We start from the raw sequence: 72,089 nt of genomic DNA, 5'->3' as shown, positions 1-72,089 counted from the left end.
GTAAAGAGACGGATCTCAAGTTCGTAGGAAGGAAAGACAAAGCCTGTGCTAAAAAGAGACTGGACAAGTCTAACACAAGGTGTGAAACTGTAAAGACCACTAAGCAGATACAAACCCACAATCGAGATTCACACCAATACAAAAAGAAACTGTCCGATCCTGAGGAAGATGAGGACGACTACCAAGGGGAGGGACCCACTCGGCAAAGAATAAAAAGGGTGCCTTGTTCCAAGTCAAAAGGCACTCGCTCTCCAGTTATCTATACCGACTCAGAGCAGGAGGACATATGCACGCCTAAGAAGATACAAAAAAGCCCACTTGTCAATAGGCCCCGGGAGAACCTTGACAACTCAGGAGCCGCCGTTTCCAAACATCAGCAACTGGCCAACCTCCCAGGTGTTACAGGTTCACATCGGAGGTCGGATGTGTCACAAGTCAAAAGACACAGATTACATGTAGAGGCTGGGAAGGCAGCCAGGGTTACTGATCAAGCTGCCTGGCTAGCGGACAACACTCAACACGAGTGTTCGGATCAGGAGGAATGCGGAGAGGATCACCATACCAATCCTGCTGAGCCTACATCCGCTGCCAAGTCAGAGTGCCAGTCAGAAGAGAACACGGGGTCTCAGTCAGAGGACGATTCCGAATTGGACTTTAATGATCAACTGGACAAAAAACCTGCAAGGGCAAGGTGTAGCATATCTGAAACGGACTCTGGTGAAACTGAATATTTTGTTTCTATGTGATAACAGTTATGTCTTCCCATATAATAAAGAAGCAGCCTATACGTGGGCCGAAAAGTGCTTACGTTATACGATATTTAGAGGGGCTGGCTAACAGTGTCTCTGTCTCGCAGTTAGATGAACCGTGTATGTCTTCAGCAGCGCTGTCAGCTACGTATTCAACCTTGCGGTATAAAGAGGAGGAACCCAAGGTTGTTGTCAATACCCTGGATAGGTATTTTTATGAAGAAATGATACCAATGTGTTTACTTTGAAATGGAAATATGTTAACCTGTGTGACTGCCCTATACCGAAAGGTATACCCATCCTTGTATGACATAATAAACTTGAGTTAAACACGGTACATGTATCAGGATCTATTTGTGTTTGTCTTTGCATCTGTCTTCACCTGAATGTAATCATAGCCCTTCTATAATATAACACTGGACGCTTACAATGGTACTTTCATCACACCTTTATTAGTTGATCCAAGGAAATACAAGGTACACACTGATAGATACTATTACATATGTACAGAACCTTCATGTCACACAGTGGGGTAGCTGTTTATGGTACATGAGCATATAAGCTACGCCATTGTATAGCATAGATCCAGCTTCGTAGGTTGACTTGACATCTTCCCAAGAGCACACTCTGACATGAGAGTCGTCTGCGAGATACCAAATATTGTTGTCGTCTCGCACATAAGCTGTGTAATGTCCACAGTAGTGAGTACCACGGTGGGCTACAACAGCATACAGCTTGTATACAGTAGCTACCGGTGCTTCAGGGTCTTTCATGATATATTTCAGGTCCAGTGTCTCAGGGAAAGCAAACCTTGTGCCCGTCTTGACTATATCAGTGGTATCTCTGCCAATGTTCCTAACACGTTCGATCCTCATACACACAACCTGCGGCAATGTCACTACCTTGCTGGTGATTTCAATCTGAGTTCCTGTGTGGCAGTGTGTACAATGGTAGTCACAGGTGGTGAACGTGATGTCAGTGTACAGTTTTATATACTCCTGCAGCTCTGTGGGGAGATTATCACCTATCAACACGGTGATCGTGTTGGACTTATTGAGTGTGGACTGGACTGTGTTACAACGGAGGCAGCGCACACGGTCCTCGTTCTCAATGTCCCACAGAGAACCTATCCTCTTAGCTATCCCACAGTCGTCTGCTAGAGCGTTGATGATGCACTTGAAGACCACGTCCGAGTCCTCCTGAACATCGAAAGGGGCTCCTCTGTACAATGTCATTGCGTTTACTAGTAAGCTCGGATCACACGGTGACGCGTTGCCTTTGGTCATATCGTAGATGAGACACTTAAGCCTCACTGCCACCGAATTCGGATACCGGGGATCTTGACCATCAACCTGCAGAATGAACTCCCGTAGCTCACGTGTCCCACACAGCACTTGGACAACGCTGTTGATGCTGCAGTAAGCCCCGTAATTGATCAAGCCGCGCATAGTGTAAGGTGGACAGGGAGACCAATCAGCCTTGGCAGAACAACGACACAGATTCCGATGTGACCCAGTCGACAGCAGTTTAGGATATCTAGTACTTTACGACATTTAGTACTCAGTCACGCTGAATGTCATCACGCTATTGAACAGCTCTCTGAGAGATAACACAGACCCCTCGTGGTTCAGTAGAACCATGAGTATTGTCATCTTGTAATAGTCGAGCGTGAACTCCTGCACGGGTCCCTGTCGCTTACACTTTGTGAACAATATCACAGGGGCCCACTTGGAATCGATATGGGACACTAAGTCGTGTGTGAAACAGCTACCATTGTCAGTCAGTAACTTTGACCGGTCCAGTTGATCTATCCTGACAACCCCAGAGAGGGCAGAGACGTTCAGAGTCACCTTTGTCAAACCCTGCGTACAATCTAATGTCGTCACTTCCAGCCTAGATGATCCGAATATCTTCACCCTCATCCTTAGCACTATGTTCCTAACCAGTGTACTCAGCTTAGTATCACCCAGGCCTTCTGCTGTCTGGTTGCCTCTGTAAGGCTGAGGTTCTCCGTATACCAGCAGTTTGCCGCTGCTTTTATTACGAGCGTCTTCTTCCTCACCCAAGTATGTCAGCCAGTCAGGTATTTCGGATGTGTAATCTCTGAACGTGAAGTATCTACCGATTAGAGTTAAGAGGTGTGGACTTGTCCTTTCGTTGTTATTGAATTGGCGCAACCACCCGATCGAGTCGGTCAGTACCTGCGAGGTAGACGTGCCAGTACTGAGATTGCAAAGCCATTTGCACAGGTTCGAGTCCGGTAAGTGCTTTGACACCATAGTAGTACAGAGACCGGTCAAGTTCTTACATTGGTCACTGAACATCGAGGCCAATGGCTTGTTGAAGTTCCTGCTCAGATAAGGGACAATGTCGATCATCACAGCTCCTTTGCCGATAAGGATATATCTCCATTCGGTCATGTGAGTAGGCAGCAACTGCATATCTAGGGCCTCCTTGAGCGTGAGAAACACTTGTAGCAGAAAAGCGTATACAGAGTTAGGTGAGTCTGCGACGGTCCAGTTAAACACCTGCTTGCAGTCATCGAACAACTGAGCGTATTGGAAGATGAACACATCCTTGCGCATAGAGCACTTACACAATCCATGTCTGGGACCAGCAAATATAAGAGGGTGCATTTGGGTAATACTCTGTGACTGGATGACCACGCTGTCTTTGAAACGTGCTATCTCCTTCTCGTTGGTACTCTTCAGAATGACCATGGTTGTGTTTATCTCCCCCTCGATCCTCTTGCCTCTCATACTCACCCTACCCTCTATATCATCACCGATATCCTGTACTGGCTCTGTTGCCGGTATGCTGCTGGGTGGTTTCTGTGTACCCTCACCACTAGCGTCAGCACTGTTCCCCTTGCACTGGCTGACAATATGGTTGTCCACACTGGCTCCCGCTTGGCCTATGGTGAGGTCTAGAGCCTTGATCATCTTGCCTCTCATATTATTCACCCTACCCTGTATAGCATCACCGACTGCGGCCAGCATGTTACTGGGTGGGTTCGATGCATCCTCGCCACCGGCTTCAGTAATGGGCCCCTGGGACGGGCTGACAATGAGGTTGTTCACACTGGCACCCGCTTGGCCTATGGTGAGGTCTAGAGCCTTGTCAGAGCTATCGCCCACAGACACTATATTACAATTGCCATTGTTGACTATCTCATCACCCAAATTGCCACAGCTCAACATTTCCTTGATCATCTTGCCTCTCATATTATTCACCCTACCCTGTATAGCATCACCGACTGCGGCCAGTATGTTACTGGGTGGGTTTGATGCATCCTCGCCACCGGCTTCAGTAATGGGCCCCTGGGACGGGCTGACAATGAGGTTGTTCACACTGGCTCCCGCTTGGCCTATGGTGAGGTCTAGAGCCTTGTTAGAGCTATCGCCCACAGACGCTATATTACAATTGCCATTGTTGACTATCTCATCACCCAAATTGCTACAGCTCAACATTTCTGTCAAGTTGTCACTCCATTCAAGGTTATTCAAATCCAGGAGAGATACATCCCTTGACATGTGCCCCGCATCAGTTGTGACCGAGTTTTCCATACCATAAGCCTCCTTGGATTGGACAGGATGAAGTTCATCTGTCAGTTTGTGTGCCTGTTTCACATCTATTATGACGGACGGGTGAGGATGGAGCTGATGCTGTGGACAGTGTTGGTTCGAAGTACCCACGTCTGGATTATCTACGTACACCCCGAGAGCCATCTTGGCAGGTCTGACCCCGGACCGATTGTCTGTTTCAGCAACCTTGCGTTTGCTATACTTGCTCTTGTATAGACTTTCGAGCTCCGTGGCCTTGCTCGAGTACCAACTGTACGGCTGGATAAGATCAGGAGCCAACCTGATAAGGTCTATTCCGTAGTACACTTTGGGATCGGAACCGATCACTGTAACCGGGGATTGCGTCGCCGATCTCTCTTCCACAAGTTTAGTGAGGTCCTTGGGGACACAGTCGTTGGCCACTATCATGTCGGTTGACCTATAGTTCCCTACCTGTACGGACAAGGGCATCTGTGTGGAAGGTGTCTGAGCATCCTTGACATCTATCGCCAAACACTGGTATCGTTTGAGATTAAGCAGTGTGGAAGGAGACCATCTCTCTTGAGGAAACAGGGTAATGCATAGCACTCCCATATGGACAAAAGCTTTGTCCACTATCTTGGAGCCAATGACAGAGAGTTTATTGCGTATGGTCCCCGCGCTGGGCCTTGTGTGTTTGTATTTCGCTTGGAGGGAGCTAGCGTTTAACGATCTCATGTAGCGTATTCCCAAAGTCTCATTGTCATCCGGTCTGTAAACCCCTACCATATCGGATAGATTGGCAGCGTATGTCATCTTACAATATTCGTTGTCCGAACCTTTGTATTGGAACAAGGGCGAGCCGCTGTGTAACTCCCACATCACACAGTACCAGCTGAATATGTCGCTCCCCATGGCCGAGTTCAAGCACCATAGCACTTCGGGAGCCATGTTAGTGCGGTTGCCCCGAGGCTGATCTGGGGTAGAGAAGTTGCATGATGTGCCAAAGTCGCTGATCTTGAAAGCAAATGGTATTGTATTTCTATCAGGCTGGTGACAGACCAAGACGTTCCTGTGCGTGAAGTCCCTGTGCTGGATGGTTCTCGATCGCAAGTATTCAAGCCCCCGGAGAGTATCCAGTTCTACTAAGGGGACTACTGAGGCATTTTGTATACGCCACATGAACTCCTGTAGCGAGAACAGTGCTCGTTCCATGACTACAACTGCTCTACCTCCCAATTGGTAGCCGGCAATGTCACACCAAAAGCCTCCGAACGTGCGGAGGATGTTGGGGTGTTTTATTGACACGCCGATCATCACCTCCTCCACCTGCGAGGCAATGTGCGCGTAGCGACTAAATTCATTGTCTATGAAAGGAACACTCCAGTCCACCATTTCCGGAAAAAGGTTGGTCTTTGCAACTAGGTGATCGTTAACTTGAACCGTCACCCCAAAGCCTCCTCGACCTAGCACCATGTCCGGTCTGGATACCAGGTCTTCTATGTCGAAGCCACATTTCGACCCCCTCGGCCCTGATATGTTAGCGTAGATGCTCCAGTGATGTGCGTTTGCGGTAGGGCTTAGAGGCTTGTATATTCGCCCAAATTTGTCTATGGTCACTTTGGCCGTCCTAGGTGTAGTTGTCTTGTAGCTCATAGTCGAGCAGCCATCTATCACTGGATGGTCCTGCTGAGGCATTGCTTCGATGTCCTCAAGTGTAGCACTCGCAAACGTCGGGAATATGGGCGTCCTGCGTTTTTGGACTGAGGTCCGTGTTTCCCTCATCAAACTGGTAATCCTCGGAGAGTAAGGGGCACTCACACTGCATTTTATCACCCTGAACAATACGATTGAGTCGTATTTACAGCTCATGGTCGCTGGTGCCGAGTGGCGTTTTATGTATACCACTACGCGATCCTTACCCTTTAGCTGAGGTTCGTCTGAGATGCTCACCACTCCGACAGTTGTGAGACTATGCTCTGTGATAGCATTGTTGAGAACTGTTACCGTGTCCTCGTTCTGTCTGAAGGTGAATTGTTCAGGTTTTACCCCAAGCCACACCAGCACGCTTTGAACATCGTTATAACACAAGGTCTTAACGTGAAACAAATTGTAACGCTCTACCAGTCCTATCAACCTTTCGGCATTGCTTATGGTTTGGTTCCTTAACTGGTCCATTTCCTTTCGATAGTCCTGACATCAATGACATAGGCTATTGATCTGTAATATATCAGGTGTAGTAAATAGGAGATGAACTGTTCGGTTCGTAGAGAGATCGTGTTCTCTGAACACGCTTCCGTATCACTGTTTGAGTGCCTGATCGTGGCAGGAGCGCCAGCTACGGGTCTGTTCCAAGACAGTGGGTTGAAGAGTGGAGAAACTCTCCAGATGACATTGCAGGTCTTGAGAGATATGTGGAAGAGAGCCGATACCTTGTATATACCCAGAGGTGATGTGGAATCTCTCCATCACATGGAATGCTGTAGCACTGCGCGCAGCGGAGCACCTATCCCTGATTCGATATTATCCGAGCCTGGCAAATTATCCAGATACTACATATATCTGTTGTTTCGTTACTGTATCACTTCAGCTGGCCCGACGACATACAACCAGCAGGGTATGATGAGTAACCGCATGATCCGCATGGGTCTGTGTGAACCCAAGACAAAAACATTTCCCTTAGGCGATATACCCAGGAGCTGGCTCTTGTCTACAGTGTCTACAACCCTCCCCTCAGCTCCACCTAGCCAAGAAGGAAGCTTCACGAATGGGTTCCCTCAGTACCTTCCCCAGCCGCAGCATTCACCTCAACCTCTAGAGAATCATCTGTATCCCCAGCAGCAACATCGTCAAGCTCGGCCACAGCAGCATGTCCGGCAGTATAATGGAGAGGTTGACTGTACCAATCCACAAGAACAACGCCTCGCTTTGCAATGGACCACCAAACAGTTAAATCCAGCTCTGACTGAGCACCAAGCTAGTGAATCCTCCCATACGAAGCCCATGAGGGGTCCAGGTACTAAGCCGAAACCAAAGAATCTGTCTACGGAAGGGTGTTATGACTCAAACGTTGACAGTGAGGAGGAGTATTGAGTCTGTGTGTGTAGACCATGAAACCACAGTACCGGTCCTTAGTCATAGAGTGTCTGAAACAATAACAGTGATGAGGATTATTGAGTGTGTGGGTGGAACATTTACCCAGTGTGGATGGAACATTTACCCATAGTACAGGTGCTTAGTAATGGAGTGTGGTTTGACTATTATATGCCTTACGTACCAGGACTATTGACTGTGTGTGTAGAACATGTAAGCATAGTGCAGGTACTTAGTACTGGAGTGTGTACGGACCATCATATACCTTTATGACACAACGCAGCCTCTACAAGGCACTGAATGTAATAGCAAACATTGTACAATATCACTCCCTGGGATTGTACAATATCACTCCCTGGGCTAACCTGGTTGAATAAACGGTCATTGTTTTATGTAATATCAAACAGTCTACAATAGCAGTCCCTGAGTTAGCATGGTTGGAGACACGGTCCGTGTTTGGAGGATATTATTCTTTAAGAACACTAACAGTGGTGCCGACCACCTCAGCGAGGCTAATCACCACAGACTGCAATGGCAGCAGCAGCATCCACGAGACCACATGCGATGGCCTGTACGAGTGAGGTGATACCGGTGGAGAGACAGAACACAGAGTACAATACTTTAAGTATCGAGGCTGCCGCTGGTCCCACCGTTGCCACCCAGCGCAGTAGCGACATGGTGTGTGGTGTCTGTTTGGAGGTGGTGCTTGAAAAGGACAATCCGAGGGAGCGCTGATTCGGAATTCTGCCCAACTGTAGCCACTGTTATTGCCTGGAGTGTATCCGCACGTGGAGAACGGTGAAATGTCACGATATCAAAACCGTTAAAATGTGCCCGGAGTGCCGAACTAGATCGCACTTCTTCATCCCGAGTGATCACTGGGTCGAAGATGAAGAGGACAAGCTGAAACTGATACAGAGGTACAAAGATTTCCTCGCGAGTAAACCGTGTCGATACTATGATCGAGGTCCTGGTACTTGCCACTTCGGCTCAAAGTGCTTCTACAAACACCACTGGCAAGAGGGAGTCCAGGATGGAGTCCAGGCCCACAGTTTCCAGCCCCAGACTATACATCCCATGTGGACGATGGTGTGGACCGAGAACGGTTACGCCTGGCGAATGTCACCTGAGACAGAACAACAGAACACCGGGTACCCTCTTTACCTGAATCAAATGTTGCTCATGTTGATGGCTGATGACAATTGAACGTATTCAGCCTATTAAACGTCTGTTAGAGCTATAGCTATTATCCACAAAGCAACAACCTAGGGATGGACTGTCTTTATTGGTAATAGGCATTTATGAATAGGCATTTGTTGTCATATACATGCAAAGTTCTGTATTCCAACAATAATATCACTTTTGTCTCTTTTTGAAACTAATTGCTATTTGGTATACCTGGGATGATGTTTATTGTGTTGATGTATCATTATTACAAAAATAAAGTCCGGACATTGACAAAGAGTTAGACTATGCATTTTTATTGTAACATCACAGCACAAGGACAAGTTCACACATACACCAGAGTGCGGCGACATTTGTAAGTGTTCTTGAAAGAGGTAGCTCCGGACCCAGGGTAGTCGATTCTGCTTAAATCCTCTCGATATCCTTTGGCTCGATAGCTGCGGTTTCTAGGGGTGGACCTGTTTGTATCTGGAGACTCTGAGTTCCCGTTACGCATCCTGTGCACCGTTCTCAACCAGAATCGGCCCTCTGGTCTCCCTTTCCTTGCTCTCACAGGGGCACCCAGTCGATCCTTAACCGATACTCGTGTCTTGCAGTTAGAGACACTTAGGGCTGTGCTACGGGGAGAACCGTTGAAACTTTTGTTCTTGACCCCCACTCGATCCCTTATTGATAGGCTCTTTATCTTGCACGATAAGTTGTCGATTTCCAAAGGTCGTCTTTTCCTTGGGGTAGATGGAGTACATTGCCTCCGATCTACCAATAGTTTCTTCGTCAACACCTTTCGTAGCGTTTTGCACAGGTTCCGATGTTGTGTAGCAAAAGATGCTCCGTAGTCATCCATCAGCTCTCTGTGTGGGATGGCTAGAAACCTATCCAAGGTGACATGCTTGAAGTTGTCACTGTGACAACATTGGTCCCATTCTGTCAGATAGGACTGTACAGCCATGACTTTCAGATGTGGCTATTGTGTAGGAACCTATGTTGAGATGTGCACACTGTTAAATAGAAACTATCTTTGGGATGTGTAGACTTTTATCTACTCTGACTAGATTGTTCTGGTTGGAGACATCAGCCACGGTTGAACATGGTAACCCCGGTCAGAGTGCTGAGACACTTCGGTGAGTTGACCCGATCGGATGTCTTAGACATGGTTGATGAATCAGCCGATCGGACGTTACAGATCACATAGACACATCGTGGGTAGGATGTTTCAGGCTCAGTTGGAGATACGGGCCGTGATCCTTAATGTATTCTCCATCTGATAGCCCTTGGTGAAAGGATATATAAACATACAGTCACAAAGGGCACATACACTTACAAATGTCCACAGATCAGAGAGAGACCAGAGTAGAGTCAGAAAATGGAGCTGACAAATAAATTCAAGATGGCCAACTACCTAATGAGAAACAAAGACGTCTTCCAGAAGCTCGTGGCAGCAATACAAGACCACAAAAACATGCCACTAGACAGTAGACTAAGAGAAACACTACGAATGATGCTTAAGAGGCAGAGGTCAGACGCCTATGTGAAATACCCCGAGACTCTGATCAATATAATGTACTCCTACTTCGGCAGGGAGGTTGCCTGGACTCTTATCGTGGACACACTCGGAAAGCACCATAGTGACTTCAGAATCACTGACATCGAAGCGCACGGCCTTGAAGGGCTGGCTAAGCTTGATAAGTATCGTCCTTCGAACCTACGTTCAATATTGGAAAACACACTGGCCAACCTCAGCCACGCTGATGTGAAGAGAGTGAAACTGTTGCTGTCATGGGAGATTGTCAAGGGGTACAATCATATTCCCTATGGTGTCATTGAGATGAAAGATATTTACTGCCTAGCAGATGAGATTTACTCTAGGCAATTTGACCAAGCAGTCTATGTGATGACTCTGATCCTGACACATATAGAGCAAATGGACCTTGTCGTGGAACTAACCTCGGCGTCAACTGAAAAGAGGCAAAGAACCAGAGTGTCCCCGAACCCAAAATGATGCCCGGTGATAACCGATTGTACGGCTCTCCGCAGCACTGAAAGGTGTTATCTTTGTCATGCCAATATATATGTAACCCATCTTTTGTATACGTGAAATAAACCCCATACCTGCCTTATGTACTAATAGTGCTTGGTTATTGTGTCTGTTCATTGTGCTATACAAATATAACCACATTTCATGTTGATGATACACAGGAAACAAGTGTTAAAGGAAAGACATTTACCAACACGCACACTGTACCTCTAGGTAATGACCTGTGTATAGCATAAGACAAGACAGTAGAGTACATCCAGTGTTCGGACACTCTCACCTTCACAATGTTCAACCATGACGAGTACTACAGTGGTTACTGGTGGATTGACAACAAGGACGATTGGCTCAATATCTCCTTAATAGCGGCTCCGTTGATGATTGTTTTTGGTTTAGCACTGCTGATAACTCACAAGACCTGTAGCAAACGGGCATCGTCCCCTATTTACACACCATGTTCGCGTGTACATTCGCTGCAGTATGACACCGTGTATGTCCCCACAACGTGCTACTGTGATGAGGTAAGATGCGATGGGAACGGCCAGTGTGAAGGCAATGTCGTGGAAGCTACAGACTCCTCTGTGATTCCAGTTGTGGTCAAAGGTAACTATATCTCCGGGCCATATATAGCCTCTTGCCTTGCTTCACCTGACACATACAAGTGTGGTTTACTCTCTGTTTCTTACTCATCCCTGTACATCTGAATAGAACCAGAACAGATCGGGATGGTCGTGTGACACCGGGACCCAGCTAGAGTGAAAGAGGATGTGTAGCCCTTCTGAAATGTGACATTAGGCTATCTCCATGAACACACTTCAGCTGTGTAACCATCACTATTTCAACACATATCATATTCATTGTATACTTGATGTATTGTTTGTTCGGACCACCAATAAAGAACACTACCACAAAACCACATTTGTGTCTGTTTATTAGCAGGTCAACTGAGTAACATCACATGCACATTAAATAGAATCACACCGAAATCAAAGGCAGTCTGATGTATCTTGTCTTCCTTGCACATAGCACATATATGTAACACAAGCAAAGGATAAGTGACAGCACAACCATTATTAGGACCATAGCAAAGCTCCATATGCACAGGTCTGTGTCAGGGAGGCTCTTGTCTGAGTGGTACAAAGTACTGTTATTAGGAACATTGCTTATAGTACCCGACATGGCTGGTCCTCCTTACTTGAGAGACTGTCCTCGTGCCTCTATATATATGATAGAGGCCTGGTTATGTGTACAGGGGTTCACCAGTACCACTTTTCCTTCTTCAGATGAGCCTCCGAACCTGTCGCGTCAGAGGCACAGGCCACACATAGTGTTAGGTCACAATACCTTGGTACTCTAGGATGTAACATTTCCAACTTTTATAATAGCAAAGGTAAGTGGTCACCTACTTGCAATTGTCACAATTGAGTATACGTTGAAATTTTAATCTCAGTTCTAGGTCTGACAATAGCTTCAGGTGGTGATGACACTTCTGTCCTTTCAAAGTGGTGGATTATCACCATTCATATCAACATTCTGACCATATGTCTGTGTATTACCACTACATAAATATAGTAATTCAATGACTGGATAGATTAGACTCGGTTGGATGCCTGTGCTCTCATATACAGGTGCATTTGGTCGGAGGAGTCAGCATTATTTGGGTGGGCTGTGTGTTATTGGATAACAAAAAAGTATAGATATCTAACATTGACTGGATAGGTTAGACTCGGTTGGATGCCTGTACTCTCATATACAGGTGCATTTGGTCGGAGGCCTAAGCTGTGATGTGATGAGTGAGCACCCACTCACTGCTACAACTTTGGAGCCTCACCATTGGGTGAAATAATGATCCCATGTTGGGACCATGGGGCTCTCCCTATAAGAAGTGCCTCAGCTACTCTGTTGAGCCATTATTTTCTGGCTTGTCTACTACTCAGCACCATGTTGTACCTTACCATAGTCATCCGCTGGTGTTGTACCCCACTGGACCACATCAACTTTATCACGGATAACATCACAAAGTGGTATATGAACAGGTGGACATACAACGATACTAGACATTTGACAGTTATCTGCATTGAGATTGAACCCAAAGGGACTACCAACTACATAACCCAGTTACTACGTTTGATGCAAAATCTCTGGGTTGAACCGAATGTCAATGTGATGGAGTGTGGAAATGTGGATACGTTGTTGGGAAACAAAAATGCGTTGGGTGTTGTTAGTAACACCTACAGTGTCACCCATACTGACAGTAGGCCAGGACTCAGTTTCTACAAACATTTGAGTAACACAGTGGCATTAGTGAAAGGGTACGACTGGACGATACGGAAGGGATCGACCGTGGCGGACAAGTTGACGAACATGAAGCTGCACTGTCAACATGTAAGTTCCTAAACCTTCTAATTACTTTAAACGTGAAATGTCTCTGTTTAGGCCTTTGTTAACAATTGTTTGTATGTGTGACCCATAGGAACCGCACTGTGTCACTGTTGTACTGACTGGGTCATCAACCAAGATGATAACAGTGCAATGTCAACAACCCCAGAGGATATACGACTTGATGAAGACATACGGGATTAGATGCTCCAACGTCTGGGATTCCAACATAGCACTGTCGGCAATGGCTCCTTGTACAGCGCTGATTGACCACAATATGATGCTAATATATGCAGACATGGTCCCCCACACTGATAACATTTGTCAGGACACCAACGTCGACACGTTCTACCACAACATGAAATACATCACAATAAAAACAAAAGGCAGAGTACTGAGACACAGACCCTACACAATGCCTCTTCGCAAGTCGGTACATCTGCCACCACAGCCAACCAGTCGTACTAACACCATCTCAGGGGACTCTCTGTCCGAGAGTATACCACTTGCCCTGTACTACAGTGATCAATGGGCACGCCTAAACACCGTTATGGAGTCAGATGGTCGATTTGTTTCAAATGTCCAGTGTGTATCTCCACATTACGTGTCTAAAGATACATGTATGGTGGAAATTGAATCAGACCAAAACGTTGTGCTTACAGGTAAGCAGATCATTGTACATAGCTATTGTAACTATACCCTGCAATGGACGTTTCTGTACACTTCACTTTCTGTACACTTGAGTTGTATAACGTATGTTTCTATCCTTATAGCGCCTGATGACAATGATGATTTGGACGATATATACCGAACCCCGTTTTCCTGTCTCTGCTGTTTGGAAATGTCAAACCGCTACCTTACATGTGGACACATCATGTGTCTACAGTGTATAAGACGTATCAAGAAAGATGGTGTCCTTCAGTGCCCAATGTGCAGAAAACAGTCCACCTGTGACAGACCCCTTATAGGAGTACCAGACTTTGTATTTACATGTCATGCATGTTCTAGTAAGAAGGACTGGGTTGGAGACTGTGGCCATGTAACATGCAGATGCTGTAGCACCTGTTCTGAATGCTCTACATCCTTTACCAAACTCAGCAAACTGTATACAGTAGTGTAAATGACATGTACCCATAATGACACTATTGGCAAGGCTTGTAATTGTGCAATGAAATGCTTTTATTGTGTCATGTACCATTGCAAAAGACAACATATTCCATATAACATTCTATGACCCTGTCAACATATAATGTAATGTTTTTGTATATATTACCTTGTAAAGAATAAACTGTTGTATTGTACTTGAATAACTTTGAAAAATAAAAACATTTGTATATGACATGGATTACCTTGTACAAATAAACTACTTCTGTCAACCACTTTGTTGTAATGTTGAGTAAGGACTTTGATGAACACTATCCAACTATAACTCACCTTGTAGTACAATGTGACTAGTTTCAATAGTATCTACACTATGTGTTGGATTGGAAAGGCCTGGACCTTGACAAGAACCATCGGACATGTGTACAAAGGCCTGCTTGTTTACCTGGAACTGTGATGTGAAAGGTAGCCTTGCAAGGTTGTATGTGTAAAAGCCTTCACTTTTGACAGCAAGCAGGTAGTAAAATTTGGCCCTGTTCTCTCTGTATACTATGATGGTGTACACACAAGTGCTATTGTCTTTAACTCCATATATCTCATGTTCATCCCCTGGGGCCCAACAAATAAAAAGCCTACATCCCAGTGTCTGAGAGAGTTGTGCCATCTGTGAGCAATGACAGGTGCTTTGGTTATATTCTGACAGGGCCTTGACTACATTTTCAGACACCTCTTCAGATACTTGTAACACACTCAATAGAGTGTCAATAGGCTTGTCATATCCTAAATTGATGAGCTTTAGATCTTTGTCTATCAGGGGGTGTGCTAAGTAGTGTGGAATATGTCTCCTAACAGGAGTTTCATTTTCACCGAGTTCTATGTCAAACATGTAGACATTACTGTGCTTACTGATACAGTCGTTAACAACAGAGGGGTTACCATTCTCCTGTCTTTTTAGTTGACAACAGTCAACAATGTTGTTATGGGGGGTATATTGGGACTCGATCTTCACTGGAAGATTAGGCTCTTCTTGCTTCTCTGGTTTCACTGTGTATTCCGGGTTCGCTTCGTGTTTTACTCCACTCGTGCACTCTTGCTTCTTACACACAGGGTGGTCATCTGAGCTCCTATTCAATACGGGAAATGTACATGACCTGCGTTTTACTGGGGTTTTGATGGCTCTTTGTCTTGTATAACTACAACCGCTCACATCCATGGGTCGATGTTCCGAACTCCGACTTTGTATGATGTCGTGTATCTCCTGCTCATAATCTTTGAATAGCTGACCGGTATCGGCCGCAGTGTCCATATCCTCTTGATCGCTGTGATCGTCATCACCCTGCTCCTTAATTACCTGGATAACTGTTCCTTTAAGAACCTTGCGGATCCTTTCAATCGAGGCTGCTTGCTGACATCTTATCCTACATACCACAGTGCTATGGTCGCAATTGGCCATTTGAACATGAAACAACTGATCCAGTGAATGCAATGTATTTTTATACATGTGCAATTGCTTGTTCCTGGTCTCTAGTTCCTTATCCAGTGTGGCCAGGGTCTGACTGAGCTCCAGGTTGCTGACAGTACATTTGCGAATGGTGTCAGTAAGCTCTTTATTTTTTACTTTCTGCTGACATAGACCTTCCTCTAGCTGATCTGTTGCGAGGTGTGCGTGACGCACAGGTCTTGTTTGTGCCTAATCTCGGTTTCTTTTATACGACTCTTTAGATTTGCCTCATTCCGTGACAAGGTGTCCTTATCCATTTCCAGAGTATCTATCTGCTGTTGAAGGGCATCCTTGTCTTTTAGATGGTCTCTCTGCATCATGTCGATTGTGGAATCTGTTTTTTCGACCTGATTGACTAATCGCTCTACTTTCGCGCTCCAAGAGGACCTCTCGTCCTCCTGTTCACTTACGATCCTGACTATTTCACTGTTTAGGGTTTCCACTAGACTCTGCTCTTTGCCGTACAACTCTTGTAGTTCACTGATGCGATTGTTATTCTCCAGCGATGTCCTCTTGATTTCATCTTTGTATAGTCCTTCAGTTGTAGCACTTTGTAGCATGATAGACAGCTCACGCTGTAGTTTTTCAATGTCTTCCCTGGCCTTGTTGCACTCGGATTGCAATCGGACATTTTCCTGCCTAGCGAAGGTGAGATCCTTTTGATGTCCTGTGCTCTCAAGTAAAAGCCGGTTAGTGGCGGTCTGGATAATTGCGACGAGAGCACACACTATCTGGACTACAAGACCCCATTGAACCTTAAGACACTCGCCAATGTGAGGAGCCGAAGATATGTTCCCTCTGTCAGTGGACAATTTGTCAAAAGCGGTCCGTATGTTCTTAGTTTTCAAGTCTATGGTATTATCGGATTGGCAAAGCAGCTCTTCTAAGACAGGTTTCAAATCGCGGGTAACATCTCCCTTTACAAAGTCCGCAATGTACTGCAGCGCTTGGTCTGCTGCTTTGACATGTTGTGGGCCTTGTATAAACATTGTCTGTCCAAATATATCCCTTACACCATTCCCCAGTCTACGGATGATGATATCGTAACAGCCGCACAGCTCCATAGCTAAATCGAATCCTATTACATCCCTAGCGTCTGTGCTCTCAAATAGTTGGAACCACTTAGCCAGCTCTTCGAAATTATTCCCCAGTGCCTCTACTGCCACTAAGGTCTCATTGAGGCTGCTAGGTGAGGGAGATCCTTTGGCCGGGTTTGTGGTGATGGCAGGCTCTGTACTAGATGTTGAGGGCTCCTCCGTGATGTCCAAAGGGAAGAGTTTTGATATGATACTCAACAACATTGCATGAGAATCTCTGCCAAAGTCCAATCGAGGTGGAGTATCTACTGTGTTCGACGCCTCTGTGGTGTGATCCTGACAGGTAGAGTTCCCAGAACCTGTGTTTACGGACCCTTTCTCCGTGCGTGTAGTACCCGAGTCTCTCACTTTGTCTCTGTCGACAGTCCTTCTGCCATGACCACCAGCCAGGGTCAGAGTCTTCTTTGTGATCTTTCCTGGTGCTCTTTTGCTTCTTTCTACATTTGTCTTTTTGTTCTTCTCGTCTCGTGTATGTTGACGAGATTGTCCCAGAACTGTATTTGTGTCGATGGTCTGCTCTGTTACCTCCTTTGTCTGTTTCCTGACCCCAGTAGCACATTTCTTCATCTTCCCACCACGATGCAATCTGCTTTGCTCTTCGTTCACACCCGGGGGTGATTCGTGACGCTGATGCTGATGTGACGACGTCTTCTTCTCCTTGCCTTTGGTCGACCTCTTCTCCTTCTCTCCACTCGTACTCTCCCTTCCACTTGTCCAGTTCCCATTGTTCCTCACAGCTTGCTCTGTAGACCCTTCGGTGATTGAGACAATATCTCTGTTCTCGTTCTGCCTGGTAACGGGCTTGTTTGTCCGAGCCAGCCTCAATTGATCCATCTCGGTTATGTCGGGTGACGGTAGCACACAGAGTTGTGCAGATGCCACCCAGGAGCAAATTGTCTATCTGTAACACAGCTGACACTCTCTTGGGTCTTGACTCACACACCATGGGCGATATTCGATAAGCGTACCCACAGCGTTGACACAGCTCGTTCTTCTCTCCTTCACTTAGGAGTAGACTAACGTCGACTCTCAAGGCCCTTGACTGTTTGTCTAGCTCCTGTGACCAACGGTCCAGTGCTCCACAACACAGGGCCGTGAGTACGACTGCCCAGTAGGGAGCCTGTATATTGTCTTTGGTAGCACTTTCCTCTGAACATCTAGTCACCTCTAAACCTGTGCACGTGAGCCTTACGTTCAACCACCGAGCGGCAGATGGGACTGGCGCTAGGTCTGTCTGTTGGTTAACAGTTGCACGTGAGAGGGTCCCTAGTTCAGAGTCTAGCTGCCACAATACACACGTCCCCCAAAGCGCTTTGTGTGGATCGGGTATCGTGAGAATGTCACGGTCTCTCGGACACTGCAACCGTTCCAGTGTTAGCCTGCTCTGTTCGTGTAAAGCCTTGAATGCAAGCGGGGCCGCTAGTATAGACAATGTCTCGCTTACCAATTCTGAGGCTAAACGATCTCTTTCGCCAGAGTCCGGGGTGTAGGAGGTAAAGAATAAGGTGTTGTGCACGTAACGGCTCATGTTGGCGTATATCCTTGAGACGATAACCTCGGGTTGGTGTCCACACACCATGTCTCCTGTGTAAGGGTAGGTCAGGTGGGGCACTGACGTATCATTGTGTGTGTTGATCTTCACCCAGGCCAAGGGCGCTCTTGCTAAAACGCTGATCCTTTTCACTTTGTGGCCCTTGGTATCGGTGTACGTGTTGGTAAAATGTTTGGCTGTAACGAGTCCGTAGCTGTCTCCGCAGTGTGTGTATACAGCCCGGAGAACAATATACCTCGTACTAGGGATCACATGCGACTCTACGGGTATGCGAAATAAACCATCGAGACCGGGCTCCGTCAGACTTTCAGATATAGGCATTCTCTTCTCTATATCAGACATGTGCACCCAGGTGTACTCTACACGACTTATAAGATGTACCTCCTCGAACCTTAAGGTCATATGCCACGTACAGCTCCAGTCGCCTCTCTGACAGGGTCCCATGGTCATATGCCCTGAGCTAGAGAGGCATGGTGCATGGCACTGTGGTGTGGAACAGACAGGAGACAGTGAAGAAGACAAGGAGACAGAATTGTGTCTAACACAAAGCTTTTATTTATTTCTGTGGTACAAGCAAAACACAAAGATGCAAGACAGTCTATAGTATAACAATCACCAAATGCACACAAACCAATAAACAGTCAGTCCTCAGTCTATAGTAGAAACAATCACCAAATGCACACAAAGCAATGAACAGTCAGTCCTGGTCAATTACAGCTTTTGGCTTTTCAACAGTCAAGTCTTCCAATATAGCCTGGTACCCTCCCTTACTGTCTTGATCCACTTTGCCTTGGGCTGGCTCAGACATGGACCTCAGATCCTCGTTGTTCAAACAAAAGTCGCGTTCCTCGTGATCCCATTCCTCATCTGAATACTCCTCACACCCGTAAGAAGTCATTTCACCAAGTTCAAGCAAGCAGCTACGAGTGGTATTACATTTGAAAGTCTCCAGATACTCTCTCATATCCTCAGGTTCCTCCAGTCCCATGACACTCTCTGCTGCTTCGATCATTGTATTATCAAACGTGCAAGGGTCCACATGCTCTACTAGGGGCGGTGTCCGATCCTGAGCCAAGGTCTCAACTCTGTCTTTACACTCGGATTCCGTTGTGGTGATATCCCTGTACACTCCCATAATATCTCGGATGGCTCCTTCTCTTCTGTCTAGCCTATTGGTTATGCTTAGGTACAGGTAGAGATTTTTGTTGCCGCTGACCGAGCGTCGCCGATCACCTCGGACTCTCCGCCACTCAGTGTCAAAGTTATTAGCTCCGTAGTGTGTGCACATTATATATTTCAATCTAGCAAAGGGTATAGAGTGTACCGCTCTGAACAGGTCCACGTCCCCATGGTGCACTATGCCTGAGGTTGCTTCGGTCATAACTTTGTCCTTATTGGTGACGTCCGCTTGGTGAACAATAGCTGAGCCATCTTCAGTCATAGCCTCCTCAGTCTTGTTGGGATCCAGAGTGTCTATTCAGATGTGTCGTATAGGGTCAGGGGTGCAGACCACACAGCGCGAGTAGAGTGTTTCCATATCCACTAGTACTTCGGAAAAGATTGGCTGCTTGCATGTCATACAGGAGGTGTACATCTGTTTCATTTCGGTAAAGGTACAAGTGTTGACGTCGTTGGTGCTGAGGGGTACGTTTATCATGGGCGCAGCGCAGCACGATGACCCAAACCTCATCTGTTCGAAGTCAAATTCCACATCTATGTTTCTCGGGTTGCCTTTCACCTCAGAAGAGTGGAAGGTCTGATTCTTCAGACATCTCGAGCACCTCAAGTCTCCATCCTGATTAGGGGCGCGGGAGCTGGGTTGTCCAGGTATGAGGAGTATCTGCTTGTGGTTGTGGTCAACCCAATTGATGTGACAGTTGAGCACAGCGTATAGTAGCATCTGACACCCGAGCGGTAGTTCGCGCAGCTTCTGAAACTGTTCGCTGTGGATGATGTCTACGGCTTGTCGCAGTTCGGGTAGACAGGCCGCTGCCATCTCCAGTGGCTGATCCGTGGTGTAGGAGACAGCTAGCTTGTAGTAACAACTCAGACCCCATTCGGAATTGAGTGTAAGCATAGGGTGTCCGACACTTTTCACCACCTGGAAGGCTCTTATGAGTTTCGCCTGGTATGATTTCCTCTTCACTGAAAAACAGACTTTAGTCCACTTTATCGAAGCTTCCGTGCTGTGGGTAAGGTTGCTTCCTTTCTCGATTGGACTTTTTGATCTTCCCCTTCTTGCTATCCCTATTATCACACAGACCTTTGTCCTGTTTACTCATAGACATTGAAGATGAACTGGGTCCTGGTTTCAGCAGGTCACTGGTCTTGCTGACGGGTTTAACACTCATCTGGGGTGTTGAGCCTGTTGCAAAGGTGTCGCTACTCTGATTTGGTATCTGTGCAGCAGCCTCATGTGGACTGAGCGATAGCTCGGTTGCTGATTCTCCAGTTTGTGGAGGAGCGTACCCTCCCATGTGTTCCTTCACTTGGACAAGAGAGCTGGGGTCAGACATAGGTACCTTGCTAGCAGATACCATATGAGGTCGGGCATCACAGCCGTGGTAGGCTTTCCCGAATACATTTGGACACAGGGGCTGTGGCTGTAACAATGGTCTGGGGATGGATGAGTTGGCTCTAGTTCTAGGACACAGAGGCGTTTTGGATAAAAGGGGTCCCGTCGGTTGGTTAAGCTCTGGTTGAACGTTATGTCCATTTGCAAGGAAGCTGAATGCCTTGGCTCTAATTGCACACAACTTCTCAGTTGACTCCTCCCTATATACAGCCAGATCATCCTTTTGGTACCTATAAAAATCTGCCAGGAGAGCCAGTCTGATCATAACTTCATGCCCCTGCATCTGAGACAACTCCTCTTTGCTTGGCAACACAGTACTCGACTCTTGTGATTCAATCAGGGCCTGAGACAGTTCATCCCAGAGCTCCAAACAGAATTTGTAAGCGTCACCGCATTCCGAAGTCCTTGTCTTAGACGTCAACATCTTGACTAGTTTTGTTTGTAGTCGTGGAGTGGACCCACTATCTCTCTGTTTAGAATGGCAAACTGTGTTAAGACACTCCAGGTAAGCCTGCAACAGGATGGATTTTGCATAGCAACGGGACCATACGACTCCGGCATCGTCTACCCCTGCCCCGCAAACCCATTTGCGCCGGTGCTTCTCAAGTCTCCCGTGGTCTTGCATCTCCATTGTCCAAACGTCTTCCCCGACGAGGTGTTGAAAGTGCACGCAGAACACCTAGGGCACTTCTTGGCATTACAGAACGTTCCTAAGATAAACGGGGAGTTCGAATCGACCCTGTTTCTGAGCCTCTGCAAATTGTTCACTCGGGACACGGTCCTCTCCCTGTACAAGAACACCCTGACTGACGAGGCTCTGCGTGACAAGGTTCTTAGTATAGCCTCTGATGAGAAGTGTGGTGATGACTCCTACCCAAGTGTTTTCGTCAACTTCCACAAAACTAAGGCAGGTCAGATTCTGTCCTTACTGCGCAAGTTGCTCGACCTGTTTGACCTGGACGATCTCCGCGATAGCGATATAGTTCACGAACATGGAGAGGAGCCTAGACACATGGTATTCCTGTACCTGATTCAGTTACTTGCTATATTCCTGAGCAGCTGCATTGAGGACAAGGACCTTGCTACCATAATGAGTGTTGCGTCTGCCACTTTCCTGGAGGTGAATTATTGCGACCCCTTGTGCGCAGCAACTCTGATGAAGCCCATGTTCATTCCCTACTATGATCAGCAAGCGGGTGGTAAGAAACACAGAAAAGGTGAGACCGAGGGGGTCACAGATAACAACCCCGAGGCGAGATTGAAATATTACAGGCTGTTCACGGGCTATGAACTGGACACTACGGGGTCTGATGTGTCCAGTGGGATGGATATGACTATTCGCTGGACCGATCACAGTATACTGCAGCGTATGCAGGGGTGCAAGATCGTAGAAAGCAAGAGCAAAAAGTTTTGGTTCGTGGCTCCTCAGATGGGCGACAGGATGGTGATGGTTAAGAATATCGGTCTGAAACTGATGGGAGGACAGACAGACACCAAAGCCCTGAAGATTTGCTCCTACCTGATGTCGGATAACACAATGGCTTACATTCAGTGCGCCGTATTTGGAACGATTGCCAACATGCTTCCCTGTCACGCAAACAGCGACTTCACTGAGACCGTAATGACCACCATCAACAGTTCTATGAGCAAATTCACAGAAGTGGTCCGTCACCAGAGCGCGAACCTGATGGCAGAGCTGAGTCAAATGACAGACAGCTGCCTGTACACCACTGGGGTAGGGTTTGCTGGGCAGGAGAAAGGCAACGTGCTCTACTTCGGTAAAGTCTTCACTGGCCAAGAAGACAAGAGACCCTCTCCCAGCAGTCAAGCGAGGTTGGGTATCTTCACTTCAGTCACTCTGGGGATGACGAACAACACCATGATGAAGACTATGCTGAATATTGCCCTGAAACCAGAGTCTAAGATCAATCCCAATAGTAGTCTAAGCAGTATGCTGTCTATGCCATATAAGCCTGTTGCGGTTACCAAGGTGGCGACAGATTCCTTTTTCTACGGCCGATACCACCACAGGTTTAACACGGGCGAATTTACAGAGGTGGCCTGTGTTAAAGCCATGAACGACCCCAGGTACAACAACCTCGTGCACGAGGAGAATCTTAGCAACAGCAGCAAGTATCAGCTAACCTTGTCCCATGGAGCCTTGCCAATGTGCACACTCACCCTGACCATGACCATCAGACAGACTGTGATGATGATAATGGGGTTCCTCTGCATCGAGCTGGCCCGTGTCGTCTATGCCCCGAAGACGACCGAGTCTAACCTGTGCAAACATCTTATCTCGTTATCGATGGCTGGGAAGTTCAGACACGGAAAGGACGAGGATGAGAACACAAACGCGTTTGAAGCATCCTACGGCACCTTGATAAAGCTGACTGGACCAGCCTTCGGCAACCCTGGTATGAGAGGCGTCAACTACCAAGATCTGGATTCTATGGAGTGGTTGCAAGCCCACGACAACCGTCTCCCTGATTACATCCACAGGTCTCTGAATAAGATAGGGGACACAAAAAAAGAGGTCCGAAGGATCATGAAGGAGAAGAACATGTCGTACAACAGGGTTGTGTTTATTGGCGAGATGGGCGCCATGAAATTTGCCACTGTCTTTGCAAACGAGGAATACATGATCCACGCGCCCATGATGGTCATGTCCAGCATGAGGGTATTCTCGAACAACAGCAACAACAACAGCTACGGCTCTGTCAAGCTGTGTAGACAGGGTAGCTACTACCCTGTCAAGGTGTTCAACAATAGGTGCATCGATACAACCCTGTACAGTTCCCAGGGAGGTGGAAACGTCAACTGTGGCAGGGAGAACAAAAGTACGATCGACGAAATGGTGGAGAGGATCAAGAGAGGGGTGTCCTGCGTGTTGCCCAGGATAGATGTAAACCGTATCAAGATGATGACGCCTGAGCTGAATGAAAAGGAGTTTGGCCTACTGGTGTCAGCTGTTAAGAATAACAACATCGAAGTGATTGGACAGGAGTCATGTTCCTACTCCTCTTCTGCGTCCTGTTCTACATCATCAGAAGGGAACAGCCATGTTTCACCCGGCCACTGGCCCGGTATGAAACGACCTACAGAGGAACTCAGCGACGGGAGCCCCGAGAAGAAGAAGACCAAGGTGGAAAACGAACTCACAATATATGACACGGAGGTGGACTTTGGCTTTGACGACTCTGACTGATGATTGCTTTTGTTGTACCTCACATATACAGAGTGACTCTTTGTATGTATTTTGTATACCCCATATGTGGTTTACTGCTTGTCTGTGTGTAGCCTATATGTGTAGAGCTTTGTAGTCTTGTAGTTATGAAATAAAACCTTTCAATGCAATAAAACTTTTAAACAGACACATTGTGTGATGGTAAAGTTCTTTATTACACATATACAACAACCAAGGGTGACGGCGGAACATGACACGAACCCGGCCTCTATGAATGTATGAAATGTATCATGTTTAGGTGCAACATTTCAACTAAAACCATCATCTGCCTGTATGCACAGCCGAGCGTGTGTAAGTCTTCTCTCACGGTGAAAATGAATCGATTCTCCATGCTGCCGATTGTACTGCCCAAGTCGACCTTGTGTACTCTCGGTACCCTCATTTTACTCCTGCAGTCGATTCTAGCGAACTCCTCCGTGGCTCTGTGGTAATCTGACTCACCACAGTGAGTGAGATCCAGCTCCCCGTGGTCAAGCCGAGCGCTGATTAGCGGATTGAGTATCCCACTGACTGTGATGAGTCTTTGAGAGTTGGAATTAGAGTTCTCCTGAGGACATGAGAGCTTGGTAAACTTGCAAATAAGAGTCTCACCCTTGTGCTGCGAGATCCTGGTTACATTGGGTGGGTCAAAGGAACACATTCCATATATGTTCATAAAGTCATAGGAGGATGAGGATGTGCTCATGTTTTCCACGTGCTCTCTCACCAGACCCTTTATATCTGACAGCGCTTTATTCCTCAGTTCACAGTAAAGCCGTCTGTACTCGTCATCAATAGGTCCCAGGGACACAGACTCTTTCCCTTCGCTATTCAATCTGGGCCTCTTTTCGACCGAAGGACCTTCGCGTCCAGACAGCCCTCTCTGGTCCCTCGAGTCCTCCCAAGAAGGTAGTTTCCCGTAGCACGCTTTAATGGCAGTTGCTACGAAAAAGAGTTCAGGGATTCCTTTGCATGACCCTACAGGCAAATGCCCCGGTCCGCACGTGGACATAATAAGGTACGATATCTTTATTGGGTACCTAATGGATGAGATTGAGTGTACTACCGTTACTGATGGCCAGCTCTCCAGTGAAGCCTTAATAGAGTGTCTGGTGAAGCACCGAGAGCTGATCTCAGGCCCTAACGTTTGGTCTCCTAGAACTCGAGCCTATGTTCACTTTGATCAGTACAGGCATGGAGAATTCGCAGTTCTAAAACCTAGCGGCTCGACGGTGGTTCAGCTACTGGAAAAGCTACTACCCGTGTACTGCAGGTTGTGCTTCTTGTCCGAGTGTCATGACCGAGCGAAGGCTGCGGCTCATGCTTTACTGGCTCGTCTGACAGTATCAAGGGACTTGAGGGGTGAGGTTGGTGAATTTGAAAACAGAACCCTGGTCTACCTGATAGATAGTCTCTCGGTGACACCTCCCTCGGAATGGGGAGAGGTCTGTCAGTCATCTGACGTATCAGCTGAGACCAAGATCGCAGTTGAGCTCCTCTGGTCACATTTGGTGCTAGTGTACGCTGGCAAACGCAAGCTCCTGCTGTGTAATCTTGAACTATTCTTCATCAGACCCCAAGACTCCCTTCATCTGTGTCCCAGCGAGCTTAGGGCTGCCCTATTTGTGCACGGTAAACATGACCCATCCTCTCAGAACAGGGAACGATGTCGTCGACAACGGCTGTCGTGCACAAGAAAGTGTCCCGTTCTTCCACCCTGCTCATACCCAAAGTGTAGATGGGGCACCCGTAGATCCAGAGTCACTGCTGTCAACCTCCTATACGAGTCTCGCGTGTCCCGCCTTTGCTGGCTGGGAGCCTTGTGGATCCTCGACATGGAGTGCAACAAAGGCACCCTTCACTGGCTTTACAAAGCAGAACCGAACAGACTGTAGTCCGAATGTCATAACTCGACCCGAGGCAATGTCCCACTACAGCTACGTAGCCTGTCCAGAGAGAACAAATGACACGCTCAGGACTGAAGGGAGCTGCCTGGTAGAGTTGGACAACAACGTGCTCCTCCACGTACTGCACGTAAACACGGTGGGCAATCAGAAGTTCAATGCGACCATTGTCTCCAAACATCTCAGAAGGTACGCTCAGATACAGTCCAACACCACTAAAACCAAGCTGCTGAGCAGACTGAGGTTCGTGTCAGACAAGAAGAGGCTCTGCTCCCAACACGGCTATAAAAACACCCGCATAGAGTTCTCGTCCAACCCCAGCCGCAGCGCCAACTACACCTCCAACGCCAAGTACCTGCTACAGCCCTACTTCAGAGGGGTGTTCGAGACCATAGCCTTATCCCAGGGAACCTGCATGGTGTCAACTAAGCCGTTCACGATTAGCAACGAGAACCTGACCTGCTACATATACGGAGTAGCCAACCCTTTAACCGTGGTGATCCTCATGAAGAACACAAAGAAGCATTTCCACACACCCTTCTTCTTCTCCTCAGTCAACGTGGCTGGTGAGGAAACCAGACATCAGCTATTCTCGTCCATGTCTATCAACTCGCAAAAGGTGAGGGACGTAGCCAAAGAACTCCCTACGGCACTGGCTAAAGTGGCAACGTTGGTCGAGATACACATCCATCTCAACAGGCTGTGCTGCGAGCTGGCTCAGGAGCGGCGCGGCATGCTGACATCTCAGGAAAAGATGTGTCTGGTTTACCTCACGGAGACATACTTCATAGAAGTGACAGACCGCAGTCACCCCAAATACTGGCCTGCATACAGAGAGGTGGTGAGAGGCGCATTCGTTGAAAGGTACCGTAGCAAGCTGTCTTCGTTTCAGGATAAGGTTCTAACAAATTACCATATGAAGAACCCCGAGTTTATCAACTTGGTCTCCTGGCTCCTCGACAATCCCAGTTCTCTGAATGACAAAATCATAGTCGCACACGAGGCGTACCTGAGAGAGGAGGGTAAAGTGAACGCTAGGGTGGAGCTGATCGCAGCCGTCGACGGTCACCTCACCCGAAACCCCAAATGCTGCCGACCTCGCGGACTCCCCAGCTTCAAGGACATTGATTTCACAAACCTGGGATACAGTCAACAGACCATACAACTCGCTTTAACTAAATCGCTCTGCACCTCAACAAAGCGCCCATTCTCTAAGGTCAGGAAAGTAATCGAGCCATCCACGACGAGCTAATAACAAGAGACACATACTTAACAAAGGACTTGTGAGATGTATAGAGTACAGGGCTCTCTCCGTCAGCAACATCATCCATGGCAAGTGACAACCCAAACGTAGGCTACCGGGTAGCGCCATCGGCTGCTTCTAGATCGTCCATTCTAAGGGTATGGCATATAGTGAACGCACACTTTGAATCCCTACTGACAAGAGCGGAAGGGTCTACCACCAAGAGCAGGGCTGAGATCAACATACAGTGTCAAGTGAAGGAGCTGCGAGACCTAATGGGAACGTGTAGCAGGCGCCTGAAGACCATAGAGTCATACATATCGGAACTGCAGAAACAGGACACCGGTGCCCAGAACAACTGCCAGCTGCGTCAAAGGACGTCCTCAGACCTGACAGGAGAATGGCATTTTCTGTACATGGAAGACAATAGTGTTTTCGGCTACATGCAGTTGGTTCCAGAAACGGTCTCGGTCACTAGCGAACCCGGTCACGGAAAAGTATCTACCTTTGTGAAGCGGGCCGAATTCACTATCCCAGCTGCAGTGATGAGAGAGGCGAATGAGACCCTGTGTCATGACGATGCCAGTCAAGCTGACCGCAGTTGCGAGTACGCACGGTGTCCCTGTTGTCAGATAACTTTCAAGTTTTCTGAATTCTGGAAGCACGCCTTGTTTGAGATAGCGGAGAGAGGTAACAGAGTGCCAGCCTGGCAATCCTTGGACAGATCAGATACGCCTAGGTGGATAGTGGACCGAGATGCTGGTTGGAGCAACCCTATTTACAGACCCAGAGGTTTACATAGTACTTGCGAGATCGGACAGAGTTTCGCTGAGCTAAACCTCAACCACTTCCTTTCCGATTCCGATTTCTCTCGAGCGCTCGACAGCACATTTGACTTTCTGGCTTTACAGTTGAGAACCTGAAACATGTTATCCTACTCATATCATCCTAGCGCTATGCTCTTTCCCGCACCTGCTCCTCCTCAATCTCCTATGCCGCCTCAGCAGCAGCAGTCGACCGTTCACGATTCCGATGGTAGATTTCTGGAAACCATACGAGAAGATTTGGTGACCCTAGACTACCTGATTGGAGTTGCGTTGCTAGACAAAGAGTATGCTTTTGTGCAATACAGGCCCACAGAGAAACACAAACAGTGCGCAGGGCTAAGGATCGACCCTGTTCAGCAAATCAACACGTTCATTCAGGTGCTGCGAGACAGGTCCATACCAATAGAGACATTGCTATATACGCTCATTCCGTCAGCTAAAAAGTCTTTCTGGATACGCGTGTCACTAGCATACCTGACAGAGCTCAGCTTGGAACCTCTCTGGATGATAAAGGGGAAAGTTCACCTGTGTCCGAAACAGCAGTGGGTCACGATTACAATTGAGGACCAGTCGCTCCAGCCCTGTGTCCTTAGCCCTCAGTCTCAGCTGCTCTTGTCACACCACAACAGAAATGGAACGGAGCAATTACTAAGATTGGCCAATGAAGGTCTAACATGTCGGCATCAGGATGAGAGCCCGGATGAAGATTATGATGACCACATGTCAAATAGTGAGCAACACGAAACATGTGGCAAGGGCAAGGAGGACAGAGCTCCGGTTACACTAAAGCGCAAAGCGTGTAAAGGCAAGGAGGACACGATGACCGCCACCGTGATGTTACATAAGAAACGCAAACGAATGGTGGGTGGTTGTAAAGTGAGCACAGACTCTGAACCCGATGTGCGAGGCGAGACAAAAGACAAAGAACGATGCAGTACAACACATGTAGGACACAGAACCTTTAATCGTGGCATGCAAACCAGAATGAAATCAAGACAACATCAACAGGTGAAAAGAGGAATGAACACTATGTACAATAGAACAATGAGATCCCGTTTCCTCTACAATAATTCAAACCCAGTCACCCTGAACCAGGGCTCCCGAGATCAATCGCATCAATGTCCTTCGTCTGTCCCTCAAGTGCACACGGAGCAACAAGCCTCGGTGACTAGCGGTATCACCCCGCACCATGGCACGTTCTATGTTGCAGCTTCCTCCCCTGATCACCTAGGGCAGAAGAGTCCTGATGGGTCTATGAGTCATTGTGTCTCTGCTGCAGTGGAGCAGCGTCTCGGTGACCCCGACTCAGCTTCTGTTGTGATCCCTTCTGTGGACATCTTGCCAGTTGTAAACCAAAGGTCTCCTTTGCGATCTCAGCCGCTGGAGCCTCAAAGGAACCCGGCTGCTCAGCTACGTGGGACTGAGGAGCTAAGGAGAGCAACCCACTCATGCACTCGGCCGCAATATCCCCTTGGTCCTTTTCATCTTCACATTTAACATCGGAAGGCCTGAGACCCAGCTTGTTTGCCAAAAGTAACCCATACGCGGTCGGGTGCAGCGAGTCCCGGGTGAGCATAATGTCATTGACTGTCAGGGAAGAGTCTGGCTTTCTCCCAGATAGGCTGTCTGCGAATGTTACACCGGACGTGTTCAGGAGTGTCACCAGCATACAGTGGAGAACATGCACCGGTGACCCGGATTGTAGCTCTCTCACTGTATCCCTGCTGTTGTACTGGATTGTATTGTGTCTCCTGTTGAACTGACTGAATCCGGACAGAGCGCTCCTCCAGAAAGTGGTCCACATGCTCAAGGTCTCTTCCAAATGGGACACGCTGACAGAAGAGGGGTAGTTGCAAACGAGTTTAACGTCCGATCCGAGCTCTGTGACGGGCTCATTGGATTTAGTCTCATTGCCCTGGCTGATGGTATGTTCCAGCTGCCTTGTGACCCTCTCGGCCATCTGCAACAGCCCCGGGTCTTTACAATCACGCTTGAGCCGTTCCAATGCCAGGTGAGGGTGCCTGGTCACTTCACCCAGAAACTGCCTTACCAGCAGAACCTCTTTGCCTTCTGAGATCATTGACGCCATCATTTTACTGAGGCTGTGCGAGACGCTTGCGGACTTGTGCTCGGAAACCGTAGTCCCGACCCCGGATCTCAGAAACACATCTGGTAGATCGGTCGTGTTCAGACCAAACATGTCGAGCTGCTGGTCGCTGGCCAGGAAGCGGGACAGGTTGTCAAGTAACGGTTTGCCAAATGAGTTGCCCGCGGCTGAAATCCCTACACGCTGCTGCTCCCCACGCGATGAAAGCATCACGTCAGCCAGATGCGTCAAGGAGGACCGGTCTACGCTTGTGCTGGTATACATGTGTCTGCTGGAGGCCATTGTCAGCCCCTGTATGATCTTGTGAAAGAGAGTAGCCCAGCTCTTCACCGTTTGATGAGCGCTCTTGGCCAAAGAGGACAGACTGGAACCCCCTGACCAGCAACTATCCCACATTGAGATGTGTCTGTACAGGACCCCGTCCACCGTGGTCGTAACGAGGTCCGTCTCCGTGTCGTAGAAGGCCAGACAAGTCGAGGCCTTGCACTCGGGTATGACTGGGCACCAGCCGTGTTCGAAGGTCTTCATCACACCCCATAGGGCCACGGTTGCCATTTTTAGCTCTGTTTCCTTGATCGGATCTCGCTTGAGCGCGATGTCCCGTTTGACCCAATCTCTGATGATCTTACAAACCACGGAGACCTGTGTCTCAGGGACCGAATAGCTCATCAGCAGTTTCAGAGTGTCAGCAAGGTGGTCGAGCGGCACGTCCAACAACGAAGGCAAAGCCCTCTCGTGAGCCTCTCGTTCCTGTACGGCTTCGGCAGCGGCATCGGGGGGGCTGAGACCATCTTTTACAGTCCTGAAGCAAGGTGCTCTCTGCTTGCGTCTACCCTTGCCCATGTGCTCGCCTATGGCTACGCTACCAGGTCTACACTTGTTCTCGGTTCTCCTCGGTTTACTTCGAGTATAGGTATCATCATCATCATCATCATCATCATCATCATCATGCTTCCTGTACTTCTCCCTGTGGACTACGGGGTGTGACGACACTAAGTTGGTTACGGTAGCTTTACCCGATAACCCCAGGCCAAGAGCTCTGAGTTTCTTCCAGGGCAAGAACATGCAGGGCACAAAGCCAGCCAATACAGTCCAGCGAATCATGTTCCTCAGGGTGGTCTTGATGTGTTCACACACGTGGTTGGAGGAGTAGTAGTTGATGAGGTATCGCACCAAGCAAGTAGAGCTCTCGCTGTTGCTGCCCAATACGTTGTAAAGCAGCAGCTCCACCGAGAGAGCCGGGCTGAACGTGTTGACAATCTCCTCTATTGCTATGGCCAGCTGTGGATCCTCACTTACGTAGGTCCATGAGTCCACGTCCCGATGGATAGGGATCAACCCGTAACGCTCGTAGTCTACGTTGTCAGACTGACCCCTTTCACGATGACTAAGCTCACGTGTTCTAAACACATCTAATCCGTAGGAGCTCCCTCTGTCTTTCAAAGCAGCTTCAGCAAGCTCCTTCTCGCAACGGAACATACGTTCCCTGGACACGCTCGCGGTGGCTCTCGTCATCTCCCTTCTCGGTCCTATCAAGCAGGGAGGGCATAGGTTCTGTACTGTCAAGCATTTCATGTCTGGTTAACGATACCAACGTGCTTTCTCGTATACTTACAAAGTCCGTAGCTTATGAACCGAGCCTCCAGCATGTTCTGGATGCTGTTTAGAGCCTTATGTTGTCTGTGTAGCAACAGACAGAACCTGCTGGGTAACCTAAACCAAAGTGAGGGTTATTACCACTACTACCAGGACGATGACAGCGAAGACAGTGACGATGTCGACAGTGACGAGGACAGTGATACCAAGGTCCAGGCACGTGTGGTTAAGCTCTCCAATCTGAAACGCAAAGCCATCGACGTCACCACAGACGTGATTGTTGCTGAAAACCTTCTGAGACGACACGGTGACGATTCGAGTTTACTAATGTACCACGACAAGTGCACCGAAGAGATGTATAGAGCTCTCGGTAAGCTCCCAGGCACGTCACACGGAGCTCAGGTTAAGAGGCCTTATAAGTCGCAGCGCAAAGGTGTGCGTTACACTCGAGACATTGTCTAACCACAAAAACATCTTAACAATTGACTCTGTCTGTCTCTGAGGATGGTATTGAGATCAACTACAACTCTACTATAGCACAAACAAATTTACTGTCAGTCAATCGACTAGAACCCCAAGAGGTTGCCTGCATCATGAGTGTGGTAACCATGGACCCGAGCAGCTATACGCTGAAACCACTGGCGACCGTTGTGCGTTTGGTGAAAGCGCCAACCTTCCTGGTCTCGCCAAACAACACATTCGCTGAGTACATGACGGATAACATAATCAGAGCCTCGGCCACCAACAGTTCCATCTCTGCTGATGCCACCGTTGTGATATCTCAGGCTCACATGGGAGTTACCCTGTTCAGACAACAGAGAGAAACGAGTCGCCTACTCGCTGGCTTTGTATACAAGATGCTGGTACCGGACGAAGTAGTTCCCACAGGTACGAGGTTCTGCAGGCGATACAGGATCACGGACCAACGCGAGGCTCAGCAGGGCACCTACGACACAATTAGCAACGGAGTGCAGACTAGAGAGTACAGCCAAGTGTTCCAACATCGGTCCAAGGTGGTCACGATGCAATTCGGAAGCCTCCTGAGCGTTACAGTGCCTTCGATGGCAATGGATCTGATCAGAAGAGAGTTAGACAGGGTCAGCACTTCCTGGGAGCTAACTAGAACCATTGAGGTGCTCAGATATTGCTCTGCTCAACCAACCTTGACAGACAGAATCGCGCAAAGGACAAAGACCTCCGGTCGTGCTGAGAAATTGGACTCTATCTTGGTGATGGCGGAGCTCATGTGCGGCATGATCAACATACAGCCCGACTCTTTCGTTTGCGCCCTGGAAAACGCTCGGAGGATACTGGGGAGTGATAAGGCCGAAGTCATGATCATGGGCGACACGCTGTTCCGCGTCATCTCCCAGAGAAGCTCCAATAGCATAATACAGTCTCAGATTGTCAGCGAGGACACCAAGATCACCCCCGAGTTCTCTGTGTACACCATGGCCAACGAGACCGGTAGAGCAGGGGTAGGCTACGAGTTCACCATGAAACAGGTCACCCAGCACGACATTGGTGACAAGGACCTACCCTTTACCAACGAATCGTGTTTCCAGGACAGCTCAATCGACATGAAGGTAAACTACATTCGAGTCGGAGGAGGACCCACTGATAAGATACCCATCGTGCAGGTGGACGGAGTACAGATGGAACACGGTGCCAACAGAGACACGTCCACTGAACACAAGGCCTTCTGTAACTCAGAAGGTTTCAAATGGGAGTACTTCACGGTCGGCTGCATGGCGCCAGCTATGAATCAGATCAACCCATCACATGTGCTCTCTACTACAGAATCGGACGACATCAACTACAAGCAGCTTGCTCAGCGATCACCCTGCGCCTCATACCTCCACCAGTATGACGGAGCGGTGGCCTGTGTCACTCTTCGTAGCCTACACCCCGTGGGTAACCCAAAAGAGCTGTTCAGTGAAGCTCGTCGTATCAGACTGCAAACCGATGTCAACTCTTTGATGAGAGCCGATCCCAACTCCATTTCTGTAGAAAACCTGGCCAGCCTCGGGTACAGTAGAGACTGGTACAGTAAGATAGGAAACCCTGCGTCCATACTTGAGTTCGACACACGCAACATGGTGGTACCTCGCCCATCTGACAATTGTGACAGGAACAGACAAGTCGTGCCAGAGCGCTGGGTTGTTAGGCCTCGGGTGGCTCTGTTCAACTCTTCGCCGATGAACAGCATCGACGACGAAATTGCTCAGATCGGCAGCGAGTTACTCACTCACTTCGGAGATACAGAGCACGCCAAACATGTGCGAGATAACTTGTTATTCCTTGAACAGGCGCTCCATTACGGACAGGGTTTAGAGTCAACGATTACCTTGAGAAGGGCTATCCTGGCTGAAGAAGACGTTACCCATTTCCAAACTGCAGACTGGACCAAGGGAAGACTTTTCTGGTCTTGGTTAACCGACCCGATCTGCGCAGTTTACATACGGCAGGTCCTCGCTGGAAAGGAGACATTATTGACCATTACCCCTGAGGAACGTACCGTATTGTTACAAATTGAGGGATTGATGAACAGCCTAATCTCACTGTTTAAGGGCATAGTTGGGAGCAGGCGCAACTCTGTGATAGCCTCCATGCCTGTGTTCTTCACTGTAACTGGCAACAGGGATTATGGCTACCCAACTACCTTCACCTTGGATGATGTGGACTATTGTAATCTCATGTACTGGATCATCCTCCCAGTCCTAGGTGCTAGAGTGTACCGCCGTGGGTCTAGTAGTGATACCGGTGTTGACACTGTCCTCACCGCTATCCTGTACAGAGAGCACGACCTCAATCTAACCAACGAGCTGAATCTGCCAAACGAGAGAGCTCTCACGGTGATGCGTTTGAATGGACAGTGCGCTTTCTCCAAGGTAACACTACAGGAGGGCTGGTGTGATGTCAGTGAACAGTTTGAGCCTACCGCATTGACACACAAGCGGTGTACCGATGCCGGATTTAGCGATACGTCCCTGGTCACGTACATGTGGGCCATCAGACTGCAAAAGCTTGCGGGTATTAGCAACATCCTAGCCAAGGTGTTGATGGGGATGCATTACAGCACCTTGTTGACTCACAATGTCATAGTGGATCACTACGACACCAAGTACTACTCGGGCATGTCCTACCTACTGTTCAGGGGTGTTCGTTTCACGGGATGTGGTGTCTCCCTCATGCAACAGAAGTCCGCTCTATACACACTGGGCACGGAGATCGTCTGCAAACCCACGTCTCACAATACGCACCAGGTGCACACCGTCAACCAATACTGTGAGTCTGTCGTTATACCAGAGACCCTAGACTCTCCCGGGGTGTACATCCCCAACTTGTACATGAAGGACGTACGAGGAGGAGACGTGCACATAAACACGGGCGGTCCCTTCGACATGGTGGTCGCAGATGCATTCAACGGCTTTTGTCCAGAGTCAGACTGCTCGAGTGGTTACCGGAGACCTTACATTTTCACCACGGGCCGATCGGAAAGACTCAACGGCTCCGTTACTAGGGACACTATGATGCGAGCAGAAGCGTACACTTGTATGCCAACTCTACTCCAGCCTTTCAGTTCAGCTCTCAGGGTTAGAAAGAAGCACGCCAGCAGACACCGCAACCAAGAGGAGAGTAATCATAAGCTATTCTGCAACACACTTCACATGGTGGAGTTTGAGAAGGGTGTACTGGATCCCATTGGGGATCCCTTCAAGGATACCGTGGAGAGAGTGAACGGAGATAAGCGTACCACAGACATAATGCAGCCAATGCTCGGGGTGGCCTTCTGCGGTACTTACAGTATAGGGCTGACATCTGACAAGAAGCTCATGTGCTCCGGTGACGTGAACCGGGAAACACTGGTTGATAGGCTAGCTCCTAGAATTAGCGGAACGGGTATATTTGCCTGCAACCCCATCCCGACCACCTCCCTCTTAATCAACCCCATATTTAACAGGATATTCGAGAGCACCCGGTACTCTCGACGCCTCCAGTGTTGACCGGATCCTGGCAGTACCATGGAAAGCCACGGTCCATTGTGACAAGGATGCGCAGTAGTGGTCTTTCCCGCAACATAGCCCGGGGATTGTGCGCATTGGCCGATTTCGTACTGTCATGCGGAGTAAATTTCTTCACCTCTCTGTACATGGACCCCATGGAACAAGAGAATAAGCTAACCCTGATTAGGAAGAAAGAAGAGGCCGCTGTTGACAGATCAATAAACACTGTTTCGAGGTCCATAGCAAGCTTAGATGTCAACATAGCCCTGCTCAAAGAATCCATGACTTCAGCGATAGGGGAACAGAAGGAGTACAACAAGTTCAAGAAAGAACTGATTTCCACACAGATGGAGAGGGCAGACCTCCGTTATCTACTAGGAGCGCTCCGGGGAAGGCTGGATGTACGGAGGTTAATTGGTGCAGTAAAGACTCTCTCTGACAATGTGGGGCTGCAACTCAACGCCTCGGCCTACATCAACAGGCAGGTGTTAACCCTGGCTGTTCAAAGGGATCTGGACGATATGAGAGAACCAGTCACTAGAGTGAGCGTTCAGGATGCATACCGTGAATACAGTAGAACAAAAGCTATAACAGCAGGAGATGTAGTATAAGCACATGTTGTGACATTGTGACAGTTAAGAAAGACTTCCCTGTGCTGCCATGTTCAGTATACTTTGAATGTTTTGTACATAACCTGTTAGAAATATTAACCATTAAACGAACAAACATATCTGCCTATAGTACAATGTCTCTGTTCTACATGGATATGTCCAAGTGAGTCATCTTTCGTGTATACACAACCAACACATATGCATGTACAAACATATTTTATTTCAAGTGAATAGACATATTTTATTTCAAGTGAATAGACATATTTTATTTCAAGTGAATAGACATATTTTATTTCAAGTGAATAGACATATTGTATTTCAAGTGAATAGACATATACAGGTCAGTGGTAAAAAGAATAGACAGAATAGGTTTAACATGGTATAGACATTAACCTATTGTAAAAAAAAATAGGTCCTCTATATATCACAAAATCTAGGAACCACATCAGATGTAATTTCATTAGTCAAGGGACCCTTGTCAACCAACACATAAAAGGTCATGTTTCACCACATGGCCACACATTTAGATTGCTTTAACAAAATGTAATATACCCACATATACAAAAAAAAGCATTGCTGTACATTAAAAGATATTGTTCCTCGGTGGTGGTACACACGTGAGTGAGATCAATGTCATTACAACCGCTGTTGTGGTAGGAGCTAAACTCCTCAACAATACCTATATAAGTATCTACGGAATTACCATCGGAGGGGCGTGTGATATGCAATATACCACATGTACAAACAGCATTGCTGTACTTTAAAGGAAACTATAAACCTCTGTGGTGGTAGACACGCGAGTGAGACCAATGTCATTACAACTGCTGTTGTGGTAGGAGCTAAACTCCTCAACAATATCTACATAATTACCTTCGGAAGTACCATCTGAGGGGCACGTGAACATGGTATTGGCATACCTGACATTGAAACTGTAATTTCGGTCATCTTTGGCCCTATGCTGGGAGAACTGAGGTGTTACCTTTTCCATCCCTAGGCGTGAAGCCAGGAAAGCTATGACATGGACCAAAGTAGGACCTTCACTAGGTTTACAATCTAACACCACGTTAAGCCGCCTGTTTGGTGGGGACCCGTACTGAGCTGTAAACCACCTACACAGATAGAATACCATTCGTCTAAACTCTATGCTTGAGGTATAGTTCTTCAGTGTGCTGTCAACCAGTGTGGATACCTTAGGCTGCCCTCTCCTGGGCATTGAAGTGTACCACATAGTTAAAATGATCTGTTTCTTCAGAACAAAACAGCACCAATGAAACTTGTAGGACCCTAGTGGCACATTGAACAATCTTGGCAAGGAGTCATCGGGCCCGATCATGTTCGCCGTTTTGGGAAGGGTCCGGGTTCCCACCACGACGTGATCCCAGAAACCAGGTATATGAGGGATGCAGACATATCTGCAGGCCACCTCTTCTGGCATTGCTTCGTTTACCCAGTACTTGAAGGACATGGTGTCCTTTGCTGTGACAAGTTGGTTGAACACTGTGTGGAAAGACAACAGTGTCAGTTAAGCTACATTATAGGGCTAGTCATAGTAGTAGTATAAAAAGTTGACATAGAGAGATCTAGAAATAGTAATATACCTACCGGGTCTCAGGGTGTCCATGTCAGGTGATTGCTCCTTATTCATTAACAGCTGCACATGGACATTGACTTCATTGTCTGTTTTGAACACATCACCTTTGTTGAGTTCCAGATCCCAGGCTCCTAAATGCTCCAGAGCAGGGCAATTGGCAAGGGTGCTGGCTGTGGTGCTTACAGGGGCCCTTGTGGATGACATATTGTGTCGGCTACAACCACCATGTTCACTGTAACACAGTGTGCATAATACACAGCCACAAGCACATTGTATGGGCCTGTTCAGCTGAATCAAGTAGGTGTTACATATGACCGCTCGGTTGAAGGTCCTTGTACACGTGGAGCATATAATCAACTGTTTCATCAAAGGGGTTATCATCGCAATTGACAACACTTGATCTCCATCGCTGTCAAGGTTCTGTAGACTGGGATCAGGCACTAGTTCTTCATAGGTGACAGCTGCTTCAGATTGTGGTGGTGTGGGGAATAATGACCTTTGCGACTGTAAAGCTGTTACTGGCTTGAGCTTGTACACATTGAACCCATGTATATCAACAGTCGGCTGTGGAGTGTAAGGTACTTGAGATATTGGTTGTTCGGGATCTAGGACCACGGCATCCTCCTGCCGTGGTGTAGACACTTGGGGATCGTGGTCCTGATGTACCTCAACCAGATGGGGATCCAGCTGCAGTGCCGATTGTTGTTTAAATATATAATCACAACATGCCCTATCAAGATCAAACATGGAGTTGCCTGGGTACCCTGGGTAGGGCATGTCACCAATACAGTCATCATTGACTGAGACATCTTTAGGTTGGGTTACCACATTACAAATGGAGCTTGATGAGTGTGGTATAATAGAGGAACTGGGGTCAGTTGTAGCAGAAACTATTAAACCGGGACAAGGGTTAACGTTCCACTGTGGCCTACTGAAATGTGGCTCAGAATCATAGAAGTGAGACATGTCACACTCTGGAAAAGCGTTTACATATTCCACATCGCTCAGCATATCATCCAGAGCGCTCTCGTTCTCGGTAGCCCTGTAACAGAAGAAAGAAAGACATAAGACATAAGTCACATCTCTACCCAAAGCCAATAAATTCAATTTCCACAATAACACAACGTGTGTGATTCCAGGTAAACGTACGTACGTGACACATGTGATGATATCCAGGGCAGCATCAACCTCATCATCCGATCTATCACACCTGTATCCCTTTGCAATGCTATCCAGGGCAGATTCGGTCCCCTTTGAGTTAGCACACACGGACCTGGTTAGGTCCTCTGTGGCAGAGACTGCATCTTCAGCCCTATCTTGATACCCAGGCACAGCTAATAGAATTCCATTGTCAACTCTACATTCAGGCACATTGCAAGACATTTCACATGGTTCACCCAAACGTTGGGACCCTGGCTCAGCTGTAGACTGGGGGTTGGGTATAGTGTAGGCTGTCTCCGGTGTCTGAATCTCAGCAACAGTGTCTGTCTCCCGTGTCTGAATATCAGCAACAGACTCTGTCTCCGGTGTCTGAATTTCAGCAGCAGACCCTGTCTCCTGTGTCTGAATTTCAGCAGCAGACCCTGTCTCCGGTGTCTGATTTTCAGCAACAGTGTCTGGCTCCGGTGTCTGATTTTCAGCAACAGTGTCTGGCTCCGGTGTCTGAATTTCAGCAGCAGACTCTGGCTCCGGTGTCTGATTTTCAGCAGCAGACTCTGTCTCCGGTGTCTGAATTTCAGCAACAGTGTCTGTCTCCGGTGTCTGAATTTCAGCAGCAGACTCTGTCTCCGGTGTCTGAATTTCAGCAGCAGACTCTGTCTCCGGTGTCTGAATTTCAGCAGCAGACTCTGTCTCCAGTGTCTGAATGTCAGCAGCAGACTCTGTCTCCGGTGTCTGAATCTCAGCAACAGTGTCTAGCTCCGGGGTCTGAGTCTCACCAGTGTCTATCTCTGGTGTCTGAATCTCAGCAGCAGTGTCTGGTTGCTTGGGCTGGGTCTCAGCAGCAGTCTCTGGTTGCTCGGACTGGGTCTCAGCAGCAGAGTCTGGTTGCTTGGGCTGGGTCTCAGCAGCAGTCTCTGGTTGCTTGGACTGGGTCTCAGCAGCAGTCTCTGGTTGCTTGGACTGGGTCTCAGCAGAGGTAGCCTCGGATGGGGCCGACTCAGGCTCTGTGTCATCTGTTTTGGGGGGATTAGGTAGAGTGTATACAGCCCCAGAACACACATCATCCTCTGTATACTGATGCTCTGGGTCATTATATACAGATGGGTCTGAAACAGGGTCCTGTTTGAGTCCAGACACTTTGGTACTTTTTAGTTTGATAGGTACACTATGTTTAATTCGAGAGGATACCTTTTGTATGACATGTTTGGTTACAGAACTCTGACAGCCATCCTTGTCAGCATTGTGATTATGAATTGAGACACTGGAGGAACTTGAGCTGCTGGAGCTCCTGGAGCTACTTGAGCTGCTGCTGGAGCTCCTGGAGCTCCTGGAGCTGCTGCTGGAGCTGCTGCTGGAGCTCCTGGAGCTCCTGGAGCTTCTGGAGCTGTCATCGCCGCTATCATCTGCAACTGTTTCTGTTGTTACTTTAGCCCTAGATCCACTGCTACAGTGGTCACTTTCAGCATCGCTGTCATCTGCAGTGGGTTCTATAGGTACGTTAGCCTCCTCATTGGTATCCGTGACATTGTTTAGAACCTCAGATGTGATATTGTCTACGGTGTCACTGTTGTGCTGTCTCCTGCTCAACATCCAGGTCCTCTTTCTGTAACTCCCCTTAAGGCTGGACTGAGAACCAGGTCGATTGTAGGACATGTCGAACGCTCTATTCTTAATATTGTCCAGATCCCCACGTTTCTGATATGGGCCAGTGGGCGATCTAGGCATGCTGTTGCGTTGTGAAGCACTCCCCTTGTCATATCTACCAATCCTTGCTCGTGTAACACTGTTACAGGAGACCTCGGGACACACCTTTTGAGCTTTAACGACTTTATTGGGTTCTTTGCTTTGCCTACTGTTGACAGAATTATCGTTCATGTCTCTGCCGTCCCTGGGAGGTTTGGGCCGACTGCCATCCCTGGGAGGTTTGGGCCGACTGCCGTCTCTGGTAGGGTTGGATCGGCTGCCGTCCCTGGGAGGATTGGGCCGGCTGCCGTCCCTGGGAGGTTTGGGCCGACCTCCGTCTCTGGTAGGGTTGGATCGGCTGCCGTCCCTGGGAGGATTGGACCGGCTGCCGTCCCTGGGAGGGTTGGACCGGCTGCCGTCCCTGGGAGGTTTGGACCGGCTGCCGTCCCTGGGAGGTTTGGACCGGCTGCGGTCCCTGAGAGGGTTGGACCGGCTGCCGTCCCTGGGAGGGTTGGACTGGCTGTTGTCATTGTCATGACGTCCGTGTATCTCACCAGTCTTGCGTTGTTTGTTGACAGGGTGACCGTTAAAAGGTTGCAGTATCCAGTCCGGAGGTATACGACGTTTCAGGGACCGACTGGCATCCCTGCGAGGGTTGGACCGGCTGCCGTAACTGGGAGGTTGGGCCCTGCTGCTGCCATTGTGATGACGTTCGTGCATCTCACCATTCTTGAGTTGTTTGTTGACAGAGAGTCCGTTACAGGGTTGCAGTATCCAGTCCGGAGGTATACGACGTTTCGCCTTTGCTGGAGTAGAAGCGTGACAACGGGATTGTGGCTGTCTGTTGTACTGTTTTGGAGGTCTATTGTAAACATTGGTCTTCCGTGACAGTCCTATGTCATGACTAACTTGTTGTAACCTCTGTTTGTCAGGCCTACATCTTACGTTAAAGGGTTGGGGGTGTCTAGGATAAACAGGTACATTGTGTGGAACCAAACGGTCTCTTTGGTATGTGTTGCGGTCCTCTGTATTACAAAGTCTGTCCTTAGCGGCTCTTTCATACCATCTTCTCTGTTGTATGTTGCGCAAGGGAGAGGGTGTTGATTCTCTTATTTCTGTATATTCTTCACCTCCTAGGCCCATATTGTGTTGCTGGTGATACCATTCACCTCTGTTATTGTATGTTGAATAAAGGTCATGTGACATTGTAACTTGTCTATTGTTTGTAATTGTTATTGTTTCCCAAAGTACTTGACACTAGCACTGAACCATCTTCTGGACCGTCTTCATGGTTCAGCTGCAAAACAAACACTGGAGTTAGCACTGTCTGTGTAACTGATCTTTATATGTAGCTGAGGCTCCTCCTAGACCAGTCAAGGCTGTTTGAAGTAATCACCAAAATGTGTCATCAAATAAAACCAGATACTTTTCCTGTTTCACAACTGACTTAACGTTTTTGAGATGTCACACAGTGGGTTATGTATCCAACCACTGCGGTTCTATGGGCTACCGATACCTCCAACCCCTGCTGAATCTTCCGTTCAAATGGTATCCAGATACCCTCAACTCTTCCAATAGCTGTTGGTATGCCCAACCACTGTTCACCTACAATACCAACCAGTGCTGGGTCTTCCAACCGCTGTTATCCTTAGGGTAGCTGAAATGTCACACTCTGGGTTATGTATCCAACCACTGCTGTTCTATGGGCTACCGATACCTCCAACCCCTGCTGAATCTTCCCATTCCCATGGTATCCAGACACCCTCAACTCTTCCAATAGCTGTTGGTATGCCCAACCACTGTTCACCTACAATACCAACCCGTGCTGGGTCTTCCAACCGCTGTTATCCTTAGGGTAGTTGAAATGTCACACAGTGGGTTATGTATCCAACCACTGCTGTTCTATGGGCTACCGATACCTCCAACCCCTGCTGAATCTTCCATTCCCATGGTATCCAGACACCCTCAACTCTTCCAATAGCTGTTGGTATGCCCAACCACTGTTCACCTACAATACCAACCCGTGCTGGGTCTTCCAACCGCTGTTATCCTTAGGGTAGTTGAAATGTCACACAGTGGGTTATGTATCCGACCACTGCTGAATCTTCCATTCCAATGGTATGCAGATAACCTCAAATCTTCCAATATCTCTTGATATGTCCAACCACTGTTCCTAAAGAGTCTGATGATGAATTCCAAACGGAGCTGACACCTCTGCTCACTGCTGAGCTGTCCAACTGCTCTTGTGTGGATAAAGCTCAGACTGTCCAAGTGCAGATGACTCACCCATGTATTGTTTTCTCTACAGGGCTCAGGTGTCCACAAAACCTAGATAATTCAACCACTCTTATGTATAAGGGGCTCCAAAATATCCAAACTCGGCTGGATAGACCTATGAATGATATGTGTAGGGAGGGCTCAGACAACTGAACCAGTGTGGTATCCTCTAGTCATTGCAGAACCCTAGCACCACTGTTAGGGCTATGTGCCAAGATCTATGTGAGTGTGATGGAGAGATTAGCTATGTCAGTTACAGATTGTCTATTTGAGAGTCAAGGGTGGGAGGGTTGGTAACTGCTTGCAATTCCACCTATGGCTGTAGCCAACCTAGAGAAGGCAGAAACATAGTCACCTTATAAGGCATGTTGTTTAGCCAGCAGCCTTTCAGTCCGCATGCATACACCCAAAAGCAACTGGCCTGTGAGTATTGGAAAGAGCTTTGTCTACAAGTTACACATTTATATGAAGGTGAGTGATTATGTGGATTCTGCCAAATACATAGTGTCAGGTCTATTTGAAAGAGTATCAGTTATTGATTAAAGGGACCAACAAGGAATGACCTTTATTGTTAGTGGTAAAAAGTGGTTTATCCTAAAGGCTGTATTTCATTCTTCTGTCAGTTGTACTCTGTGTAGCCGTTTGCATGTGTCTATGTATATAGAAAGTGGCACAGTAAGCATTGTTGTCACATAGGTTTATTTTCCAGTATGTAAACAAAGCATAGCAGTGTTAGATATCAGCAGGTTGTAGCGTAATACAGATATGTTGCAATGACAGAGTTTAGAACTACTGCTGTTCAGTTTAGTAAACACAGTTTATAATGGCTAGATATCCTAGCTACCGAGACCAACTATGTAGCTGTTCAACTGGTATGCAAGGCTGTTCTGTTTGGCTTCCCGCAGTGTTTTGTAAATGGTATCCAGGTAACTGACCATGTCATGGTGCACATGTTCCTTGAGCACTTTTGCAAGGTCAGTTGCGTTTCGGATAAGCTCAGCCTTACTCTTTGGTAGGCTCAATGTCCATACAAATCTTTTCAAATTTCCTCTGTCTAGGTCAGACAGTATATTCAACACCTTCTCCATCACAGCACCTTTATGCGTATTGATAACCTTGCCATATGCAGCGAAGATCTGGGGTTGTAGTTGACTTGAGGGGTGAGTGTAGTCACTGCCTTTGACGGGGTTCACCAGGTCATTGCGATGGATTTTTCTGAGCAGGATGTTTAACACTGCCCGGGCTTCCGCTCCATAACGCAATGCGATACCTTCTGCTAACAGGGTTCTATCCGTCACATAATCCAGGTCCACTGCACTGCTGGTTTGTTGATGCGTGACGTCTATCTCGTTCATAAGAAACGTCATTGACTCAATATCATCACGGGTTAACTTGTTCAAAATCTTGCGTATCTCCTTAGGTGACATACCATTATCATCTCGGTTTGAGGATGATGCAGGGTAATTGTCCCATGTTGTCATGAAGGTATTACTAGTAATATCTCCCTTCATTCTGACAGTATCAATCAAGGTCCGGGCTTTATCGTGTGTGCCCGGTATAGACTGGATACGTTCTAACTCTTCATTGTTTATCATCCTTTGTGTAAAGAGAACATCTGCAATATGGTCCAACAACTTCATCTTGCCAGTGGCATCCTCTATGTAGCTTCGTCTTTTTCCGGTTAGGATATTCATGGTTTCGGGGTAGTCCGTATGTGACACAGGAACAGCTTGTGAACTAGGCAACTACACTTTGGCTCTGCTACGCCTCAGCTTCTGTTAATAATATATCAAGCTTTCTTGTTTACAAGACTGACTGTGGTTGGGTGAGTTTTGCCCTGTCGTATATGTGGTGTACGGTTGGATAATCGAGCCCGCTTTGGACATCATGGGTAATGTTGCCACAATGAGTAATAGGGTGCTGACAAAGGCCAGTTGTATATACCAGCAAGGGTTGGATGACACAGAGGCTGTTCCATATCCAGAGCACCCAAGTGAGGTAACATTGCTGTAATATACATTTCGGGTAGCTGCTTAGAGCTTGCTCTTAAGTGTACTTGGGTCAACACACTGTATATATATACACACTATCCTCTCATACCGTAATCCGAGATCCGTGCCAGGTACACCAGAGCACAGAGCACTGGGTTGTGTCAATGTATAGGTAAGAAGGTTATTTTACCAGTATTGTCTCTGTGTAGCAACTTAAGCATTTCTCTCCAATTGTAGTAGAAGGTAGGCTTGTAACTACCCACTGAGCCTTGAAAGTTGACAAGGTAACCTGGATAGGTATCTATGCGCACCTCTGATATACCAACATCAGGGGACAGTTTAACATTGAAGTAATAGACGGGACTGATCGGCTGTGGCTCTAGGTGTAGACGGTCGGAACTGACCATCTGTGAGACGACTGCCGACTGGTTGAAAAGGAGACAGAGGATACAGCAACAAGGTTTGATCTGTTCATACTCTCCGGGGTTTGCTCTGCTCAGCACAAAGTTGTTGTAAGACTCTGGGGAAATGAGTGAGGGTAGCGACTTGGGGGTGTTCGGAACGTTCACCAGCATACCCTTACACGAGGGTCCGTTTGCACACAAAGGCAGTGTATGATCATTTAGCATGCTCAACAACAGGGCTCTGTCGTACACGTTACGAGCCAGAGACCTGCCTGGTATAGCACGCTCTGCTAGTGAGGCTACAAGAGGACGTGGGTTGTTGGCAAGGAGTTGCATCACGGTCAGCACGGGAGTGCAGCTGCAGCACATTGGGTTCCGGTCACTGTCAGACCTGCAGGTGCAAACTTGAGGCGCGAAGCACTCGTGGAATAAGGTTCTGATATCCGACGTTGACAAGTGTCTACTCTGCGATACTTTGTCAAAAACACGCAGTCTGATCAGGTCCCTATAATCAGCAATCTTCTCCTCATCATATGCCACCATAGTGTGACTCTCAGTGTCCTCAATCGGAAGAGCGGAGCTGCACCATAGTTTACGGGTCTCACGTCCGGGGCAGGGATCTAAGCTCCGGGAACACTTTGAACAAGAGGTGCCCTGTTTCCTACATTCAGAGGAGCAGCTGGTGCACATCCAAACGCAGCACACTTTCTCCTTCAGACCTTGAAAGCAGGTGCAGACTGAGCAGATGAACCCTGGTAGGGTTGGACACGTTGTGAAGTGAGGGGTTGTCAAATACCACATCGGGTTGTTTCTGAAGCAGGTCGTGCATACCCTTACGTTACACTGACAACGGAGTTTAATGCCGGCCCTTTGCCTGTCTTTACTGCTTTTAACCAAGGACACTAGGCAAACAAGACACTTAGCTCTGGACGCTTTGACATGCTCCTTATTGACGTTGCCAATGTTTTTATACTTTACTGTTGATACTCTCCTGTATAGGTTTGTTGCTTTTCGGACTGAGCTCACAAGTGTCTGTGTACGCTTCTTTCCGCAATCTCTCAGCAGGCCCTCTGGAACATCGCCGGAGAATAGGGGGTTGTCTTCTATGGAGCCGGCAGGTCTGTGCTGTCCGCTGTACAAGGCGCTAACGCTGGATCCTGTCCCTGTGATAGGTGACATGATATATGTACCGGGAGCGGAAGGTGTACGGTTGAGTGATCTGACAGAAGACATGGTTAAGCCTTGCCAAGCTCACAAATACAACTTTAGAAACACAATGGAGCTGTTGCTTCGGTATGCGTCAAGGGACAGTCAGTGCTCTTGTGAGTCTTCCTCTTGTGTGTCCGTGGACCAGAGCAAGGACATGTCGGAAGGACGTAACATCTCTCCTTTTGTAGACAATGACCCAGCCAAAGCCCTCAGTAAAAGACCGAGGGGCGGAGGGAGAGGCGGGAACAAGGGGGGGTCCAGGTGCACCGCCAGAACCCTCTGGGCCTACGAAATTGACAACGTAGTGACGGCGTACAGGTGGCTGATGCAAAATCGAAGTTACAAGTACTCAAAGTGCTGTGACGCGGTGATTGTGTATCAGCTGAGGAAGTCTCAAAGTCTCCCTTCGGGTCTGTACGTGTACAGGACCCACCCGCCTCACTTTGGCTGCACAGTGGAGAGGCCCTTGACTGTTGTGGAACAGTTCAACTTTGTCAGTCAATCCGAGCCGTTCATAAGCCGGGAAGGCCTACCCAGTTCCATTACCATAGAGATGTTCCCAGGGCGTGACAACTTTAGCGCCCTTTACGTGATCAACCGCAACCTTGCCATGGCCGTACCCGAGTACGGTAACAGAATGTTCGGAGAGGCTAGAGCCCTGGGGATAATTGAGGGCTGTGCACCGATTACAGCTGTCGCATGCGAGCACCACGAGGTGGCGATGCGGACAGAACGAGTGTGTGTCATTGATCTACGGTGGAAGGGGTTCCACACTAAAACCGCTTGCATCAAGGCCATACCCAGAGTGAGAGGATTGCAAGCCGTAGTGTGGTCCAACCACAACTCCACATGCCAAGACATCGAGTGTAAGGTTCTCACGTGGATATTTGGCCTCTCCAATGAACTACCGAAAGAGGTGCAACTTATAGACTACAAACGTGAAGTGTACGGTGTAAGGTACATACTGATGGACATGGAAACGTTCCCAGGTGTTCTACCACAACCTCCGAGTAGCACAACCTCGTTTTTCATACACACGCACTTTGTGGGCGATTTTACATTGGCCAGAAACACAATCGGCATGGTGTCTGAAGGTAGAAGTAGAATAGGCTCCCCCTGTGAAAACGTCTCAGCGTTTGCATTTTGGTACGAGTTACCCACTTTGGGATACTGTCAACCCACACCGTTTAGTTGCGGGGTTAGGTACGGGATCACCCCGTCACTAACAGAGGAGTTTAAGAGCTCCCTGCTAGAGTGGGCACTGTCGAAGGATGGAACTAGTTGCTTGGCTATTGCGGTGCAGCATACCCTATACTATCATGCCGGGGAGATGAAATACAAGATGATGTTATCCCACACAGTCATGGACAATGACACCACTCTGCACATGTTCAAACTTTGAACATTCCCATGTACCTACAAAATACCCTGACATACACACATCGTGGCATAAACAGACACACGAGGCACGATATTATATGATATTTACATAACTGTAGGTAGTGTAGGACATGTCAGAGTCCTTTGCAATTTGTGTTCTAACAACAAGGTCTATCATTGGTGTTAAACCCATAATCCCTATCTGCTATTGTTTGTAGTATCCATAATGGATTGCCAGGATGAGGTGGTGAAGTGGAAAACTATAGCGGCAGCTCTTCACCAGGGAGCTCTCGACCACTGTGAACCATTCCAAACTACAGGCGAGGCTATCGGCTACTTGAACTGCCACGGGGGTAAGCAGCAGCAGGCTTCGTGTTCCCCAACCATATCACGTCAACATCATGACTTCTACTACCATCCCGACAATGTACCGGGCCCTGTGGGGCTAAGTAGGTTTTTCTCTGACAAGTTAGGGGATCCTTGCTTACTGTGCAAAAACATTTTGGTGACCGTAGATGCACAACGGCTAAAGTATAACTTAGTCAATACAAATAAAATACTTTCCCGAGGCTGGACTCCTGGGGAGGACTTGACCCTAAGTCACTTGGAGCACCTGGCTGTTATGCATACCCCTTACTTTGTACTGTTGTTTTTGGACCTTGTGCGCAACAAACGCTACCTGTTCCATGACACCGCTTTTGCTAGACACAGTATCGCTAGCTATGTGTTCAATCACCTCAAAGAAGAAACGAGTACTATGGTCTTCGAACAAGATGCCGATTCATTCAGGTTTTTGAAGCTATGGTGGAAATTTCAAGACAGACGAAGTACCAGGAAACTTAACATGTCTATGCCTTCGTATCTCGAGTTGCACACAGGGATGGCTACATGGAACCCAAGGAATGACCATTTTCTAAACAGAAAACCTGAACCTCTATACACATTCCTGGCGAAGCACTGTCTATGCCACGAGATATTGGAGAGATACCCGAACACCTTATCCAACACTTTAGATCTGTCACCCAGAACAGCTACACTGACTGAGGGACAGGTGTCTACGCACTGTTTGACTCTTCCAATCCCCAGGGTGCACATTGAAGACATTCTACATTCGGCTGTAAGGGTGTGCCGCGCAAAGCCGAATCACTCTGTGCTTAATGACTCTGACTCTGGCCTCCTCCTAAGTGTTCATGCGGAACCCATGCAATGTAGCACCCTACTGGAACCCAGGCTTGATTGTCTACTATTGGAAGATGTGGGGCATGCCACTGCTGCGATATTGCATATCGTGACAACTCTCCAGTTCGAATGGCAGCCCTTGAGCTCTTGGATGGCAAGCGTGAAAGGCAAAAACCTAGACAATGGGCTTGCGTTTATCATCCGCAAGGTCTGCCTAGGAGTAATGGGCTCTCTTAGAGACATGTGTCAGCTAGACAAGAGGCCTCCTAGAAAACTTTATACCGGACCGGAGGGTAGAGAGCCGAAACTGGCTGCAGTGTTCCTTGTCCACAAGCAGACCGGAGACGTGCTATCGTTGTTGCCATTCGTCTCCTTGCCCAGGATGTATAGGTCTTCGAACCATACCAAGGATGAGGACACCTTCCGCATGGCGTGTGCTAGCTTGGCATTGGCTATGTTGTACGCTCACGTCGACTGTGACCAGGTTGTACAGAACAAACAGCAGGAGCTGAAGAAGTACTGGGGCTCGGGAGGGTCATTGTCAAACGCCAAAGAACCAGTGCTCGCAGGACAGTACCTGGTCTCGGCTACAGAGGAGAGACACGGCTGGAGAGAGTGGGCCTTGTCCATTGTGAACATCTGTGATTTCTGCAGGACCGGTCTGGTGAATGACCATACATGGTCTAAACTTGAACCACATGAAGCGGGATTGAGAGACATGAGCAACGTCGATATTCCTCATGTATGGTTAGGGGAAAAATCAAGATCTCACAAAGCTCTAAAGGATAGGCTGATAGCTCTGGGCCTAAGAGAACCCCTTTATGTCAGCGTTATAGAATTGCTGAGGGAAGATGAAGCTGTCCTTGTCAGAGAGTTAAACAAGACCTTTACTACGCCTAAACCAGAGGCCTGCCTGGGATTATGTAGTATGTTGTCCACTGGCAACCCAAGCCCGGTTTGGAACCGTTTGTCATGTAATGACTCTGCTGTGAGCTCCTACGACTGCTCTTACAGTGCTGCAGGAGGCGGACGCAAGGATAAGCGCTCTAACAGCAGGGTTATATCTGGCCTTGCACAAAAGATGCCTCACATTGAGGACTCAGATAATGCTGTAAACCACATACAAATGCTAAGCAGAGAGGTCATCCGGGAACCTGCTGGCTCCTCAAGGTCCCCCGCTCTTCCAACATCTGCCAAAGGGACAGAAGCCATGTACCTTGACGCCTACAATGTCAGACAGTCCGATTGTAATGTAGAGAAGGAGCCTCTGCCAGAGATCTCGACAGACCTACACTTGACTGCAGACACTAGAAGCGAGAATGTGTACTACGAGCAACTGATCCAAGGAGAAACATCTACACACCAGAGTACAAGTGATGACATCGGGGCATTCCTTCTGGAACACCCTCACAGCCTTGCTTCTGAGAGGTTCATCAGTTCAAGGATACAGTCTGACACGGGCTCCCGTTATAGCAACAGGAACCACTTCCACAACAGCACCAATCCTGATTACAGTGCTGGTGATTTAGACGTTGCTTCCTTGCTGTTTGATTGTTTCAGAGGGCAGTATAGTTCTAATCCTCACATACTCAAGAGGACTATACATAACGGATTACGGGCTGCGACCATAGACAATGCCAGTGGACTGACTCTGTCACAGTATCAGGGGCAAAAGCCGCAGATTCCGTGTGATGAGAACGTAGCCCGTGTGTCTCAAAAACCTGCTCCAGGTATGGTACATGTATACCAACAACCTGCGGTACCCCAGATGAATCAGCAGATGAATCAGCAGATGACCCATCAGGGGGAACAGTATATTTACTATGCCAAACCTGGCCCGTCTCGGCTAAAGAAACCTATGGTGGTGGGAGATAGTCTGCAAGTGAATGTTGACAGAGGGCTAACCGATAAAGATCATGTGCATCCGGACATGGACACAGGTTTTGAAGTCGTAGGTGGCCAAATGGATGACTTCATGAAATTGAACTCACGGTGGAAATCGATTGGGTTTAACAAAGCCACCCTGATGACCATGGGAATTCCACAATACCAGCAGATGGTCTATGTCACATGTGCCGGTATGGAAGAAGCAAGGTCGAAGGATAAAGTGATTAACCTGGCCCCGAAGCATGTCAGCCCCATAACTAATCCTTGTGTAGATCTGACACATCCACCACAGCGCAATGGTTGGGTGACACCGAAAGATCTGCCCCCGGTGGTAGGACAGTTACGCAGTGATCCCAAGTGTCATAAAATAAACTGGAAGCTTGGTGTTGAATCCATTACACCACGCTATAGTAACCTGAGCTTTCCTGTCAACATGAGTTACAGCAGCACGATTCCCCGTAGTACACTGAGCTGTGAGACTCAGATTCAAACGTACCAAACGGTGAATGTAGCGACCCCTCCGAATAAGGGATTTAAACATGTCGAGCTGATTATCAGCGACTACCCAACTCTGACTAAGGATGCTTGCCGCAAACTACTGATGGTTAGAAGTTCAGACACCTTGTACCTGGGAGCAGTCTGTACCATCCAAAACGTAACCGGTCTGTTGGTACACAGGGTGTTTGCCGATGGGAAACTTCTACAAGATATCTTGGATATGCACACCTCTCTCCAGGTGCACCCCTTCGTGAGCAGGACATTCGCCCTGCATATGATGACAGTCCCCTTTACTGACCACTCAGGGGTAGGGGTGTTTGTTGGAGAGGCAGTCGGAGAGTGGAACCTAGGGTGTGTGAATGGAACGAACATTATGACCGAGACGGAAAAGTTCATCCTTGCTTACTATGTACTACAATGCCTCCTACGAGTACAGATCCTAACTCTCCGGGTTCTGGGCTTCACCATGAAGTCTATACAACCTGCGAGGATATGGCGAGGGAGTACTGGATTCAGAGTGGACTTTATTGGGTGCATAGTCGACACTATATACGTGTGGCAAAATCGGGATCCAATGGGGGGAGACACAGAAGGTTTAGCTACCATTCACAGGACAATGGACCAGCTGGGATTGCTTCACTTTCTACCAGGTAATGTGAAGAATATTTTGGTTGAAAGCTACACAAGTCTCTTTCACACAGAAGGCAGGCAAAAGGGGAAAAGACGGGACATGCCTATTCCAGTCCAGAGGCAGTTTAACCCTGATACTGAGAACCTACTGTATACTGTGTACAACCTGTGTGCATTCACAACCGAGGCGATGTCCGTAGCTAGTACTTGGGAGACAATACTAGGCTCTGGCAAGTACGAAGATATGGACCTACACACTGTGGGAGCAAACGTTCAACCCTACGGGCCGTTCTACATACAGATTCACAACCAGTGTTTCAAATGGAACAAGGTTACTATAGTGGAGCCCGTTCTCGAAAGGGTTCCAGCACTGGCTGTGGTATCACATGTGTTTAAGGGTAACACTCACGTGCCAGAAGGTCGCATAGCTAAAGCTCTACAGCCCAAGAAAATGTTATCCGTGGCTTGCCTAGGTGCCCCGAACCAAGCTTCTAGAGTCTCACACGGCCCATTGGCTGCAGTCTCACAAGGATTGGCTGCAGTCTCACAAGGACCATTGCCTGCATTCTCACACGGCCCATTGCCTGCAGTCTCACGAGGACCATTGGCTGCAGTCTCACAAGGACCATTGCCTGCAGTCTCACACGGCCCATTGGCTGCAGTCTCACGAGGACCATTGGCTGCAGTCTCACGAGGGCCATTGCCTGCAGTCTCACACGGCCCAATGCCTGCAGTCTCACGAGGACCATTGCCTGCAGTCTCACACGGCCCAATGCCTGCAGTCTCACGAGGACCATTGGCTGCAGTCTCACAAGGACCATTGGCTGCAGTCTCACAAGGACCTTTCCCTGTTGCTGTGAATGTACCTTGTAAGGACAACCAAGAGCTTCATGGTGCACAGGAAAGCAGTCCTAGACTAGTGTTAGAAGAACACAGCGTGTATTATAATGTATACTGAGATGTATAGAGAGTAGCTTATGGTTTCAATGTGTGTTCCTTGTGATTATTTCAAACTGTCTGTGCGTTATGATACTTCAATTGTAATCCCCTGTTTATGATATGTACATTAAAGATGGAATACCATAGTAGAGTGTGTCTCAGTGGTTGTTTATTTCACATGGATCTCATATCATTCAAACACAATAGGTAGCAAGACATCATCATATATAACCTCTAGCATCTAATAAAGATGTGAGGCTTAAACATGTACCACAGGTTCATAATGATGGCCTTTGATAAGGAAATGAGCACACCCTAGCTCATAGATGGGGTAGGAGTGTTCTGTAATCACGACTGGGAGCTTTTTGTGTGCCATGAGCATGAAGGTAACTTCATCGACGCTCAACCACCTATCCCGCTGCATGAGATAATCAGTCAGACGCTGGTGGCTGGTACAGTTATTCAAATTTAGGTACAGTGCGATTCCGGAGACATTCTTATTCCTTATCATATATTCTGAGGTTTCACTGACCATCATTTTGCGAACATCGCAGTACCCCTTTCCATTGTCATTGTCTCTGAATAAACCCACTAGCGCAGCTACAGTGTGGAATCCACAGTAGTTATCGGATGGCACTTTGACAACCTTAAGGTTGTTCAGCCGGACGTAGGCTCCTAATGTACCTTTGTGATAGCAGTGAGATGTAGACGTCTCATGGGGTATCAACATGGCTAGGGGCAGGTCTTTGCCCATCACGTGCCAGACTCCCTTATTGTAGCAGATGGAACCGGGAGCCCACATGCCATGATAGTGTTGACTCCAAACAGGCCTCCTACAATTGCCGTGATGGGTATAAATAGGGACTCTTCATGGCACGGGCTATTGTACATTTTATATATGTCATTGCAGACTCCAAGAGACTTGACTGTTTCGACACCGAAACTTTTCACTGCTAGGTGTACCATCACGGCCAGAGATTCGGGAGTGTATGGTTCCTCAGGTGCAGTAGTGTCAGTCAAGATTGGCCCCCCTGATGTTGTCACTGGGCCACTCTTCGAGTACATGAAGAGGGCCCACAGTGCCTCTATGAGTGTATGATGAGACATGAGACATTTGCTCAAGTCCACGCTGCCCTCGGTCTTCGCATACACAGTGGAAGCTATGTTTCCCATGCAAGGCGTTTTCATTACGCTTGCTGAAACAGATGACTTGGTGTCTAACCCGTGTCTCAACTGTGTCATGGTTAGGAATCTGTGGCCTTTGTGAAACCCCAAATTATCTACATTCTCCACCAGTAGCCCTTTGCATAACCGACGATGTTGTATGACATCGTCTTGTTCAGTTAGCTCAAGCGCCTCATCTTCTCTAGATTGAGCGTGAAGGTCTGATGAAAGGGAGATATTTAGCTCAGAGGCCCAGGTGCCACCTGAGGTCTGAGCTTCTTCAAGTTGATCTAGATTGCAATAGATCTCCTCCTCGTCGTCCTTGATTGCCATGCTTAGAGCACATTCGAAGCCTGACTGATCCTGGCCCTCATTACAAACCCAAAGCGAGTTGCACCACGGGTCAAAATCGATTTCAGGTCCTTGAAGGGACTGCGCGATCGGTCTAGCATGACACCTAGTTAAGCTACCCTTGATGCTACTGTGAAACCCGTGGGCCAGAGTGCCAAGGTACGTGAAGGGTGGCTCTTGTTGTTCTAGGTAGGAGCCGTCCCCGTGCTCCTTGACGAACCACCTGTCTCGGCTCTCTATTGCGCTCTTGACACTGTTCGGAATTAAGTTAAGAATCCTAGCGTAGGGCAGCTGCACTAGCAGTTCCGGAACGTATAGCTCTGCAACGCGTAGTAAGGTGCCTGTGTCGAGCAGGTCGTAGAACACAATCCTTAGAGCCTGTACGATTTCTCTAACGTCAAGGACGTTGCAATTGTACGATCCATTCGACATGCGCTCAAGGTTCAGAGATAGGCATAGGTGTTTGTCAGCATCTGAGCCGGTTCGGGACAATCGATTCTTCAACGTGGGTTGCATATGCAACGCCCCAATGTACACCAGCACGTACCAGGCTGCGAAGTACAACAACCCAGCTGAGGTAACTGTGAGGTCCGAGCCTGTGGTGTCGTCATCCTTGGACAACTCAAACACGCGTGCCCCGCAAGCTGCAAATGTTAAAGCTATGGTAGAGCTCACGAGTCGATCAGGCGCGCTGTCACCCTCTGCCGCAAAACAAGGTAGCAACCCTTTGTGCAACAGCTTGATGGTTAGGTCCTTTTCTGATTCACTTATCAGCCTGAGACCGAGTAGAGTGTTGACTGGGCCCAAAAGGTGCTTTGTGTAATGCTCATAGCTGACCTTGACATGGCCCCCGGTGCTCATGGGTATGAAACGTTCTAAGATATCTGCCCTTATGTATCTCCAGCCTCGCGCTAGCAGCTCGAGAGTGTACACGGGGCTGGGTGACACAGGGAGGGCCAGGGCTCTGAAAAGCTGATAACACGCCCTGGTAGAGTTGACAAAGACGGGCCATATTCTAGCTGAGAACCTTACAGTGTTAGGAGTCCTCAACGTGAGATCGTCCAGAGCTGATGCGGCCACTCTAGGGAAGCACAGCAATAGGGCTCGTGCTATCACGTCTACCTCTTGGGCTCTGGCTTCCATATTATCTTGGGCCTTGGATAGTACGTCCACAGCTGTGCAGATGTTGACGTCGTCCTCGCTTCTAATCGGGTACACAACAGTCTCTCGCTTAGGGGAGAACCTGTCGTTTTGAATAATGAACTGTAACAGCTCTTGGTTGGGACAGGGGACACCGTTGTCGCAACTGACCTGGGGGAGCTTGCATTTGTTTGTTTTGGGTCCACCTGGCAGGTGATCATTGGCGAACATCACAAGGAGAGCCTCTAGGTCAGACGATGCCGCCTTCTCTTTGTAGTCCTGGTACCTTGCTGAGTGTATCACGGTGCACTCTGTCCACGCTTCTAGCAAGTCATCGACATGACACCTCTTAGGCATAGGCATAGGCATGTGGATGTGATACAGGAGCCAGCACAGTTGAATCACAGCTTCGTTTCGCACCAGCCAGTCCCGCTGTCGAGACGCCTCCACAGCGGCACACTCCATGAGAAACACACACGATGCCAGGAGCCGACTCTTACATTGGACACAGGTGAGTTTGCTAATGCGATCTTCAGAGCTGCGCACTGCCTGCACAGCGGACCAAGGAGTGTAGCCGCACCATCTCATCTTGTCCAAGATGAACGTTACCAATCTGTAACTGTCCACAATGTTGGGGTTGATCGGACATGTTCCATGGTGCGCAAATACCATTGACCCGGTCTTGTTCTTCATGATACTGTTCAAATCATAAAACTCCTGGGCCCATCCTAGCTTCAGCTCGTTGTTGTTATCGGTTAATTCCTTGCGCTCTTCAATCCAATCTGAACGAAGGATTTCATGAAGCACCGGAGCCAGCATGGCATCACAGACAAAGGGTCCGAATAACTCTATGCCTTCGTTCATGTTGTTTTTGCTCAACAGCCACTTGTTTGCCAGATACAGTAGCCCATCGTCGTTTTTGTGTTCAAGGACTATTCTGTTCAGTTCTGGCATATGTGTGCAGATCAGACCCGCGAGCCTCAACCTCAGTACCGAGTGGATACATGTGTCCTTTGCAGATAACCATGTGCCGTTCGGCGACACATCCTGCATATGTATCGCACCTTGTGTGCATATAACCGTGCTATTGTTTACATAGAATATGGGAGTCTCAGAGTTTTCAAATGATGTACATTTGACCCGAGCTGCCTGGTCGGTAGCTTCCAAAACCTCCACGTAAGGTACCATGCGCCCTGTCCGCGCCACTTGGAAGGTTACTTCGAGGCTATTGTGTATGCCCGTACATCGTATTGACTCTGCTTGACTCCAATAATCGGAACAGTGTAGACATGACTCGTAGTCGACATCGTCCCCATCTCGGGTATCTTCTCCTCTGCTGTAGAGCAGGTAATCACAATCTGAATCCATGTTTTACGAGCCCTATCCTGGATTCAAGTGCTAGATTAGTACCTACACACGCCGCTCCAACATTGCCTCCTAGTCGGCAGGGCTGGTCACTGCAAAGCTTTCATCTCGACGTACCGGCACCGAGATATCGAGTCTCTGAGCTCTGATTGAACCTGACCAACCTGCAGCTCGAGAGAGCCCTGGTTCCTGATCATCTTTCTCACTTGGGAGACAAGCATAGACCTCTCGTAAAGCAAAGTCTTCACAGAGATCTCACCGGCTCCGACCAGGTCCTCCAGCACCGTGAGGTCGCAGCGGATGTCAAAGTGTAGGTCGGTCATGCACGAGTCCCAACTCCAAGTTGCTGAACTGCTGTCTAAACGACTGCGAATGTCCTGTATCGAGGCGTCAACGAGCCCTTTACGTTTCTCAAAATCCCTAGGCGCTGTCGAGAGGTTGTAATCTATATTCTTTAGCGCCCGGGCGCAAGCTTCTCCCACGACCCTTGGGTTGATAGACCCCACCTTGTGTAGCATGCGAGCCACGTAGGCCTTTGCCTCAGACCAAGGCTCCCCGTGGCTTAAACCAGGCCTGTCCTGAGTCAGGTTGATAAACTCCATCACCGTGATGTCCTTTGACACCTTGGAACACATCTCTCTCCACACCTCTATGTATCGAACGTACAGATTGGTGTAGCGTTGGAGGATCATCCTGAGCGTCTCGCTGTCGGTATAGCACGTGTTGAGGGCTTCGTGAACGGCAACAACGTCACTGTTGCACTTACCATCTTGAAGACCAGGCTCTGTTTTGAGAACATCTATAGCTTGTCTCTTTGCAGCCAGGCGAACCATCTCCTGTACGAGGTTGTTACGCCCCAGTGCAGCCTGCACCATGTAGTGGAGATGATCGTCGCTCGAATCGACTCTAAGCTCTGGGTACCTTTCTAGGACCTTCTTGAAGCCTATCATAAGCTCAGACACTGTCTTGGTATAGCTGGCGAGGGTCCGTCTGTAGTTCTCAGCTGCTGCCTTACAGTGGGAGTCATAGGCTTCGCATCGCATGCATCTACGTTTGGAACCGGTCGATCGAACACCACGTCCTCCTCCGTGCGGCTTTTCTCTATCTAGGTCTCCCGAGGTCCACTTTGTAACTCTCCACGACGGAATGGGAATCTGCCCCACTCCGGGAGTGTCCTCGTCATTGTGGTGGTCATAGTAGTAATCGTGGTCGTTGCCCTGGTCGGAGCAGGCTATTGACATACTCTCTTCGCTGTCGCTATTTCCAAAACTTATAACTCTAAGCGGGTTCCTAGGTACATCATCAAGGGAATATTCTGAACTCATACTGACGTCGTGGAACACATGCTCCTTCTCACTCTCATGTTCATATGTCACAGAGCCTTGTTCCATTGATTTCACCGTGTCTTCCTTTACAGAGTCCAGGGAACAGGTCGACAGAGCTGAGTCCGGCCTCGCAAAGGACATCGCCTCGGCCCTGAATACATTTTCGTACTTTGAGAAGATATCTTTAACCACTCTGGTCAAGGTGTCTCTCAAGGGGAGAGAATGATCAAAGGTGTCAGCCCTCTTCCAGAGCGAAAGGGTTCCCTTCACGCTGGCCATTGCATTGATACAAGTGTACCCGGTAGTGCTGGATACAACTCTATCGTTGCTATGAGGCCCAACAAGTGTAGTGGGAGATCTCTTGTTCGTATGTGTGATAAGTACATCTTCTACATCTACACCTGTCTCAAATGGCGAAAGATACGACTCACGGAAGATGAACTATCGTGCTTGTTCGGCTCCCACAGTGATATATTCGCCCAGTTAGATCCTAAATGGATATGTAGGTTCATGATGAGGTGCAGGATCTTGTACGAAGGGGAACTCAAGAGGTCTCTTGATTTGTCACCCCTAGGTATATCCAATAACGTGTACAGGGTGCGGACCGGTCATTGTACATTCACAACGGTTGACAGCAGAGGATATGTCGTCCAAATCGAGAATTACACAGACCTCCGTCTCCCCAGGAAACTGTCGGTTGGCGAGACTGCATTTGCAGTCTTTGAGGAGACCCTATCCGTGTTCTCAGACGTGGCGTTTAGGATACAAGATGGCAAAGTGCCAGCACTTCCTTCCCTGGTGATCTGTCGACGCTCAGACTCACAAGGTACCGTGGCAAGCTTGTGTTCAAACTGGCAGACTCGTTACATGGTCAAGGAGCGTGACATCCGAGGCCTGAAGGTGGTATCGGGCCACATCTATACGACAGATGGTGTATCTCTGTACAGCTTGGTCTCCTCGTGGAAGACTGATATATGTCTGATCTTTGACGAAGGCTGCCGAGAGCAGATAGTCCGAACACTGTGCGCTCTGGCTATAGGGGACAGCATGTTGGGCATCCAGTTCAGACTTAAATGTGTACTGCCTGATCAAGGCAAATGCTTTGATCTGAGAGACCTGGACCCTCTAGAGTCTGGCTCGGTTCTACCAGAAAGCTGTATCCCCCGGGAGATTAAACTAGAGCCTCTCACAGATCAACACTCGAGCCCCTTTAGCAACTATATTCACGAGGGCTTAGCGTCTTTGAGAGACATGACCAGACTCCCCTCAGGGTTCTCTATTCTTGCAGAGAACCAGGACGTTGTGGTGTTGAGACACCTATTGAGAGACGCTGTGGTGATCGTACCCAAGAATATGGCTAGCATGACAAAGGGAGACCGAGGGACGGTTCAGTTAAGGACAAGTAACCTGTTGGCTCCGAGCGGCTATATAACGGAATGGTTCCCGTGTGATCGCTGTCTGTTTAGAGTTGAGAGGGGTATCCCGGGCGTGCCTCCTGTCGTGATACACTGCAGCATTTGCCGGGGAGAAGAAGACGGTCACCTAGGAAAAGACCGTTTCAAAAGCGAGGTGCCAACGCTACACGTCATAAGGCACTCAGCCTATGAAAGGGTCCTACCGAGAGAGTTTAGGTCAAGCAGTCACATCTTCAATCAATCCGTATGCCTGTTGCCTGGAACAATGGACATAGTCGCACCATGGGTGTTACGTTTTGCGGGCTGTGTCGCCATCATGTACGCGTTCAATGTCTTCAGGCAACTAAGTGTCTCCACATCAGAGCTCGCTAGCAGCCCGGTTCAGCTTTCGTTCATGTCCACCCTGAGCCTGGGAGAGGCTCAGACTCTGCTTTTGTGCTACCTGTGTCTGAAAGAATCCTTTGTTGCCTCGGATAAGAGCTGTTTCAGGTTGACGGTGAAATCACTTTCAATTTTATCAGAACTCAGAAAGATCGTGTCTGCCAACCCAAGAGTCCACTCCGATCTTGTGGACTTGGAACTTTCGGGTGGAGAGGAGGTAATGTGCGAGGAGCTGGAAGGTGAGATATTGCGAATCCAAAATGGTTTAGCTTGCAAAGATAGCAAGGATGACAGCAACTGGGATAGCAACGGGGAGGAAAGCGAGCAAAGAAATGACAGCGAGGACTCCAGCCAGGGAGAGACCGAAGATGACGATTGGGAGGACAGTCAGGGAGATGAGGATGAGGAAAGCAAAGACACAGGTGAGGAGGAAAATAACTACGACTGTGAGGAAGACAGCGAGTGCTGTAGCTCTGATGGTGAAACCCAGGATGATACGGACGATGAAGATCGAGTCATAGCAAACATATCCACAGCCATCGCCACCATTCCGAGGACCGGACAGAGAACGGGACATTTGGTCCTGTTTGGGCGCGGGCAAGGTTGCAAAGCAAGTTTCAAGTGGATCACGATCGGGATACGGACTCTGGGGCTGTTTAACCTCAGAATATTGAGGGCTTGCGGTGTCTTCAACGCCAAGCACGGAAACAGCAGAGCTATGTTGAAGATCCCGAACACGAACGGAGTTGTACCCCAACCCAGCTGGGCAGGGGAACCTACATTGCTTACCGATGACTTCTGTGTCATTGTACCAGAGAAAAGACCCAGCTCCCTGCAAACGCAGTTACTCAATAACAACGACTGCTTCTTTCAACTTAATTACTCTCCCAAGACCGGCAGGGTGAAAATCGATTCGGGTTCCTTTGCCGATGGGGGTATAGTCATGGAGATGTCGAGGATTGAGCAGGCCATATGCAGCGAGGACGCGAGAGGCTACGAGGAACATAAACTCTTTCGTCTCTTCAAGACCTGTCGCAGGAAGGTACAACAGTGCCTGTTTGACGTGGCCGTCGACAATCCCGATATTGGGGACCCTGGCTGTAAACAGCCTCTGTACAAAAGATCTTGGCTTAGGTTGCAAAGGCAGAAGCTGGGCTCCTCTGTGGCCCTGTCCACCATAGGAGATGGAGAGTTCTTCCCTTCTATCGAGATAGCGAAAGAAAACGATTTGGACGAGAGTGACGAAGATATGCTCTCCTACCCCCTGTCGGAATACAATCTCAACCTCACAGTCAAGTGTTACCCGAATCACTACTCCATGGTTAGGGCAGACAGGGCTCCAGGTGAATGCGGCTCCGTTTACGAGGCGTGCTTAGACGAGGCAGTGCTACTGGGACACTGCGCCAGGGTCTCTGTCACACGGGGTGCCAAGAGGAACTTTGATGTGAGCGCCTGTCTGACCTGGTTCTACAGATCAGTTCACCCGTGCGTGCCGGACATGGCCGTAGGAGACGTGATGCTTGACTACGAGTTCACCGTGCATGGCAGGGGCGAGCTGTCTCCGGTCTACGCTCTCCTGAGTCATTTGGCGGAAAGCTGCAGGGTAAACTGCTTCCCCGTGTGCAAGTTGATCACCCTCACTAGACACAGAGGATCATCGGTGTGGGCTAGGGGCACGGACGAGCCGTTCCACACGCAAAGGCTGAGGGCAAACACTATCGGGGCCTTCTTGTGCGCTCAGGATCATAGGCTAGCGCCTCTGCTGTCGAGGTGTTGCAACCCCTCGCCCGTACAGGCCTCCGAATTCTGGGAAGGGTGCGAGCTGTTGCCTCGCGGAGATGAAGAACAGCTCCTCTTGCGAGCCTACTCCAGTACGCTGGGTCCCGTGTTTGAGTTTGAGAAGGTAGAGTGTTTCCCGAGTAAGGTCAGGACCAGTCTGGGTGATTGGTCGTTCATGCGGTTAGCGAGCAGGTCCTACGGTGTCAACCGATACCCTGGCACCACGGTGGTAGACGGTTACACTATAGCGTTCGCGTCCGAGTCCCCGCTGTTTTACCTGAGGGCCGAGGGCCCGTTGGTGCAGAAGCTGGAGTCCGTGGCAGTAGTCGTAGAGAGCAGCTCTCTGTACAGAACAGAAGTGTTGAAGAAAGAGGACCCCGAGTGGCCAGGCCCCGATCCGATAGACTCCCGAGAACGCATCAAGTGTAAAAATAAGAGCTCCGTAGTCAATGACATGTTCATGCGAAGCGGAGGCCGGGACCCCTTAGAGGGGTACGAGGCGAACCAGAGGTCTTGGAAAAAACTGATAGCTACTCAGTGGACGTTCCACAAGGCCCCTGGTGAGGCGTCGCAGGATCAGGACTGGGAGCAGGAATACCCTCTCTCCGAGAACCTGAACGCGATAGGGAGCCTGTGTTCTCACGTAGCTACTGTAAAGTGGCTGTGTGACTCTCCTCCTGCCAGTGTTAATTTGGGGCTGAATAGTTCTCCATGCAAACGGGTGATAGGAATGCCCCCAGTGCTCGGCCGTGTGGAGATTGACTCTAGGACGGCTCGAATCCGAGACCCCGCTGCGTGGAAAGGATTCGACGACCTGTGCTCCCGGGTGCTGACGTGCCCTACCGAAAAGGTCTGGACGAGAGGTATTTCTAAGGTGGTGAACAAAGGACTCGCTATGTTCAGACGTGACGCTCTGGTGCCCATCTCCAACCTAATCGTGATAGTCGAGCCCGGAGAGTGGTACGCGGCCCCGTGTCACGATTGCAATGGCCACGGTGATGGCACCAAGCGGGACAGTCCGGCTGCTGACGTGAGTCTGATTTACCACAAAGAGGTATGCTCAGCTTCAGAGTTTGTCGAGGCCCTAGCGTGTAGAATGCTCTCGGGAGAGATTCACGAAGAGCTCGAGATACAATGCCTAAGACGCGGGGTCTACAATTACCTGCAGCGGGCACTGGCCTGGTTTGCGGGTGCAACGGGACCGTTCAGATCCCGAGCTGTGACTGTCTTCACGCCCGAGACTGACTCCAGTACACAATGGTGGACTCACACGTTACCCCCAGGTTTAGACATTCTGAAAACAAGTAGCACTGGGTATCTCATCTCCTGTAAAAAGCCTTGCTGCAGTAGGGAGGACGTGACCGCTCTGCTCGCAAAGTCTAAAGGGGTTATTCGTGTCAACTCATCCGGGAATCTGGTGTTGCATTCAACCCCAGGGACATTGAAAGTGTCTGCGATGCAAGGGGAAGCAGGCGTGCACGCTGTCATCAAGACACCCCTGGACAGCGTGAAATGTGGGGAGAGTGACTGTTCAGAGGTACACGTTCGTTGCAACCGTTCACTTAGGGAGTTCTGTAAGCTGCGATGTCTACCAAAGGGAATTCGAGGCCCTGAAACCTGGAAGAAACCCTTACCATGGTCAAAGACGGACCCGGGTTCATTTTGCACCAAGGTGTCCGAGTTAAAGTACAGATGGGAGTCTGGGCGGGCGGACTTCACGGAGGCACCCGCTCGAGACTCTGCGGGTTGTTTTTGGTATGGCAAGCAGCTGCGAGAATGGAAGAGGTGTTCTGATGGGAAACTGATACCTAGGAGAGAGAGGTTTTGGTACCTGATCGACTACAAGGAGTCCTTTGCTAGACGTAAGGAAGGTGAATTCGTAAGCTACGATGAAAGTGAACCAGAGGTTTCCGACAGCAACAACGAGTCCTCGGATGGGGACCCTGAGGAGGAAAGCGGATCCGAGGGGGTTGATGATCGCGACGAGAGCGGATCGGAAGAAAGTGTAGAAGATGAAGACGAGGAAAGCGCAGCCGGACAAGCAGGCGAGGAAAGCGGATCCCAAGTGGTTGATGATCACGACGAGAGCGGATCGGACGAAAGTGTAGAAGATGAAGGCGAGGAAAGTGGATCCCAAGTGGTTGATGATCACGACGAGAGCGGATCGGACGAAAGTGTAGAAGATGAAGACGAGGAAAGCGGATCCCGAGTGGTTGATGATCACGACGAGAGCGGATCGGAAGAAAGTGTAGAAGATGAAGACGACAAAGACGATGCCCAATACAACAAAGAAGACCAAGACGAAGTAGCAGGCGATGGGACCCCGTGGCCCATTATGGTGAACTGTGAGTGGCGTGAGAGGGGAGTTTCATGTTTCCTGGTACTCAATTCATGTCTGGAAATTGAGTTCGTCCCCAGGCTCCCTGGTGACGGAGGACATGTGTTCTTCAAACCCGTTCACAACGAGGACTACAGGACCAGGGCGCAATTGGACAACAAGGGCAGGCTAGTGAAGTTTTACAGACCTCACAAGTTCTTCTCCGTGATGTACGATGTTTACACCGTACTTGTGTACGGGTGTGGACTGAGACCCGTGTTTGTACATGGCGAGTCGGACACCGCTGGGTCTAATGTTCTTAACATGGTAATGACAACGCTTTGCCTAGCCGACAGAGTCTCCACGGCTGTATATCCTATAAAGCCAAGGATTGCCATTGTGGTACACGAGGGGAGAGAGGAAATTCTTAAACTAGCTCGGGAGATCAGTCGCTGCATTGTCGTTACCACGGGCTGTAGGAAGAGAGCGGGCGCACTATCCTACGCGTTCAGGGAGTTGCGGCCCAACCTAGAAAGAGAGGCCAGCTTGCCTTGGGCAGGACACGAAAGGCCTAGCTGTCACTACCCATTGCCAGAGAAGTTTATCTGTGACGCTGGAATATCTGCATTTGTGCAACTTACGACACTTTGGCCCTCTGTTTCCAAGAGAAGCGACGTGAACCACCCAGCGTGCTCACAAGACCCCAGATGGATAGGACTCATGTTGTGTCTAGCGGAGTGGGAGGGTCAGAGACAGATCGCAGATACTGTAGCCCCGGGAGCGCTAGAGGCTCTGATGTCGAGCATCAGGAAGGGCAGAGAATGACAGTGATCAAGCTGTACGATTTGGCGTGCAGAGCGAGGTTACTGGGAGAGATTGACTCACAACTGGAGCAATTCCTAGAATCGTTTGAGGAGCCTAAGCGGTCGTCATCGACCCCGGAAGACCCTTGTGACAAACAGGTGAACGAGTACACAGTGTGGCTCACGTGCCGAGGCGTAGAGAAGGGAGAAACCATAGTCGGTACCCCAAATCAACCACTGACAATGTCAGAGGCAGTAAGTATGTACGCGAAGCTGGGCAGAGATGTCATGACGTGCTCTCACGAAGAGTCTCTCAACACCTTGGATTCGCTGCAGGACTTCCTTTCGCTAATGCTCCGGTACCCAATGGTGCCGCAGCTGGCTATGGACACCAAGGAGTGTCCCGAGTGTTTATTTGAAACGGACATCACCGTCGATACCTGGGAAGAAGTCAGGAGGAAGATTATGTGCTACCACTTCACGCTCAGGCACGAGCAGTTCATGTTCGGACAGAAAGACATCCCCGTAGAAGCCGCGGACTCGTGCCAACTCCGGATCGACGACAGCGACGAAATGGTGCGAGCCGGACCTTGTGGTAGCGTTTTCCTAACCGATGCCACCAAGGATGATCGATGTGCCGGTGAAAGTCTGAAACCCATCAAGTTCCTAGAGCAGTTGGAGTCCCTGAAGAGACGTGATGAAATAACCAAGCAGAAGACTTTGGGTAAAGACATATTCCACCAACTCCAATCACATAGCCACACACTGGAGGAGCTAGAGGCCCCTAGATATCTGAGCTCCTATCCCCTGCGTTGCCTCTACCAATTTTACGGATCTCTGAATAGGAGTCGGGAGAGAGCCCAGTTCCTGTCTGGGCAGTACCCCGAAGCGGAGCTGGACAGCCTCAGGGCTCTGTTGAAAGTCGAGGATCTGAGAATGAACCTAAGGTCAACAGCTTCCACAGGCACCAACGATAAGCTGCTCTCTTACATGTGCATGGCGATGATAGGTCCAGTCCGTAGATACAACTTGAGATATAACTGCACGGCTGAGAGAGTGGTGTTATTCAAGCACTTGATAGCATCGGGCTTCCCTATACAGACTGCCTCAGGTCTGGTGAAGAATATAGCCGTGTCCAAGAGAGTCTCTATGATCGCCTTACCCTTGGACAAGGGGGTAGAGCTACAGTTGCACAAAACCGTACAAGCTACCACCTATAACAGAAAGATAGCTTCTCTCATATGGTTATTCTCCCACATCACTGCCTACTGTACACTTCGACAGCTGGATCATGGATACGTACGAATGGGAGACTCACCAAAGGACATGGCCTGTGAAGGCATCTACGTCTTTGACCAAGATCATGTTGGCTTCAGATTGTCCCGAGAGCCTGAGCTCACAGATACAACACATTCCGTGTGTCCAGGAGCGGCAGCCTCGGCATACATGCCCTTCTCACGAGTTTTGGAACTGCTTGCACTGCGGGATAGCGTTCAGGAGAGACTTCGCCGATAGAGTCATCAGAGCCGGCCCCGAGCACTCGTACGACGCACTGGTGCAGTTTGGTGACGCTCCCATAACCAGCATTGTCAACTTACAGTGGAAGCGCGAGGCACTGGAAAAGTACAACTCGGAGCGCTCAAAATGCTCTGCTGACAAATACGAAACATTACTCTGTGATTACATGGCAAAGAGACAGAGTCGGCAGAGTCGGCAGGCTGTGCGCCCTAAGCACAACGTAAGAGTAATGCTACAATTACTTGGAAAAGACCCGTCTGCATGCAAAAGAAGAAGAAAAGGTCTGGTAAATCGCCGGGTGAAAGACAACCCCATGAATCACCTGTACCACTTTGACATGGACACCAGACTCACGTGAACCTGTGTTGTGTATATCTATGCAGCAATATCTGAATAAAGTACAATGACTGTATATGAATCAATGGCTTCCATTCATTTCCCTTTACTAAGTTCCCTCATATGAATTAAACAACCAAGTAGACATAGTGTAATGGGTGTGAAAACACTTTTATTGTACAGTGACATAGAATAACACAGGACCTTGTGAACACCACAGCATTGACAACATATACACAGAGCAAAGGTGGCCTGCATTGCCACTGCTATTGCCGCTTTAAACGCATCACCTTCCCATCCACTCTGCCCTCGTGTGTTTCGTAATATCCAGCCGAGCAAGGTATCCTCCTTTTCCCCATGAGTCGCTTAGGCTTGATTTCGTGTAGCGAGGAGACCTTTCCCGTCTCAGGCTCATTTGTAACCTCACATTGTTCAAGTCGATCCCTGCAGTCTCCGGGAGTCTGGATGTGAGCCATAGCACCGTCTCTGTCAGAGTAGCTAGCTTCCGCCATGTACTTGTCCAAGGTTACAGTGACCACAATCGGCAGCCCCCTGTCGAGATGGCTGTTGGACAGCACCCTGTTTACAAACTCGGGCTGGTTGACGTGCAGATGGATATGAGTCGAGAGTGTAGACCACTGGTTGTGTCTGGTACGAGTCTTGTCAAAGCACATAATCACCAACGTCCTGTTGTTAAATATGTCACACAGTACACGATGCTTTAAATATGGGAAAAAACATAACGCCAACATTACCACCATGGTATAAAAGTCAGCTCTCTTTGCGTGTTTGTCGTTGTACCTGCACGTTACTCTCTTCATGAAACGCTTGATCATGTCTCTGCGCGAGTTGAACAGGGTAGATATGGACACTGCCGTCTTCAACACGGCCTCCTTTACAACCGAAGACATCTCTAGCGAGCAAGGCAGCTCGGGCTTGGTCTTAAGCTCTATCACCTCAGCCAGCTCGAATATCTTTGCCATCCATGGCAAGGACGGGGTACCTGCCGAAGTGTTCACACCCTGACTCTTGTCGATGATATCATATTGACTACGGAATCCTTCGGACAACGCTGTTGAGAACAACGCGACCATGACAGACAGGCTGGCTTTCACTATTATATGATTACCGTCCCCCTCTGAGCAGCATACCCCCTTCGCTGGTTGGTATTCTTTCGCACCATAACCCATTTCGACAGGATCCCCTTTATCGGGTATGTAGTACGGACCTCTGAACTCCAACTCAGGTTTGTGAAACACGAGCAGAGCCGCAACGGGACATGAAGCTCCAAAGGACCCAGTCTGATACCGGGTTCGAGTTACCATGGTTTGTATCAAGGAGCAACTGGAACCTGAGCACACGTGTCTGCTGCAGTGTGTTCTGCACACGTACCCCTGAATGTGATCTCTGAAAGAGCATTCATTCTCAACACAGTAGGACACCCATTGGGGATCCTCTATTAACTCTATGTGTGAGTGGTTCATCCCGGGTCCGCTAGCTATCGGGCTCCGCTGCTTTCCTTATTGTCTTGCTGTTGCTCTTCTTGTTCTTCTGTCTATCCACTTCATCTCCGCTGCTTTCCTTATCGTCTTGCTCTTGTTCTTGTTCTTCTGTCTGTCCACTTCCTCTAATAGCACCTTCCTCTCCACTCTCTTTCTTGAGAATATGAACCGTACAATCACCGGTGTTATTATCTTGAATGACAACAGTGTAGCTTAACCACTCCCATCTCTCCATATGTTGTCTCTTCCCAGGCTAGCAGAGGACAGAGCGCCGATCTCATTCTGGTGGACGAAGTGGGCTTTGTTAATTCTAAGGTGCTACTGGCTGTGCTGCCGAACATTGCATTCAGAGGGCGAAAGCAAGTGCACATCACAAGTCATGTCAACAACACTCCCTGGCTGAACAAAGTGGCGGATATCCGCGGGGATGACGGGGAGCCCGCGTACCATGTCGTGTCGCAGAGCTTCAAGTGTAGGTTTCACGAAAGGGAACCGGGACCGACTTGCTTCTGCCTCGGAGTGTACTGTCCACAACACATATCCGTAGACAACCATCTGAAGGAGCTGATGAACATGGTCACGCCGAAAGGATTCGAGAGCGAAGTCACTGGTAGCAGCAGCACTTCGTCCACGGATACCAAGACGGACAACACCACTCCCTTCGAGCCCTCGGTCATAAACAAGTTCCTGTCGAATAACAGTGTCACCCTGGAATATATGAGTCGTGCGTCTGTGGTCAGAGCGTACCTGTGTCTCGACCCAACATTCGGAGGAGGCTCTAAATCCTGTGCCGGTGTGTGCTGTGCTGTGGAGTTGACAAGCGGAAAGCTAGTGGTGAGTTGTCACGTCGTCAGCCGAATCAAAGACCGATACCAGAAGGTCTCTAAACATGTATCCGTAATCTAAGTTCTTGTGTTCCCCACCACGAAACGATGTGTTTGGAGGCGGACTCAGGTCTAACAGGGTGCAAATGTAAGCTCTTATACGAGCCTCGTCCTGGATCGTCAACGTTGTCTCGGTGTCTGGTACGAAGCACGAGATCAGTTCCACGGCCTGACCCCAGGTGCCGCATGTGCATTTGGAGTCTGAGAGTTTCACCATCCACCCGGTCACCGCTAGAGATATGATGGTGTGAAGAGATCCTCTTTCCCTTAGGCTCTCCTTGATAACAGCCAAGTACTTAAGGGGTCCGCTGCGAATTGATTCGGCTGAAGCGAACGCCGCAAGCGCCATATCGCCGTACCCCTTCCAGTGACAGCTCGAGATGCACTCGTGTATGAACTGCTCCGGGACCTGGTTGCCTATGGCAAGTGTTATAGTCCTCGACAACTCGCTGGGCACATCGAAGGAAGCACATTGTAGGTGTTTACCGAGTCCGCCTTTGGTGTAAACTGAGATTAAGGTGTCGATCATGAGTATCCTAGCAGGTGAGAACGATACCATCTGACTGTATAGGTTTTTGAGCTGGCCGTGATCCATGTTAGAGTAGAAGATAATGTTGCGCTGGAAGGAGGTGAACACTATCATGAACTCGTACTGTGAAAGGAGGTAATCCCATGGAGCCGTCATCAATGCTGCCACGGCCTCACGAGCAGCTGTGCAAGCTGGACACAACATAGTGGCTAGAGTCTTTCTTGACCTTTCTCTTCAGCAATAGCTCTATCAATAACAATGTGTTTATAACTGACATCTCTAATGTACTATCTCTATCCTTTTCTCTCAGGTTATGGCCCTGGAGGAACTGGAGATACGCGATTTGGATCAGGTTACTCGTGTGTACGCCGCTCTTCTAAGTGCTCACATCAGACTACTGAAAGTTGTGATGCCCAGAGTAATGTGGAAGGAAGTACCTGTTATCGTGGTATTTGAACAAAACACCTACGTCAACGCACTGGTCGATGTCAAACATCTAATCGAGAACACCCTAGTACGCTCGGGGTTCAAGGTCCTGTTCTACAGCAAGTGGTCACATATCAACAACAAGTACATGCTAGGGAAGCATGTTGGTGCCAAGACCAAACTCGCCATGGTTCTCAGTACGGTGTTTGCGATCAATAGAGAAACCCTGTATTACTGTGACACAGTAATGTCCCTGGGATGGGCAGTGTTATCCGAGGCCACTAAAAACACTAGGACGATCGAGTCGTCCATGGGAACATCGAAGGGTGCTGGCTCCAGCAACAAGATGGGCTCCAACATGGACGTATTCATGTATAGGCGCTCGCGAAAGGGAGTTAATGTCGCCACAGATATAATGGCTGGTGTGTTGGAGACACGTGACATCATAGCCCTACCTAGGGATAGGCTCACTGACAAGGCGCACGCCGAGCAGGGGAAAATGCTACTGGGGAAATTGAGAGAAGAAATGGCAATGGTAACCATCGCAGAGTCAGCGAAAGGTAGCATCGTGACAACCGGTGGCAAGAAGTCTGTACAGGGAGAGTACACCAGAGATGATATGCTTTCAGCGTTCTTACTTCTATGCCACACCAGAGACGAGATATACAGTGGTGAAACGTCTATCAGCCTAGGTGGTGAGGTTTATTACAAGTAGCAAGTATCTATAACAATCAACATGCAAAGTGATTCAATAAACAAACAATGCACACGTGTACAAATGATATGGAGAGTGTCTTTATTAGTAGCAATCTGAGGTTACAGTGCTTCAATAAACAATTCCCAATGTGTAAAACTGATATGGAGAGTGTCTTTATTATTAGCAATCTGAGGTTATAATGTATAAGAACAAAGGTTTGCAAACAATGGTGTTATTCTTTTTCAAAAACAACTCCTGTCGCTCTTCCTTCGATCTTGATGTATCCACCAGGGTTATACCAAACACCACCGTCACCTTCGTCGTAGAAGTCTAGGCCATAACCACGTCGGTATGCAACCTCATCCTCGTGGTAGTATCTGAGAGCGGGATCAATGTCTGGATCTGACCAATAACACTCTTCCTCTTCTTCCATGAAGGGACCCTCATCCCTAGTGTCAGTGTCGTCCTCGTACGACTCCTCGTAATCAGTGTCATCCTCGTCAGTATCCCGGTCACCTTTGGTGTAGATTCGAAGCTGTTCATCCGCATAATCCATGTCAATGATGTACTTTAGGAAAGGGTTGCAATGGCCTGGGTTGTCACACAACTGCAATGTGTGGTGTCTGGTCGTGGTCGTGCTGTGACTTGGTATAGTGAGAGGGGTAGACTTATTTTCAGTTCGTGAGGAGGTAAGGGTAGTAGTGCTCCCGGTTGTGGAGCCGCTGGTCGGGGTGTGGGTTAGAGCTGAGACTGGGGCTGTGGTATAGTCCATTACAGCTGCAGGTAGCAGAGTCCTGTATCAGGCACGGCTGGTGTGCGCGACTCAGCACCTCTCGAGTGGCTTTCTCTCGAGTGGCTTTCAGTTAAACGCTTTAACAGAAGGGTGAGAAGGGTTAACCAAATGATTAGGATCTAGTGTGTTATGAGTTGAGTCTGCTCTTAAATATGATATAGACCAAAGGAAACTGTTCAGTACAGGTCTGCTTCCCTGATCCAACGGC

General features: G+C 48.7%; 2 protein-coding genes across 2 annotated transcripts; one reads left to right on the top strand and one right to left on the bottom strand.

The window, feature by feature from the left end:
- Positions 1-1,264: 1,264 nt before the first annotated feature.
- Positions 1,265-2,197, bottom strand: LOC139403942 (ubl carboxyl-terminal hydrolase 18-like). Its single transcript, XM_071147149.1, has one exon. The coding sequence runs from the start codon at positions 2,195-2,197 to the stop codon at positions 1,265-1,267; it is 933 nt and encodes a 310-aa protein (XP_071003250.1).
- A 41,238-nt stretch (positions 2,198-43,435) lies between these two features.
- On the top strand, positions 43,436-71,106 carry LOC139403941 (uncharacterized). The gene is made up of 2 exons (XM_071147148.1): positions 43,436-43,510; positions 70,276-71,106. Exons 1-2 carry the CDS (start codon positions 43,436-43,438, stop codon positions 71,104-71,106), a joined length of 906 nt encoding a protein of 301 aa, XP_071003249.1.
- The last annotated feature ends 983 nt before the right edge of the window (positions 71,107-72,089 follow it).

This window comes from Oncorhynchus clarkii, unplaced genomic scaffold (assembly GCF_045791955.1).
Source record: "Oncorhynchus clarkii lewisi isolate Uvic-CL-2024 unplaced genomic scaffold, UVic_Ocla_1.0 unplaced_contig_10446_pilon_pilon, whole genome shotgun sequence".
Lineage (NCBI taxonomy): Eukaryota > Metazoa > Chordata > Actinopteri > Salmoniformes > Salmonidae > Oncorhynchus > Oncorhynchus clarkii.
The sequence above is the reverse complement of the archived record's forward strand: the minus strand, read 5'-3'. Positions and strand labels throughout refer to the sequence as shown.

Bases quoted from the DNA above. Each gene is read 5' to 3' on its own strand.
- LOC139403942 (XM_071147149.1), bottom strand. From the start codon at position 2,197: ATGCGCGGCTTGATCAATTACGGGGCTTACTGCAGCATCAACAGCGTT.
- LOC139403941 (XM_071147148.1), top strand. From the start codon at position 43,436: ATGCATACACCCAAAAGCAACTGGCCTGTGAGTATTGGAAAGAGCTTT. The intron at 43,511-70,275 runs GTGAGTGATTAT...CTTTTCTCTCAG, and splicing joins AGTTACACATTTATATGAAG to GTTATGGCCCTGGAGGAACT.